This window comes from Vanacampus margaritifer, unplaced genomic scaffold, assembly GCF_051991255.1.
Source record: "Vanacampus margaritifer isolate UIUO_Vmar unplaced genomic scaffold, RoL_Vmar_1.0 HiC_scaffold_27, whole genome shotgun sequence".
In the NCBI taxonomy this organism is placed as follows: Eukaryota; Metazoa; Chordata; class Actinopteri; order Syngnathiformes; family Syngnathidae; genus Vanacampus; species Vanacampus margaritifer.
Genome location: NW_027520737.1, coordinates 758049 through 830137, shown reverse-complemented (window position 1 = coordinate 830137; position 72089 = coordinate 758049).

The window sequence follows — 72089 nt, the reverse complement described above, 5'->3', positions numbered from 1 at the left end:
CTAACCCTAATGTAAAACGATAGTTTGAAACCGTAACCCTAATTTGAAACCCTAGTTTGAAACACTAACTCTAATGTAAAACCCTATTTTGAAACCGTAACCCTAATTTGAAACCCTAGTTTGAAACCCTAACCCTAATGTAAAACACTAGTTTGAAACCCTAACCCTAATTTGAAACCCTAGTTTGAAACCCTAACCCTAATGCAAAACCCTAGTTTGAAACCCTAACCCTAATGTAAAACCCTAGTTTGAAACCCTAATCCTAATGTTAAACCCTAGTTTGAAACCCTAACCCTAATTTGAAACAGTAGTTTGAAAACCTAACCCTAATATAAAACCCTAGTTTGAAACCCTAACCCTAACGTAAAACCCTAGTTTGAATCCCTAACCCTAATGCAAAACCCTAGTTTGAAACCCTAACCCTAATGTAAAACCCTAGTTTGTAACCCTAACCCTAATGTGAAACCCTAGTTTGAAACACTAACCCTAATGTAAAACACTAGTTTGAAACCGTAACGCTAATTTATTACCCTAGTTTGAAACCCTAACCCTAATTTGAAACCCTAGTTTGAAACCCTAACCCTAATGCAAAACCCTTGTTTGAAACCCTAACCCTAATGTAAAACCCTAGTTTGAAACCCTAACCCTAATGTTAAACCCTAGTTTGAATCCCTAACCCTAATGTTTAACCCTAGTTTGAAACCCTAACCCTAATCTAAAACCCCTTCTTTGTAACCCTAACCCTAATTTGAAACCCTAGTTTGAAACCCTAACCCTAATGTTAAACCCTAGTTTGAAACCCTAACCCTAATTTGAAACCCAAGTTTGAAACCCTAACCCTAATGTTAAACCCTAGTTTGAAACCCTAACCCTAATTTGAAACCCTAGTTTGAAAACCTAACCCTAATATAAAACCCTAGTTTGAAACCCTAACGTAAAACCCTAGTTTGAATCCCTAACCCTAATGCAAAACCCTAGTTTGAAACTCTAACCCTAATGTAAAACCCTAGTTTGTAACCCTAACCCTAATGTAAAACCCTAGTTTGAAACCCTAACCCTAATGTAAAACACTAGTTTGAAACCGTAACGCTAATTTGAAACCCTAGTTTGAAATACTAACCCTAATGTAAAACCCTAGTTTGAAACCGTAACCCTAATTTGAAACCCTAGTTTGAAACCCTAACCCTAATGTAAAACACTAGTTTGAAACCCTAACCCTAATTTGAAACACTAGTTTGAAACCCTAACCCTAATGCAAAACCCTAGTTTGAAACCCTAACCCTAATGTAAAACCCTAGTTTGTAACCCTAACCCTAATGTAAAACCCTAGTTTGAAACCCTAACCCTAATGTAAAACCCTAGTTTGAAGCATTAACCCTAATGTAAAACCCTTGTTTGAAACCCTAACCCTAATGTTAAACGCTAGTTTGAAACCCTAACCCTAACGTAAAACCCTAGTTTGAAACCCTAACCCTAATGTAAAACCCTAGTTTGTAACCCTAACCCTAATTTGAAAACCGAGTTTGAAACCCTAGCCCTAACGTAAAAACCTAGTTTGAATCCCTAACCCTAATGTAAAACCAAAGTTTGAAACTGTAACCCTAATTTGAAACCCTAGTTTGAAACACTAACTCTAATGTAAAACCCTATTTTGAAACCGTAACCCTAATTTGAAACCCTAGTTTGAAACCCTAACCCTAATGTAAAACACTAGTTTGAAACCCTAACCCTAATTTGAAACCCTAGTTTGAAACCCTAACCCTAATGCAAAACCCTAGTTTGAAACCCTAACCCTAATGTAAAACCCTAGTTTGAAACCCTAATCCTAATGTTAAACCCTAGTTTGAAACCCTAACCCTAATTTGAAACCGTAGTTTGAAAACCTAACCCTAATATAAAACCCTAGTTTGAAACCTTATCCCTAACGTAAAACCCTAGTTTGAATCCCTAACCCTAATGCAAAACCCTAGTTTGAAACCCTAACCCTAATGTAAAACCCTAGTTTGTAACCCTAACCCTAATGTAAAACCCTAGTTTGAAACACTAACCCTAATGTAAAACCCTAGTTTTAAACCGTAACCCTAATTTGAAACCCTAGTTTGAAACCCTAACCCTAATTTGAAACCCTAGTTTGAAACCCTAACCCTAATGCAAAACCCTTGTTTGAAACCCTAACCCTAATGTAAAACCCTAGTTTGTAACCCTAACCCTAATGCAAAACCCTTGTTTGAAACCCTAACCCTAATGTAAAACCCTAGTTTGTAACCCTAACCCTATTGTAAAACCCTAGTTTGAAACCCTAACCCTAATGTAAAACCCTAGTTTGAAACCCTAACCCTAATGTTAAACCCTAGTTTGTAACCCTAACCCTAATATAAAAACCCTAGTTTGAAACCCTAACCCTAATGTTAAACCCTAGTTTGAAACCCTAACCCTAATGTAAAACCCCTTGTTTTTAACCCTAACCCTAATTTGAAACCCTAGTTTGAAACCCTAACCCTAATGTTAAACCCTACTTTGAAACCCTAACCCTAATTTGAAACCGTAGTTTGAAAACCTAACCCTAATATAAAACCCTAGTTTGAAACCCTAACCCTAACGTAAAACCCTAGTTTGAATCCCTAACCCTAATTTAAAACCCTAGTTTGTAACCCTAACCCTAATGTAAAACCCTAGTTTGAAACCCTAACCATAATGTAAAACCCTAGTTTGAAACCCTTACCCTAATGGTAAACCCTAGTTTGAAACCCTAACCCTAATGTAAAACCCTAGTTTGAAGCATTAACCCTAATGTAAAACCCTAGTTTGAAACCCTAACCATAATGTAAAACCCTAGTTTGAAACCCTAACCCTAATGGTAAACCCTAGTTTGTAACCCTAACCCTAATGCAAAACCCTAGTTTGAAACCCTAACCCTAATGTAAAACCCTAGTTTGTAACCCTAACCCTAATGTAAAACCCTAGTTTGAAACCCTAACCCTAATGTAAAACCCTAGTTTGAAGCATTAACCCTAATGTAAAACCCTTGTTTGAAACCCTAACCCTAATGTTAAACCCTAGTTTGAAACCCTAACCCTAACGTAAAACCCTAGTTTGAAGCCCTAACCCTAATGTAAAACCCTAGTTTGTAACCCTAACCCTAATTTGAAAACCGAGTTTGAAACCCTAACCCTAACGTAAAACCCTAGTTTGAATCCCTAACCCTAATGTAAAACGATAGTTTGAAACCGTAACCCTAATTTGAAACCCTAGTTTGAAACACTAACTCTAATGTAAAACCCTATTTTGAAACCGTAACCCTAATTTGAAACCCTAGTTTGAAACCCTAACCCTAATGCAAAACCCTAGTTTGAAACCCTAACCCTAATGTAAAACCCTAGTTTGTAACCCTAACCCTAATGTTAAACCCTAGTTTGAAACCCTAACCCTAATGTTAAATCCTAGTTTGTAACCCTAACCCTAATATAAAAACCCTAGTTTGAAACCCTAACCCTAATTTTAAACCCTAGTTTGAAACATAACCCTAATTTGAAACCCTAGTTTGAAACCCTAACCCTAATGTAAAACACTAGTTTGAAACCCTAACCCTAATGTTAAACCCTAGTTTGAAACCCTAACCCTAATTTGAAACCGTAGTTTGAAAACCTAACCCTAATATAAAACCCTAGTTTGAAACCCTAACCCTAACGTAAAACCCTAGTTTGAATCCCTAACCCTAATGCAAAACCCTAGTTTGAAACCCTAACCCTAATGTAAAACCCTAGTTTGTAACCCTAACCCTAATGTAAAACCCTAGTTTGAATCCCTAACCCTAATGTAAAACCCTAGTTTGAAACCGTAACCCTAATTTGAAACCCTAGTTTGAAACACTAACCCTAATGTAAAACCCTAGTTTGAAACCGTAACCCTAATTTGAAACCCTAGTTTGAAACCCTAACCCTAATGTAAAACACTAGTTTGAAACCCTAACCCTAATTTGAAACCCTAGTTTGAAACCCTAACCCTAATCTAAAACCCCTTCTTTGTAACCCTAACCCTAATGTAAAACCCTAGTTTGAAACCCTAACACTAATGTAAAACCCTAGTTTGAAACCCTAACCCTAATGTTAAACTCTAGTTTGAATCCCTAACCCTAATGTTAAACCCTAGTTTGAAACCCTAACCCTAATCTAAAACCCCTTGTTTGTAACCCTAGCCCTAATTTGAAACCCTAGTTTGAAACCCTAACCCTAATGTTAAACCCTAGTTTGAAAATCTAACCCTAATATAAAACCCTAGTTTGAAACCCTAACCCTAACGTAAAACCCTAGTTTGAATCCCTAACCCTAATGCAAAACCCTAGTTTGAAACTCTAACCCTAATGTAAAACCCTAGTTTGTAACCCTAACCCTAATGTAAAACCCTAGTTTGAAACCCTAACCCTAATGTAAAACACTAGTTTGAAACCCTAACCCTAATGTAAAACCCTAGTTTGAAACGGTAACCCTAATTTGAAACCCTAGTTTGAAACCCTAACCCTAATGTAAAACCCTAGTTTGAAACCGTAACCCTAATTTGAAACCCTAGTTTGAAACCCTAACCCTAATGTAAAACACTAGTTTGAAATCCTAACCCTAATTTGAAACCCTAGTTTGAAACCCTAACCCTAATGCAAAACCCTAGTTTGAAACCCTAACCCTAATGTAAAACCCTAGTTTGTAACCCTAACCCTAATGTAAAACCCTAGTTTGAAACCCTAACCCTAATGTAAAACCCTAGTTTGAAGCAATAACCCTAATGTAAAACCCTTGTTTGAAACCCTAACCCTAATGTTAAACCCTAGTTTGAAACCCTAACCCTAACGTAAAACCCTAGTTTGAAACCCTAACCCTAATGTAAAACCCTAGTTTGTAACCCTAACCCTAATTTAAAAACCGAGTTTGAAACCCTAGCCCTAACGTAAAACCCTAGTTTGAATCCCTAACCCTAATGTAAAACCCTAGTTTGAAACCGTAACCCTAATTTGAAACCCTAGTTTGAAACACTAACTCTAATGTAAAACCCTATTTTGAAACCGTAACCCTAATTTGAAACCCTAGTTTGAAACCCTAACCCTAATGTAAAACACTAGTTTGAAACCCTAACCCTAATTTGAAACCCTAGTTTGAAACCCTAACCCTAATGCAAAACCCTAGTTTGAAACCCTAACCCTAATGTAAAACCCTAGTTTGAAACCCTAATCCTAATGTTAAACCCTAGTTTGAAACCCTAACCCTAATTTGAAACCGTAGTTTGAAAACCTAACCCTAATATAAAACCCTAGTTTGAAACCCTAACCCTAACGTAAAACCCTAGTTTGAAACCCTAACCCTAATGCAAAACCCTAGTTTGAAACCCTAACCCTAATGTAAAACCCTAGTTTGTAACCCTAACCCTAATTTGAAACCCTAGTTTGAAACCCTAACCCTAATGTAAAACACTAGTTTGAAACCCTAACCCTAATTTGAAACCCTAGTTTGAAACCCTAACCCTAATCTAAAACCCCTTCTTTGTAACCCTAACCCTAATTTAAAACACTAGTTTGAAACCCTAACACTAATGTAAAACCCTAGTTTGAAACCCTAACCCTAATGTTAAACTCTAGTTTGAATCCCTAACCCTAATGTTAAACCCTAGTTTGAAACCCTAACCCTAATGTAAAACCCTAGTTTGTAACCCTAACCCTAATGTAAAACCCTAGTTTGAAACCCTAACCCTAATGTAAAACACTAGTTTGAAACCGTAACGCTAATTTGAAACCCTAGTTTGAAACCCTAACCCTAATGTAAAACCCTAGTTTGAAACCGTAACCCTAATTTGAAACCCTAGTTTGAAACCCTAACCCTAATGTAAAACACTAGTTTGAAACCCTAACCCTAATTTGAAACCCTAGTTTGAAACCCTAACCCTAATGCAAAACCCTAGTTTGAAACCCTAACCCTAATGTAAAACCCTAGTTTGTAACCCTAACCCTAATGTAAAACCCTAGTTTGAAACCCTAACCCTAATGTAAAACCCTAGTTTGAAGCATTAACCCTAATGTAAAACCCTTGTTTGAAACCCTAACCCTAATGTTAAACCCTAGTTTGAAACCCTAACACTAACGTAAAACCCTAGTTTGAAACCCTAACCCTAATGTAAAACCCTAGTTTGTAACCCTAACCCTAATTTAAAAACCGAGTTTGAAACCCTAGCCCTAACGTAAAACCCTAGTTTGAATCCCTAACCCTAATGTAAAACCCTAGTTTGAAACCGTAACCCTAATTTGAAACCCTAGTTTGAAACACTAACTCTAATGTAAAACCCTATTTTGAAACCGTAACCCTAATTTGAAACCCTAGTTTGAAACCCTAACCCTAATGTAAAACACTAGTTTGAAACCCTAACCCTAATTTGAAACCCTAGTTTGAAACCCTAACCCTAATGCAAAACCCTAGTTTGAAACCCTAACCCTAATGTAAAACCCTAGTTTGAAACCCTAATCCTAATGTTAAACCCTAGTTTGAAACCCTAACCCTAATTTGAAACCGTAGTTTGAAAACCTAACCCTAATATAAAACCCTAGTTTGAAACCCTAACCCTAACGTAAAACCCTAGTTTGAATCCCTAACCCTAATGCAAAACCCTAGTTTGAAACCCTAACCCTAATGTAAAACCCTAGTTTGTAACCCTAACCCTAATGTGAAACCCTAGTTTGAAACACTAACCCTAATGTAAAACACTAGTTTGAAAACGTAACACTAATTTGAAACCCTAGTTTGAAACACTTGCCCTAATGTAAAACCCTAGTTTGAAACCGTAACCCTAATTTGAAACCCTAGTTTGAAACCCTAACCCTAATATAAAAACCCTAGTTTGAAACCCTAACTCTAATGTTAAACCCTAGTTTGAAACCCTAACCCTAATGTAAAACCCCTTGTTTGTAACCCTAACCCTAATGTAAAACCCTAGTTTGAAACCCTAACCCTAATGTAAAACCCTAGTTTGAAACCCTAACCATAATGTAAAACCCTAGTTTGAAACCCTAACACTAATGGTAAACCCTAGTTTGAATCCCTAACCCTAATGTAAAACCCTAGTTTGAAGCATTAACCCTAATGTAAAACCCTAGTTTGAAACCCTAACAATAATGTAAAACCCTAGTTTGAAACCCTAACCCTAAAGGTAAACCCTAGTTTGTAACCCTAACCCTAATGCAAAACCCTAGTTTGAAACCCTAACCCTAATGTAAAACCCTAGTTTGTAACCCTAACCCTAATGTAAAACCCTAGTTTGAAACCCTAACCCTAATGTAAAACCCTAGTTTGAAGCATTAACCCTAATGTAAAACCCTTGTTTGAAACCCTAACCCTAATGTTAAACCCTAGTTTGAAACCCTAACCCTAACGTAAAACCCTAGTTTGAATCCCTAACCCTAATGTAAAACCCTAGTTTGAAACCGTAACCCTAATTTGAAACCCTAGTTTGAAACCCTAACCCTAATGTAAAACACTAGTTTGTAACCCTAACCCTAATTTGAAACCCTAGTTTGAAACCCTAACCCTAATGCAAAACCCTAGTTTGAAACCCTAACCCTAATGTAAAACCCTAGTTTGAAACCCTAACCCTAAAGTTAAACCCTAGTTTGAAACCCTAACCCTAATTTGAAACCGTAGTTTGAAAACCTAACCCTAATATAAAACCCTAGTTTGAAACCCTAACCCTAACGTAAAACCCTAGTTTGAATTCCTAACCCTAATGTAAAACCCTAGTTTGAAACCCTAACCCTAATGTTAAACCCTAGTTTGAATCCCTAACCCTAATTTGAAACAGTAGTTTGAAAACCTAACCCTAATATAAAACCCTAGTTTGAAACCCTAACCCTAACGTAAAACCCTAGTTTGAATCCCTAACCCTAATGCAAAACCCTAGTTTGAAACCCTAACCCTAATGTAAAACCCTAGTTTGTAACCCTAACGCTAATGTGAAACCCTAGTTTGAAACACTAACCCTAATGTAAAACACTAGTTTGAAACCGTAACGCTAATTTATTACCCTAGTTTGAAACCCTAACCCTAATTTGAAACCCTAGTTTGAAACCCTAACCCTAATGCAAAACCCTTGTTTGAAACCCTAACCCTAATGTAAAACCCTAGTTTGAAACCCTAACCCTAATGTTAAACCCTAGTTTGAATCCCTAACCCTAATGTTTAACCCTAGTTTGAAACCCTAACCCTAATCTAAAACCCCTTCTTTGTAACCCTAACCCTAATTTGAAACCCTAGTTTGAAACCCTAACCCTAATGTTAAACCCTAGTTTGAAACCCTAACCCTAATTTGAAACCCAAGTTTGAAACCCTAACCCTAATGTTAAACCCTAGTTTGAAACCCTAACCCTAATTTGAAACCCTAGTTTGAAAACCTAACCCTAATATAAAACCCTAGTTTGAAACCCTAACGTAAAACCCTAGTTTGAATCCCTAACCCTAATGCAAAACCCTAGTTTGAAACTCTAACCCTAATGTAAAACCCTAGTTTGTAACCCTAACCCTAATGTAAAACCCTAGTTTGAAACCCTAACCCTAATGTAAAACACTAGTTTGAAACCGTAACGCTAATTTGAAATCCTAGTTTGAAATACTAACCCTAATGTAAAACCCTAGTTTGAAACCGTAACCCTAATTTGAAACCCTAGTTTGAAACCCTAACCCTAATGTAAAACACTAGTTTGAAACCCTAACCCTAATTTGAAACACTAGTTTGAAACCCTAACCCTAATGCAAAACCCTAGTTTGAAACCCTAACCCTAATGTAAAACCCTAGTTTGTAACCCTAACCCTAATGTAAAACCCTAGTTTGAAACCCTAACCCTAATGTAAAACCCTAGTTTGAAGTATTAACCCTAATGTAAAACCCTAGTTTGAAACCCTAACCCTAATGTAAAACCCTAGTTTGAAGCATTAACCCTAATGTAAAACCCTTGTTTGAAACCCTAACCCTAATGTTAAACGCTAGTTTGAAACCCTAACCCTAACGTAAAACCCTAGTTTGAAACCCTAACCCTAATGTAAAACCCTAGTTTGTAACCCTAACCCTAATTTGAAAACCGAGTTTGAAACCCTAGCCCTAACGTAAAAACCTAGTTTGAATCCCTAACCCTAATGTAAAACCAAAGTTTGAAACCGTAACCCTAATTTGAAACCCTAGTTTGAAACACTAACTCTAATGTAAAACCCTATTTTGAAACCGTAACCCTAATTTGAAACCCTAGTTTGAAACCCTAACCCTAATGTAAAACACTAGTTTGAAACCCTAACCCTAATTTGAAACCCTAGTTTGAAACCCTAACCCTAATGCAAAACCCTAGTTTGAAACCCTAACCCTAATGTAAAACCCTAGTTTGAAACCCTAATCCTAATGTTAAACCCTAGTTTGAAACCCTAACCCTAATTTGAAACCGTAGTTTGAAAACCTAACCCTAATATAAAACCCTAGTTTGAAACCTTAACCCTAACGTAAAACCCTAGTTTGAATCCCTAACCCTAATGCAAAACCCTAGTTTGAAACCCTAACCCTAATGTAAAACCCGTTTGTAACCCTAACCCTAATGTAAAACCCTAGTTTGAAACACTAACCCTAATGTAAAACCCTAGTTTTAAACCGTAACCCTAATTTGAAACCCTAGTTTGAAACCCTAACCCTAATTTGAAACCCTAGTTTGAAACCCTAACCCTAATGCAAAACCCTTGTTTGAAACCCTAACCCTAATGTAAAACCCTAGTTTGTAACCCTAACCCTATTGTAAAACCCTAGTTTGAAACCCTAACCCTAATGTAAAACCCTAGTTTGAAACCCTAACCCTAATGTTAAACCCTAGTTTGTAACCCTAACCCTAATATAAAAACCCTAGTTTGAAACCCTAACCCTAATGTTAAACCCTAGTTTGAAACCCTAACCCTAATGTAAAACCCCTTGTTTGTAACCCTAACCCTAATTTGAAACCCTAGTTTGAAACCCTAACCCTAATGTTAAACCCTACTTTGAAACCCTAACCCTAATTTGAAACCGTAGTTTGAAAACCTAACCCTAATATAAAACCCTAGTTTGAAACCCTAACCCTAACGTAAAACCCTAGTTTGAATCCCTAACCCTAATTTAAAACCCTAGTTTGTAACCCTAACCCTAATGTAAAACCCTAGTTTGAAACCCTAACCATAATGTAAAACCCTAGTTTGAAACCCTTACCCTAATGGTAAACCCTAGTTTGAAACCCTAACCCTAATGTAAAACCCTAGTTTGAAGCATTAACCCTAATGTAAAACCCTAGTTTGAAACCCTAACCATAATGTAAAACCCTAGTTTGAAACCCTAACCCTAATGGTAAACCCTAGTTTGTAACCCTAACCCTAATGCAAAACCCTAGTTTGAAACCCTAACCCTAATGTAAAACCCTAGTTTGTAACCCTAACCCTAATGTAAAACCCTAGTTTGAAACCCTAACCCTAATGTAAAACCCTAGTTTGAAGCATTAACCCTAATGTAAAACCCTTGTTTGAAACCCTAACCCTAATGTTAAACCCTAGTTTGAAACCCTAACCCTAACGTAAAACCCTAGTTTGAAGCCCTAACCCTAATGTAAAACCCTAGTTTGTAACCCTAACCCTAATTTGAAAACCGAGTTTGAAACCCTAACCCTAACGTAAAACCCTAGTTTGAATCCCTAACCCTAATGTAAAACGATAGTTTGAAACCGTAACCCTAATTTGAAACCCTAGTTTGAAACACTAACTCTAATGTAAAACCCTATTTTGAAACCGTAACCCTAATTTGAAACCCTAGTTTGAAACCCTAACCCTAATGCAAAACCCTAGTTTGAAACCCTAACCCTAATGTAAAACCCTAGTTTGTAACCCTAACCCTAATGTTAAACCCTAGTTTGAAACCCTAACCCTAATGTTAAACCCTAGTTTGTAACCCTAACCCTAATATAAAAACCCTAGTTTGAAACCCTAACCCTAATTTTAAACCTTAGTTTGAAACATAACCCTAATTTGAAACCCTAGTTTGAAACCCTAACCCTAATGTAAAACACTAGTTTGAAACCCTAACCCTAATGTTAAACCCTAGTTTGAAACCCTAACCCTAATTTGAAACCGTAGTTTGAAAACCTAACCCTAATATAAAACCCTAGTTTTAAACCCTAACCCTAACGTAAAACCCTAGTTTGAATCCCTAACCCTAATGCAAAACCCTAGTTTGAAACCCTAACCCTAATGTAAAACCCTAGTTTGTAACCCTAACCCTAATGTAAAACCCTAGTTTGAATCCCTAACCCTAATGTAAAACCCTAGTTTGAAACCCTAACCCTAATGCAAAACCCTAGTTTGAAACCCTAACCCTAATGTAAAACCCTAGTTTGTAACCCTAACCCTAATGTAAAACCCTAGTTTGAAACCCTAACCCTAATGCAAAACCCTAGTTTGAAACCCTAACCCTAATGTAAAACCCTAGTTTGTAACCCTAACCCTAATGTAAAACCCTAGTTTGAAACCCTAACCCTAATGTAAAACCCTAGTTTGAAGCATTAACCCTAATGTAAAACCCTTGTTTGAAACCCTAACCCTAATGTTAAACCCTAGTTTGAAACCCTAACCCTAACGTAAAACCCTAGTTTGAAGCCCTAACCCTAATGTAAAACCCTAGTTTGTAACCCTAACCCTAATTTGAAAACCGAGTTTGAAACCCTAACCCTAACGTAAAACCCTAGTTTGAATCCCTAACCCTAATGTAAAACGATAGTTTGAAACCGTAACCCTAATTTGAAACCCTAGTTTGAAACACTAACTCTAATGTAAAACCCTATTTTGAAACCGTAACCCTAATTTGAAACCCTAGTTTGAAACCCTAACCCTAATGCAAAACCCTAGTTTGAAACCCTAACCCTAATGTAAAACCCTAGTTTGTAACCCTAACCCTAATGTTAAACCCTAGTTTGAAACCCTAACCCTAATGTTAAATCCTAGTTTGTAACCCTAACCCTAATATAAAAACCCTAGTTTGAAACCCTAACCCTAATTTTAAACCCTAGTTTGAAACATAACCCTAATTTGAAACCCTAGTTTGAAACCCTAACCCTAATGTAAAACACTAGTTTGAAACCCTAACCCTAATGTTAAACCCTAGTTTGAAACCCTAACCCTAATTTGAAACCGTAGTTTGAAAACCTAACCCTAATATAAAACCCTAGTTTGAAACCCTAACCCTAACGTAAAACCCTAGTTTGAATCCCTAACCCTAATGCAAAACCCTAGTTTGAAACCCTAACCCTAATGTAAAACCCTAGTTTGTAACCCTAACCCTAATGTAAAACCCTAGTTTGAATCCCTAACCCTAATGTAAAACCCTAGTTTGAAACCGTAACCCTAATTTGAAACCCTAGTTTGAAACACTAACCCTAATGTAAAACCCTAGTTTGAAACCGTAACCCTAATTTGAAACCCTAGTTTGAAACCCTAACCCTAATGTAAAACACTAGTTTGAAACCCTAACCCTAATTTGAAACCCTAGTTTGAAACCCTAACCCTAATCTAAAACCCCTTCTTTGTAACCCTAACCCTAATGTAAAACCCTAGTTTGAAACCCTAACACTAATGTAAAACCCTAGTTTGAAACCCTAACCCTAATGTTAAACTCTAGTTTGAATCCCTAACCCTAATGTTAAACCCTAGTTTGAAACCCTAACCCTAATCTAAAACCCCTTGTTTGTAACCCTAGCCCTAATTTGAAACCCTAGTTTGAAACCCTAACCCTAATGTTAAACCCTAGTTTGAAAATCTAACCCTAATATAAAACCCTAGTTTGAAACCCTAACCCTAACGTAAAACCCTAGTTTGAATCCCTAACCCTAATGCAAAACCCTAGTTTGAAACTCTAACCCTAATGTAAAACCCTAGTTTGTAACCCTAACCCTAATGTAAAACCCTAGTTTGAAACCCTAACCCTAATGTAAAACACTAGTTTGAAACCCTAACCCTAATGTAAAACCCTAGTTTGAAACGGTAACCCTAATTTGAAACCCTAGTTTGAAACCCTAACCCTAATGTAAAACCCTAGTTTGAAACCGTAACCCTAATTTGAAACCCTAGTTTGAAACCCTAACCCTAATGTAAAACACTAGTTTGAAATCCTAACCCTAATTTGAAACCCTAGTTTGAAACCCTAACCCTAATGCAAAACCCTAGTTTGAAACCCTAACCCTAATGTAAAACCCTAGTTTGTAACCCTAACCCTAATGTAAAACCCTAGTTTGAAACCCTAACCCTAATGTAAAACCCTAGTTTGAAGCAATAACCCTAATGTAAAACCCTTGTTTGAAACCCTAACCCTAATGTTAAACCCTAGTTTGAAACCCTAACCCTAACGTAAAACCCTAGTTTGAAACCCTAACCCTAATGTAAAACCCTAGTTTGTAACCCTAACCCTAATTTAAAAACCGAGTTTGAAACCCTAGCCCTAACGTAAAACCCTAGTTTGAATCCCTAACCCTAATGTAAAACCCTAGTTTGAAACCGTAACCCTAATTTGAAACCCTAGTTTGAAACACTAACTCTAATGTAAAACCCTATTTTGAAACCGTAACCCTAATTTGAAACCCTAGTTTGAAACCCTAACCCTAATGTAAAACACTAGTTTGAAACCCTAACCCTAATTTGAAACCCTAGTTTGAAACCCTAACCCTAATGCAAAACCCTAGTTTGAAACCCTAACCCTAATGTAAAACCCTAGTTTGAAACCCTAATCCTAATGTTAAACCCTAGTTTGAAACCCTAACCCTAATTTGAAACCGTAGTTTGAAAACCTAACCCTAATATAAAACCCTAGTTTGAAACCCTAACCCTAACGTAAAACCCTAGTTTGAAACCCTAACCCTAATGCAAAACCCTAGTTTGAAACCCTAACCCTAATGTAAAACCCTAGTTTGTAACCCTAACCCTAATTTGAAACCCTAGTTTGAAACCCTAACCCTAATGTAAAACACTAGTTTGAAACCCTAACCCTAATTTGAAACCCTAGTTTGAAACCCTAACCCTAATCTAAAACCCCTTCTTTGTAACCCTAACCCTAATTTAAAACACTAGTTTGAAACCCTAACACTAATGTAAAACCCTAGTTTGAAACCCTAACCCTAATGTTAAACTCTAGTTTGAATCCCTAACCCTAATGTTAAACCCTAGTTTGAAACCCTAACCCTAATGTAAAACCCTAGTTTGTAACCCTAACCCTAATGTAAAACCCTAGTTTGAAACCCTAACCCTAATGTAAAACACTAGTTTGAAACCGTAACGCTAATTTGAAACCCTAGTTTGAAACCCTAACCCTAATGTAAAACCCTAGTTTGAAACCGTAACCCTAATTTGAAACCCTAGTTTGAAACCCTAACCCTAATGTAAAACACTAGTTTGAAACCCTAACCCTAATTTGAAACCCTAGTTTGAAACCCTAACCCTAATGCAAAACCCTAGTTTGAAACCCTAACCCTAATGTAAAACCCTAGTTTGTAACCCTAACCCTAATGTAAAACCCTAGTTTGAAACCCTAACCCTAATGTAAAACCCTAGTTTGAAGCATTAACCCTAATGTAAAACCCTTGTTTGAAACCCTAACCCTAATGTTAAACCCTAGTTTGAAACCCTAACCCTAACGTAAAACCCTAGTTTGAAACCCTAACCCTAATGTAAAACCCTAGTTTGTAACCCTAACCCTAATTTAAAAACCGAGTTTGAAACCCTAGCCCTAACGTAAAACCCTAGTTTGAATCCCTAACCCTAATGTAAAACCCTAGTTTGAAACCGTAACCCTAATTTGAAACCCTAGTTTGAAACACTAACTCTAATGTAAAACCCTATTTTGAAACCGTAACCCTAATTTGAAACCCTAGTTTGAAACCCTAACCCTAATGTAAAACACTAGTTTGAAACCCTAACCCTAATTTGAAACCCTAGTTTGAAACCCTAACCCTAATGCAAAACCCTAGTTTGAAACCCTAACCCTAATGTAAAACCCTAGTTTGAAACCCTAATCCTAATGTTAAACCCTAGTTTGAAACCCTAACCCTAATTTGAAACCGTAGTTTGAAAACCTAACCCTAATATAAAACCCTAGTTTGAAACCCTAACCCTAACGTAAAACCCTAGTTTGAATCCCTAACCCTAATGCAAAACCCTAGTTTGAAACCCTAACCCTAATGTAAAACCCTAGTTTGTAACCCTAACCCTAATGTAAAACCCTAGTTTGTAACCCTAACCCTAATGTGAAACCCTAGTTTGAAACACTAACCCTAATGTAAAACCCTAGTTTGAAACCGTAACCCTAATTTGAAACCCTAGTTTGAAACCCTAACCCTAATATAAAAACCCTAGTTTGAAACCCTAACTCTAATGTTAAACCCTAGTTTGAAACCCTAACCCTAATGTAAAACCCCTTGTTTGTAACCCTAACCCTAATGTAAAACCCTAGTTTGAAACCCTAACCCTAATGTAAAACCCTAGTTTGAAACCCTAACCATAATGTAAAACCCTAGTTTGAAACCCTAACACTAATGGTAAACCCTAGTTTGAATCCCTAACCCTAATGTAAAACCCTAGTTTGAAGCATTAACCCTAATGTAAAACCCTAGTTTGAAACCCTAACAATAATGTAAAACCCTAGTTTGAAACCCTAACCCTAAAGGTAAACCCTAGTTTGTAACCCTAACCCTAATGCATAACCCTAGTTTGAAACCCTAACCCTAATGTAAAACCCTAGTTTGTAACCCTAACCCTAATGTAAAACCCTAGTTTGAAACCCTAACCCTAATGTAAAACCCTAGTTTGAAGCATTAACCCTAATGTAAAACCCTTGTTTGAAACCCTAACCCTAATGTTAAACCCTAGTTTGAAACCCTAACCCTAACGTAAAACCCTAGTTTGAATCCCTAACCCTAATGTAAAACCCTAGTTTGAAACCCTAACCATAATGTAAAACCCTAGTTTGAAACCCTAACACTAATGGTAAACCCTAGTTTGAATCCCTAACCCTAATGTAAAACCCTAGTTTGAAGCATTAACCCTAATGTAAAACCCTAGTTTGAAACCCTAACAATAATGTAAAACCCTAGTTTGAAACCCTAACCCTAAAGGTAAACCCTAGTTTGTAACCCTAACCCTAATGCAAAACCCTAGTTTGAAACCCTAACCCTAATGTAAAACCCTAGTTTGTAACCCTAACCCTAATGTAAAACCCTAGTTTGAAACCCTAACCCTAATGTAAAACCCTAGTTTGAAGCATTAACCCTAATGTAAAACCCTTGTTTGAAACCCTAACCCTAATGTTAAACCCTAGTTTGAAACCCTAACCCTAACGTAAAACCCTAGTTTGAATCCCTAACCCTAATGTAAAACCCTAGTTTGAAACCGTAACCCTAATTTGAAACCCTAGTTTGAAACCCTAACCCTAATGTAAAACACTAGTTTGTAACCCTAACCCTAATTTGAAACCCTAGTTTGAAACCCTAACCCTAATGCAAAACCCTAGTTTGAAACCCTAACCCTAATGTAAAACCCTAGTTTGAAACCCTAACCCTAAAGTTAAACCCTAGTTTGAAACCCTAACCCTAATTTGAAACCGTAGTTTGAAAACCTAACCCTAATATAAAACCCTAGTTTGAAACCCTAACCCTAACGTAAAACCCTAGTTTGAATTCCTAACCCTAATGTAAAACCCTAGTTTGAAACCCTAACCCTAATGTTAAACCCTAGTTTGAATCCCTAACCCTAATTTGAAACAGTAGTTTGAAAACCTAACCCTAATATAAAACCCTAGTTTGAAACCCTAACCCTAACGTAAAACCCTAGTTTGAATCCCTAACCCTAATGCAAAACCCTAGTTTGAAACCCTAACCCTAATGTAAAACCCTAGTTTGTAACCCTAACGCTAATGTGAAACCCTAGTTTGAAACACTAACCCTAATGTAAAACACTAGTTTGAAACCGTAACGCTAATTTATTACCCTAGTTTGAAACCCTAACCCTAATTTGAAACCCTAGTTTGAAACCCTAACCCTAATGCAAAACCCTTGTTTGAAACCCTAACCCTAATGTAAAACCCTAGTTTGAAACCCTAACCCTAATGTTAAACCCTAGTTTGAATCCCTAACCCTAATGTTTAACCCTAGTTTGAAACCCTAACCCTAATCTAAAACCCCTTCTTTGTAACCCTAACCCTAATTTGAAACCCTAGTTTGAAACCCTAACCCTAATGTTAAACCCTAGTTTGAAACCCTAACCCTAATTTGAAACCCAAGTTTGAAACCCTAACCCTAATGTTAAACCCTAGTTTGAAACCCTAACCCTAATTTGAAACCCTAGTTTGAAAACCTAACCCTAATATAAAACCCTAGTTTGAAACCCTAACGTAAAACCCTAGTTTGAATCCCTAACCCTAATGCAAAACCCTAGTTTGAAACTCTAACCCTAATGTAAAACCCTAGTTTGTAACCCTAACCCTAATGTAAAACCCTAGTTTGAAACCCTAACCCTAATGTAAAACACTAGTTTGAAACCGTAACGCTAATTTGAAATCCTAGTTTGAAATACTAACCCTAATGTAAAACCCTAGTTTGAAACCGTAACCCTAATTTGAAACCCTAGTTTGAAACCCTAACCCTAATGTAAAACACTAGTTTGAAACCCTAACCCTAATTTGAAACACTAGTTTGAAACCCTAACCCTAATGCAAAACCCTAGTTTGAAACCCTAACCCTAATGTAAAACCCTAGTTTGTAACCCTAACCCTAATGTAAAACCCTAGTTTGAAACCCTAACCCTAATGTAAAACCCTAGTTTGAAGTATTAACCCTAATGTAAAACCCTAGTTTGAAACCCTAACCCTAATGTAAAACCCTAGTTTGAAGCATTAACCCTAATGTAAAACCCTTGTTTGAAACCCTAACCCTAATGTTAAACGCTAGTTTGAAACCCTAACCCTAACGTAAAACCCTAGTTTGAAACCCTAACCCTAATGTAAAACCCTAGTTTGTAACCCTAACCCTAATTTGAAAACCGAGTTTGAAACCCTAGCCCTAACGTAAAAACCTAGTTTGAATCCCTAACCCTAATGTAAAACCAAAGTTTGAAACCGTAACCCTAATTTGAAACCCTAGTTTGAAACACTAACTCTAATGTAAAACCCTATTTTGAAACCGTAACCCTAATTTGAAACCCTAGTTTGAAACCCTAACCCTAATGTAAAACACTAGTTTGAAACCCTAACCCTAATTTGAAACCCTAGTTTGAAACCCTAACCCTAATGCAAAACCCTAGTTTGAAACCCTAACCCTAATGTAAAACCCTAGTTTGAAACCCTAATCCTAATGTTAAACCCTAGTTTGAAACCCTAACCCTAATTTGAAACCGTAGTTTGAAAACCTAACCCTAATATAAAACCCTAGTTTGAAACCTTAACCCTAACGTAAAACCCTAGTTTGAATCCCTAACCCTAATGCAAAACCCTAGTTTGAAACCCTAACCCTAATGTAAAACCCTAGTTTGTAACCCTAACCCTAATGTAAAACCCTAGTTTGAAACACTAACCCTAATGTAAAACCCTAGTTTTAAACCGTAACCCTAATTTGAAACCCTAGTTTGAAACCCTAACCCTAATTTGAAACCCTAGTTTGAAACCCTAACCCTAATGCAAAACCCTTGTTTGAAACCCTAACCCTAATGTAAAACCCTAGTTTGTAACCCTAACCCTATTGTAAAACCCTAGTTTGAAACCCTAACCCTAATGTAAAACCCTAGTTTGAAACCCTAACCCTAATGTTAAACCCTAGTTTGTAACCCTAACCCTAATATAAAAACCCTAGTTTGAAACCCTAACCCTAATGTTAAACCCTAGTTTGAAACCCTAACCCTAATGTAAAACCCCTTGTTTGTAACCCTAACCCTAATTTGAAACCCTAGTTTGAAACCCTAACCCTAATGTTAAACCCTACTTTGAAACCCTAACCCTAATTTGAAACCGTAGTTTGAAAACCTAACCCTAATATAAAACCCTAGTTTGAAACCCTAACCCTAACGTAAAACCCTAGTTTGAATCCCTAACCCTAATTTAAAACCCTAGTTTGTAACCCTAACCCTAATGTAAAACCCTAGTTTGAAACCCTAACCATAATGTAAAACCCTAGTTTGAAACCCTTACCCTAATGGTAAACCCTAGTTTGAAACCCTAACCCTAATGTAAAACCCTAGTTTGAAGCATTAACCCTAATGTAAAACCCTAGTTTGAAACCCTAACCATAATGTAAAACCCTAGTTTGAAACCCTAACCCTAATGGTAAACCCTAGTTTGTAACCCTAACCCTAATGCAAAACCCTAGTTTGAAACCCTAACCCTAATGTAAAACCCTAGTTTGTAACCCTAACCCTAATGTAAAACCCTAGTTTGAAACCCTAACCCTAATGTAAAACCCTAGTTTGAAGCATTAACCCTAATGTAAAACCCTTGTTTGAAACCCTAACCCTAATGTTAAACCCTAGTTTGAAACCCTAACCCTAACGTAAAACCCTAGTTTGAAGCCCTAACCCTAATGTAAAACCCTAGTTTGTAACCCTAACCCTAATTTGAAAACCGAGTTTGAAACCCTAACCCTAACGTAAAACCCTAGTTTGAATCCCTAACCCTAATGTAAAACGATAGTTTGAAACCGTAACCCTAATTTGAAACCCTAGTTTGAAACACTAACTCTAATGTAAAACCCTATTTTGAAACCGTAACCCTAATTTGAAACCCTAGTTTGAAACCCTAACCCTAATGCAAAACCCTAGTTTGAAACCCTAACCCTAATGTAAAACCCTAGTTTGTAACCCTAACCCTAATGTTAAACCCTAGTTTGAAACCCTAACCCTAATGTTAAACCCTAGTTTGTAACCCTAACCCTAATATAAAAACCCTAGTTTGAAACCCTAACCCTAATTTTAAACCCTAGTTTGAAACATAACCCTAATTTGAAACCCTAGTTTGAAACCCTAACCCTAATGTAAAACACTAGTTTGAAACCCTAACCCTAATGTTAAACCCTAGTTTGAAACCCTAACCCTAATTTGAAACCGTAGTTTGAAAACCTAACCCTAATATAAAACCCTAGTTTGAAACCCTAACCCTAACGTAAAACCCTAGTTTGAATCCCTAACCCTAATGCAAAACCCTAGTTTGAAACCCTAACCCTAATGTAAAACCCTAGTTTGTAACCCTAACCCTAATGTAAAACCCTAGTTTGAATCCCTAACCCTAATGTAAAACCCTAGTTTGAAACCGTAACCCTAATTTGAAACCCTAGTTTGAAACACTAACCCTAATGTAAAACCCTAGTTTGAAACCGTAACCCTAATTTGAAACCCTAGTTTGAAACCCTAACCCTAATGTAAAACACTAGTTTGAAACCCTTACCCTAATTTGAAACCCTAGTTTGAAACCCTAACCCTAATCTAAAACCCCTTCTTTGTAACCCTAACCCTAATGTAAAACCCTAGTTTGAAACCCTAACACTAATGTAAAACCCTAGTTTGAAACCCTAACCCTAATGTTAAACTCTAGTTTGAATCCCTAACCCTAATGTTAAACCCTAGTTTGAAACCCTAACCCTAATCTAAAACCCCTTGTTTGTAACCCTAACCCTAATTTGAAACCCTAGTTTGAAACCCTAACCCTAATGTTAAACCCTAGTTTGAAAATCTAACCCTAATATAAAACCCTAGTTTGAAACCCTAACCCTAACGTAAAACCCTAGTTTGAATCCCTAACCCTAATGCAAAACCCTAGTTTGAAACTCTAACCCTAATGTAAAACCCTAGTTTGTAACCCTAACCCTAATGTAAAACCCTAGTTTGAAACCCTAACCCTAATGTAAAACACTAGTTTGAAACCCTAACCCTAATGTAAAACCCTAGTTTGAAACCGTAACCCTAATTTGAAACCCTAGTTTGAAACCCTAACCCTAATGTAAAACCCTAGTTTGAAACCGTAACCCTAATTTGAAACCCTAGTTTGAAACCCTAACCCTAATGTAAAACACTAGTTTGAAACCCTAACCCTAATTTGAAACCCTAGTTTGAAACCCTAACCCTAATGCAAAACCCTAGTTTGAAACCCTAACCCTAATGTAAAACCCTAGTTTGTAACCCTAACCCTAATGTAAAACCCTAGTTTGAAACCCTAACCCTAATGTAAAACCCTAGTTTGAAGCAATAACCCTAATGTAAAACCCTTGTTTGAAACCCTAACCCTAATGTTAAACCCTAGTTTGAAACCCTAACCCTAACGTAAAACCCTAGTTTGAAACCCTAACCCTAATGTAAAACCCTAGTTTGTAACCCTAACCCTAATTTAAAAACCGAGTTTGAAACCCTAGCCCTAACGTAAAACCCTAGTTTGAATCCCTAACCCTAATGTAAAACCCTAGTTTGAAACCGTAACCCTAATTTGAAACCCTAGTTTGAAACACTAACTCTAATGTAAAACCCTATTTTGAAACCGTAACCCTAATTTGAAACCCTAGTTTGAAACCCTAACCCTAATGTAAAACACTAGTTTGAAACCCTAACCCTAATTTGAAACCCTAGTTTGAAACCCTAACCCTAATGCAAAACCCTAGTTTGAAACCCTAACCCTAATGTAAAACCCTAGTTTGAAACCCTAATCCTAATGTTAAACCCTAGTTTGAAACCCTAACCCTAATTTGAAACCGTAGTTTGAAAACCTAACCCTAATATAAAACCCTAGTTTGAAACCCTAACCCTAACGTAAAACCCTAGTTTGAATCCCTAACCCTAATGCAAAACCCTAGTTTGAAACCCTAACCCTAATGTAAAACCCTAGTTTGTAACCCTAACCCTAATTTGAAACCCTAGTTTGAAACCCTAACCCTAATGTAAAACACTAGTTTGAAACTCTAACCCTAATTTGAAACCCTAGTTTGAAACCCTAACCCTAATCTAAAACCCCTTCTTTGTAACCCTAACCCTAATTTAAAACACTAGTTTGAAACCCTAACACTAATGTAAAACCCTAGTTTGAAACCCTAACCCTAATGTAAAACCCTAGTTTGTAACCCTAACCCTAATGTAAAACCCTAGTTTGAAACCCTAACCCTAATGTAAAACACTAGTTTGAAACCGTAACGCTAATTTGAAACCCTAGTTTGAAACACTAACCCTAATGTAAAACCCTAGTTTGAAACCGTAACCCTAATTTGAAAACCTAGTTTGAAACCCTAACCCTAATGTAAAACCCTAGTTTGAAACCGTAACCCTAATTTGAAACCCTAGTTTGAAACCCTAACCCTAATGTAAAACACTAGTTTGAAACCCTAACCCTAATTTGAAACCCTAGTTTGAAACCCTAACCCTAATGCAAAACCCTAGTTTGAAACCCTAACCCTAATGTAAAACCCTAGTTTGTAACCCTAACCCTAATGTAAAACCCTAGTTTGAAACCCTAACCCTAATGTAAAACCCTAGTTTGAAGCATTAACCCTAATGTAAAACCCTTGTTTGAAACCCTAACCCTAATGTTAAACCCTAGTTTGAAACCCTAACCCTAACGTAAAACCCTAGTTTGAAACCCTAACCCTAATGTAAAACCCTAGTTTGTAACCCTAACCCTAATTTAAAAACCGAGTTTGAAACCCTAGCCCTAACGTAAAACCCTAGTTTGAATCCCTAACCCTAATGTAAAACCCTAGTTTGAAACCGCAACCCTAATTTGAAACCCTAGTTTGAAACACTAACTCTAATGTAAAACCCTATTTTGAAACCGTAACCCTAATTTGAAACCCTAGTTTGAAACCCTAACCCTAATGTAAAACACTAGTTTGAAACCCTAACCCTAATTTGAAACCCTAGTTTGAAACCCTAACCCTAATGCAAAACCCTAGTTTGAAACCCTAACCCTAATGTAAAACCCTAGTTTGAAACCCTAATCCTAATGTTAAACCCTAGTTTGAAACCCTAACCCTAATTTGAAACCGTAGTTTGAAAACCTAACCCTAATATAAAACCCTAGTTTGAAACCCTAACCCTAACGTAAAACCCTAGTTTGAATCCCTAACCCTAATGCAAAACCCTAGTTTGAAACCCTAACCCTAATGTAAAACCCTAGTTTGTAACCCTAACCCTAATGTGAAACCCTAGTTTGAAACACTAACCCTAATGTAAAACACTAGTTTGAAAACGTAACACTAATTTGAAACCCTAGTTTGAAACACTTGCCCTAATGTAAAACCCTAGTTTGAAACCGTAACCCTAATTTGAAACCCTAGTTTGAAACCCTAACCCTAATATAAAAACCCTAGTTTGAAACCCTAACTCTAATGTTAAACCCTAGTTTGAAACCCTAACCCTAATGTAAAACCCCTTGTTTGTAACCCTAACCCTAATGTAAAACCCTAGTTTGAAACCCTAACCCTAATGTAAAACCCTAGTTTGAAACCCTAACCATAATGTAAAACCCTAGTTTGAAACCCTAACACTAATGGTAAACCCTAGTTTGAATCCCTAACCCTAATGTAAAACCCTAGTTTGAAGCATTAACCCTAATGTAAAACCCTAGTTTGAAACCCTAACAATAATGTAAAACCCTAGTTTGAAACCCTAACCCTAAAGGTAAACCCTAGTTTGTAACCCTAACCCTAATGCAAAACCCTAGTTTGAAACCCTAACCCTAATGTAAAACCCTAGTTTGTAACCCTAACCCTAATGTAAAACCCTAGTTTGAAACCCTAACCCTAATGTAAAACCCTAGTTTGAAGCATTAACCCTAATGTAAAACCCTTGTTTGAAACCCTAACCCTAATGTTAAACCCTAGTTTGAAACCCTAACCCTAACGTAAAACCCTAGTTTGAAACCCTAACCCTAATGTAAAACCCTAGTTTGTAACCCTAACCCTAATTTGAAAACCGAGTTTGAAACGCTAACCCTAACGTAAAACCCTAGTTTGAATCCCTAACCCTAATGTAAAACCCTATTTTGAAACCGTAACCCTAATTTGAAACCCTAGTTTGAAACCCTAACCCTAATGTAAAACACTAGTTTGTAACCCTAACCCTAATTTGAAACCCTAGTTTGAAACCCTAACCCTAATGCAAAACCCTAGTTTGAAACCCTAACCCTAATGTAAAACCCTAGTTTGAAACCCTAACCCTAATGTTAAACCCTAGTTTGAAACCCTAACCCTAATTTGAAACCGTAGTTTGAAAACCTAACCCTAATATAAAACCCTAGTTTGAAACCCTAACCCTAACGTAAAACCCTAGTTTGAATTCCTAACCCTAATGTAAAACCCTAGTTTGAAACCCTAACCCTAATGTTAAACCCTAGTTTGAATCCCTAACCCTAATGTTTAACCCTAGTTTGAAACCCTAACGCTAATCTAAAACCCCTTCTTTGTAACCCTAACCCTAATTTGAAATCCTAGTTTGAAACCCTAACCCTAATGTTAAACCCTAGTTTGAAACCCTAACACTAATTTGAAACCCTAGTTTGAAAATCTAACCCTAATATAAAACCCTAGTTTGAAACCCTAACCCTAACGTAAAACCCTAGTTTGAATCCCTAACCCTAATGCAAAACCCTAGTTTGAAACTCTAACCCTAATGTAAAACCCTAGTTTGTAACCCTAACCCTAATGTAAAACCCTAGTTTGAAACCCTAACCCTAATGTAAAACACTAGTTTGAAACCGTAACGCTAATTTGAAACCCTAGTTTGAAATACTAACCCTAATGTAAAACCCTAGTTTGAAACCGTCACCCTAATTTGAAACCCTAGTTTGAAACCCTAACCCTAATGTAAAACACTAGTTTGAAACCCTAACCCTAATTTGAAACCCTAGTTTGAAACCCTAACCCTAATGCAAAACCCTAGTTTGAAACCCTAACCCTAATGTAAAACCCTAGTTTGTAACCCTAACCCTAATGTAAAACCCTAGTTTGAAACCCTAACCCTAATGTAAAACCCTAGTTTGAAGCATTAACCCTAATGTAAAACCCTTGTTTGAAACCCTAACCCTAATGTTAAACGCTAGTTTGAAACCCTAACCCTAACGTAAAACCCTAGTTTGAAACCCTAACCCTAATGTAAAACCCTAGTTTGTAACCCTAACCCTAATTTGAAAACCGAGTTTGAAACCCTAGCCCTAACGTAAAAACCTAGTTTGAATCCCTAACCCTAATGTAAAACCAAAGTTTGAAACCGTAACCCTAATTTGAAACCCTAGTTTGAAACACTAACTCTAATGTAAAACCCTATTTTGAAACCGTAACCCTAATTTGAAACCCTAGTTTGAAACCCTAACCCTAATGTAAAACACTAGTTTGAAACCCTAACCCTAATTTGAAACCCTAGTTTGAAACCCTAACCCTAATGCAAAATCCTAGTTTGAAACCCTAACCCTAATGTAAAACCCTAGTTTGAAACCCTAATCCTAATGTTAAACCCTAGTTTGAAACCCTAACCCTAATTTGAAACCGTAGTTTGAAAACCTAACCCTAATATAAAACCCTAGTTTGAAACCTTAACCCTAACGTAAAACCCTAGTTTGAATCCCTAACCCTAATGCAAAACCCTAGTTTGAAACCCTAACCCTAATGTAAAACCCTAGTTTGTAACCCTAACCCTAATGTAAAACCCTAGTTTGAAACACTAACCCTAATGTAAAACACTAGTTTGAAACCGTAACGCTAATTTGAAACCCTAGTTTGAAACACTTGCCCTAATGTAAAACCCTAGTTTGAAACCGTAACCCTAATTTGAAACCCTAGTTTGAAACCCTAACCCTAATTTGAAACCCTAGTTTGAAACCCTAACCCTAATGCAAAACCCTTGTTTGAAACCCTAACCCTAATGTAAAACCCTAGTTTGTAACCCTAACCCTAATGTAAAACCCTAGTTTGAAACCCTAACCCTAACGTAAAACCCTAGTTTGAATTCCTAACCCTAATGTAAAACCCTAGTTTGAAACCCTAACCCTAATGTTAAACCCTAGTTTGAATCCCTAACCCTAATGTTTAACCCTAGTTTGAAACCCTAACGCTAATCTAAAACCCCTTCTTTGTAACCCTAACCCTAATTTGAAATCCTAGTTTGAAACCCTAACCCTAATGTTAAACCCTAGTTTGAAACCCTAACCCTAATTTGAAACCCTAGTTTGAAAATCTAACCCTAATATAAAACCCTAGTTTGAAACCCTAACCCTAACGTAAAACCCTAGTTTGAATCCCTAACCCTAATGCAAAACCCTAGTTTGAAACTCTAACCCTAATGTAAAACCCTAGTTTGTAATCCTAACCCTAATGTAAAACCCTAGTTTGAAACCCTAACCCTAATGTAAAACACTAGTTTGAAACCGTAACGCTAATTTGAAACCCTAGTTTGAAATACTAACCCTAATGTAAAACCCTAGTTTGAAACCGTAACCCTAATTTGAAACCCTAGTTTGAAACCCTAACCCTAATGTAAAACACTAGTTTGAAACCCTAACCCTAATTTGAAACCCTAGTTTGAAACCCTAACCCTAATGCAAAACCCTAGTTTGAAACCCTAACCCTAATGTAAAACCCTAGTTTGTAACCCTAACCCTAATGTAAAACCCTAGTTTGAAACCCTAACCCTAATGTAAAACCCTAGTTTGAAGCATTAACCCTAATGTAAAACCCTTGTTTGAAACCCTAACCCTAATGTTAAACGCTAGTTTGAAACCCTAACCCTAACGTAAAACCCTAGTTTGAAACCCTAACCCTAATGTAAAACCCTAGTTTGTAACCCTAACCCTAATTTGAAAACCGAGTTTGAAACCCTAGCCCTAACGTAAAAACCTAGTTTGAATCCCTAACCCTAATGTAAAACCAAAGTTTGAAACCGTAACCCTAATTTGAAACCCTAGTTTGAAACACTAACTCTAATGAAAAACCCTATTTTGAAACCGTAACCCTAATTTGAAACCCTAGTTTGAAACCCTAACCCTAATGTAAAACACTAGTTTGAAACCCTAACCCTAATTTGAAACCCTAGTTTGAAACCCTAACCCTAATGCAAAATCCTAGTTTGAAACCCTAACCCTAATGTAAAACCCTAGTTTGAAACCCTAATCCTAATGTTAAACCCTAGTTTGAAACCCTAACCCTAATTTGAAACCGTAGTTTGAAAACCTAACCCTAATATAAAACCCTAGTTTGAAACCTTAACCCTAACGTAAAACCCTAGTTTGAATCCCTAACCCTAATGCAAAACCCTAGTTTGAAACCCTAACCCTAATGTAAAACCCTAGTTTGTAACCCTAACCCTAATGTAAAACCCTAGTTTGAAACACTAACCCTAATGTAAAACACTAGTTTGAAACCGTAACGCTAATTTGAAACCCTAGTTTGAAACACTTGCCCTAATGTAAAACCCTAGTTTGAAACCGTAACCCTAATTTAAAACCCTAGTTTGAAACCCTAACCCTAATTTGAAACCCTAGTTTGAAACCCTAACCCTAATGCAAAACCCTTGTTTGAAACCCTAACCCTAATGTAAAACCCTAGTTTGTAACCCTAACCCTAATGTAAAACCCTAGTTTGAAACCCTAACCCTAATGTAAAACCCTAGTTTGAAACCCTAACCCTAATGTTAAACCCTAGTTTGTAACCCTAACCCTAATATAAAAACCCTAGTTTGAAACCCTAACCCTAATGTTAAACCCTAGTTTGAAACCCTAACCCTAATGTAAAACCCCTTGTTTGTAACCCTAACCCTAATTTGAAACCCTAGTTTGAAACCCTAACCCTAATGTTAAACCCTACTTTGAAACCCTAACCCTAATTTGAAACCGTAGTTTGAAAACCTAACCCTAATATAAAATCCTAGTTTGAAACCCTAACCCTAACGTAAAACCCTAGTTTGAATCCCTAACCCTAATTTAAAACCCTAGTTTGAATCCCTAACCCTAATGCAAAACCCTAGTTTGAAACCCTAACCCTAATGTAAAACCCTAGTTTGTAACCCTAACCCTAATGTAAAACCCTAGTTTGAAACACTAACCCTAATGTAAATTACTAGTTTGAAACCGTAACGCTAATTTGAAACCCTAGTTTGAAACACTTGCCCTAATGTAAAACCCTAGTTTGAAACCGTAACCCTAATTTGAAACCCTAGTTTGAAACCCTAACCCTAATTTGAAACCCTGGTTTGAAACCCTAACCCTAATGCAAAACCCTTGTTTGAAACCCTAACCCTAATGTAAAACCCTAGTTTGTAACCCTAACCCTAATGTAAAACCCTAGTTTGAAACCCTAACCCTAACGTAAAACCCTAGTTTGAATTCCTAACCCTAATGTAAAACCCTAGTTTGAAACCCTAACCCTAATGTTAAACCCTAGTTTGAATCCCTAACCCTAATGTTTAACCCTAGTTTGAAACCCTAACGCTAATCTAAAACCCCTTCTTTGTAACCCTAACCCTAATTTGAAATCCTAGTTTGAAACCCTAACCCTAATGTTAAACCCTAGTTTGAAACCCTAACCCTAATTTGAAACCCTAGTTTGAAAATCTAACCCTAATATAAAACCCTAGTTTGAAACCCTAACCCTAACGTAAAACCCTAGTTTGAATCCCTAACCCTAATGCAAAACCCTAGTTTGAAACTCTAACCCTAATGTAAAACCCTAGTTTGTAATCCTAACCCTAATGTAAAACCCTAGTTTGAAACCCTAACCCTAATGTAAAACACTAGTTTGAAACCGTAACGCTAATTTGAAACCCTAGTTTGAAATACTAACCCTAATGTAAAACCCTAGTTTGAAACCGTAACCCTAATTTAAAACCCTAGTTTGAAACCCTAACCCTAATGTAAAACACTAGTTTGAAACCCTAACCCTAATTTGAAACCCTAGTTTGAAACCCTAACCCTAATGCAAAACCCTAGTTTGAAACCCTAACCCTAATGTAAAACCCTAGTTTGTAACCCTAACCCTAATGTAAAACCCTAGTTTGAAACCCTAACCCTAATGTAAAACCCTAGTTTGAAGCATTAACCCTAATGTAAAACCCTTGTTTGAAACCCTAACCCTAATGTTAAACGCTAGTTTGAAACCCTAACCCTAACGTAAAACCCTAGTTTGAAACCCTAACCCTAATGTAAAACCCTAGTTTGTAACCCTAACCCTAATTTGAAAACCGAGTTTGAAACCCTAGCCCTAACGTAAAAACCTAGTTTGAATCCCTAACCCTAATGTAAAACCAAAGTTTGAAACCGTAACCCTAATTTGAAACCCTAGTTTGAAACACTAACTCTAATGTAAAACCCTATTTTGAAACCGTAACCCTAATTTGAAACCCTAGTTTGAAACCCTAACCCTAATGTAAAACACTAGTTTGAAACCCTAACCCTAATTTGAAACCCTAGTTTGAAACCCTAACCCTAATGCAAAATCCTAGTTTGAAACCCTAACCCTAATGTAAAACCCTAGTTTGAAACCCTAATCCTAATGTTAAACCCTAGTTTGAAACCCTAACCCTAATTTGAAACCGTAGTTTGAAAACCTAACCCTAATATAAAACCCTAGTTTGAAACCTTAACCCTAACGTAAAACCCTAGTTTGAATCCCTAACCCTAATGCAAAACCCTAGTTTGAAACCCTAACCCTAATGTAAAACCCTAGTTTGTAACCCTAACCCTAATGTAAAACCCTAGTTTGAAACACTAACCCTAATGTAAAACACTAGTTTGAAACCGTAACGCTAATTTGAAACCCTAGTTTGAAACACTTGCCCTAATGTAAAACCCTAGTTTGAAACCGTAACCCTAATTTGAAACCCTAGTTTGAAACCCTAACCCTAATTTGAAACCCTAGTTTGAAACCCTAACCCTAATGCAAAACCCTTGTTTGAAACCCTAACCCTAATGTAAAACCCTAGTTTGTAACCCTAACCCTAATGTAAAACCCTAGTTTGAAACCCTAACCCTAATGTAAAACCCTAGTTTGAAACCCTAACCCTAATGTTAAACCCTAGTTTGTAACCCTAACCCTAATATAAAAACCCTAGTTTGAAACCCTAACCCTAATGTTAAACCCTAGTTTGAAACACTAACCCTAATGTAAAACCCCTTGTTTGTAACCCTAACCCTAATTTGAAACCCTAGTTTGAAACCCTAACCCTAATGTTAAACCCTACTTTGAAACCCTAACCCTAATTTGAAACCGTAGTTTGAAAACCTAACCCTAATATAAAATCCTAGTTTGAAACCCTAACCCTAACGTAAAACCCTAGTTTGAATCCCTAACCCTAATTTAAAACCCTAGTTTGAAACCCTAACCATAAAGTAAAACCCTAGTTTGAAACCCTAACCCTAATGGTAAACCCTAGTTTGAAACCCTAACCCTAATGTAAAACCCTAGTTTGAAGCATTAACCCTAATGTAAAACCCTAGTTTGAAACCCTAACCATAATGTAAAACCCTAGTTTGAAACCCTAACCCTAATGGTAAACCCTAGTTTGTAACCCTAACCCTAATGCAAAACCCTAGTTTGAAACCCTAACCCTAATGTAAAACCCTAGTTTGTAACCCTAACCCTAATGTAAAACCCTAGTTTGAAACCCTAACCCTAATGTAAAACCCTAGTTTGAAGCATTAACCCTAATGTAAACTGATAGTTTGAAACCGTAACCCTAATTTGAAACCCTAGTTTGAAACACTAACTCTAATGTAAAACCCTATTTTGAAACCGTAACCCTAATTTGAAACCCTAGTTTGAAACCCTAACCCTAATGTAAAACACTAGTTTGAAACCCTAACCCTAATTTGAAACCCTAGTTTGAAACCCTAACCCTAATGCAAAACCCTAGTTTGAAACCCTAACCCTAATGTTAAACCCTAGTTTGAAACCCTAACTCTAATTTGAAACCGTAGTTTGAAAACCTAACCCTAATATAAAACCCTAGTTTGAAACCCTAACCCTAACGTAAAACCCTAGTTTGAATCCCTAACCGTAATGCAAAACCCTAGTTTGAAACCCTAACTCTAATGTAAAACCCTAGTTTGTAAACCTAACCCTAATGTAAAACCCTAGTTTGAAACACTATCCCTAATGTAAAACACTAGTTTGAAACCGTAACGCTAATTTGAAACCCTAGTTTGAAACACTTACCCTAATGTAAAACCCTAGTTTGAAACCGTAACCCTAATTTGAAACCCTAGTTTGTAACCCTAACCCTAATGTAAAACCCTAGTTTGAAACCCTAACCCTAATGTAAAACCCTAGTTTGAAACCCTAACCCTAATGTTAAACCCTAGTTTGTAACCCTAACCCTAATATAAAAACCCTAGTTTGAAACCCTAACCCTAATGGTAAACCCTAGTTTAAAACCCTAACCCTAATGTAAAACCCTAGTTTGAAGCATTAACCCTAATGTAAAACCCTAGTTTGAAACCCTAACCATAATGTAAAACCCTAGTTTGAAACCCTAACCCTAATGGTAAACCCTAGTTTGTAACCCTAACCCTAATGCAAAACCCTAGTTTGAAACCCTAACCCTAATGTAAAACCCTAGTTTGTAACCCTAACCCTAATGTAAAACCCTAGTTTGAAACCCTAACCCTAATGTAAAACCCTAGTTTGAAGCATTAACCCTAATGTAAAACCCTTGTTTGAAACCCTAACCCTAATGTTAAACCCTAGTTTGAAACCCTAACCCTAACGTAAAACCCTAGTTTGAAACCCTAACCCTAATGTAAAACCCTAGTTTGTAACCCTAACCCTAATTTGAAAACCGAGTTTGAAACGCTAACCCTAACGTAAAACCCTAGTTTGAATCCCTAACCCTAATGTAAAACCCTATTTTGAAACCGTAACCCTAATTTGAATCCCTAGTTTGAAACCCTAACCCTAATGTAAAACACTAGTTTGTAACCCTAACCCTAATTTGAAACCCTAGTTTGAAACCCTAACCCTAATGCAAAACCCTAGTTTGAAACCCTAACCCTAATGTAAAACCCTAGTTTGAAACCCTAACCCTAATGTTAAACCCTAGTTTGAAACCCTAACCCTAATTTGAAACCGTAGTTTGAAAACCTAACCCTAATATAAAACCCTAGTTTGAAACCCTAACCCTAACGTTAAACCCTAGTTTGAATCCCTAACCCTAATGTAAAACCCTAGTTTGAAACCCTAACCCTAATGTTAAACCCTAGTTTGAATCCCTAACCCTAATGTTTAACCGTAGTTTGAAACCCTAACCCTAATCTAAAACCCCTTCTTTGTAACCCTAACCCTAATTTGAAACCCTAGTTTGAAACCCTAACCCTAATGTTAAACCCTAGTTTGAAACCCTAACCCTAATTTGAAACCCTAGTTTGAAAACCTAACCCTAATATAAAACCCTAGTTTGAAACCCTAACCCTAACGTAAAACCCTAGTTTGAATCCCTAACCCTAATGCAAAACCCTAGTTTGAAACTCTAACCCTAATGTAAAACCCTAGTTTGTAACCCTAACCCTAATGTAAAACCCTAGTTTGAAACCCTAACCCTAATGTAAAACACTAGTTTGAAACCGTAACGCTAATTTGAAACCCTAGTTTGAAATACTAACCCTAATGTAAAACCCTAGTTTGAAACCGTAACCCTAATTTGAAACCCTAGTTTGAAACCCTAACCCTAATGTAAAACACTAGTTTGAAACCCTAACCCTAATTTGAAACCCTAGTTTGAAACCCTAACCCTAATGCAAAACCCTAGTTTGAAACCCTAACCCTAATGTAAAACCCTAGTTTGTAACCCTAACCCTAATGTAAATCCCTAGTTTGAAACCCTAACCCTAATGTAAAACCCTAGTTTGAAGCATTAACCCTAATGTAAAACCCTTGTTTGAAACCCTAACCCTAATGTTAAACGCTAGTTTGAAACCCTAACCCTAACGTAAAACCCTAGTTTGAAACCCTAACCCTAATGTAAAACCCTAGTTTGTAACCCTAACCCTAATTTGAAAACCGAGTTTGAAACCCTAGCCCTAACGTAAAAACATAGTTTGAATCCCTAACCCTAATGTAAAACCAAAGTTTGAAACCGTAACCCTAATTTGAAACCCTAGTTTTAAACACTAACTCTAATGTAAAACCCTATTTTGAAACCGTAACCCTAATTTGAAACCCTAGTTTGAAACCCTAACCCTAATGTAAAACACTAGTTTGAAACCCTAACCCTAATTTGAAACCCTAGTTTGAAACCCTAACCCTAATGCAAAACCCTAGTTTGAAACCCTAACCCTAATGTAAAACCCTAGTTTGAAACCCTAATCCTAATGTTAAATCCTAGTTTGAAACCCTAACCCTAATTTGAAACCGTAGTTTGAAAACCTAACCCTAATATAAAACCCTAGTTTGAAACCTTAACCCTAACGTAAAACCCTAGTTTGAATCCCTAACCCTAATGCAAAACCCTAGTTTGAAACCCTAACCAAAATGTAAAACCCTAGTTTGTAACCCTAACCCTAATGTAAAACCCTAGTTTGAAACACTAACCCTAATGTAAAACACTAGTTTGAAACCGTAACGCTAATTTGAAACCCTAGTTTGAAACACTTGCCCTAATGTAAAACCCTAGTTTGAAACCCTAAACCTAATGTTAAACCCTAGTTTGTAACCCTAACCCTAATATAAAAACCCTAGTTTGAAACCCTAACCCTAATGTTAAACCCTAGTTTGAAACCCTAACCCTAATGTAAAACCCCTTGTTTGTAACCCTAACCCTAATTTGAAACCCTAGTTTGAAACCCTAACCCTAATGTTAAACCCTACTTTGAAACCCTAACCCTAATTTGAAACCGTAGTTTGAAAACCTAACCCTAATATAAAACCCTAGTTTGAAACCCTAACCCTAACGTAAAACCCTAGTTTGAATCCCTAACCCTAATTTAAAACCCTAGTTTGTAACCCTAACCCTAACGTAAAACCCTAGTTTGAAACCCTAACCATAATGTAAAACCCTAGTTTGAAGCATTAACCCTAATGTAAAACCCTAGTTTGAAACCCTAACCATAATGTAAAACCCTAGTTTGAAACCCTAACCCTAATGGTAAACCCTAGTTTGTAACCCTAACCCTAATGCAAAACCCTAGTTTGAAACCCTAACCCTAATGTAAAACCCTAGTTTGTAACCCTAACCCTAATGTAAAACCCTAGTTTGAAACCCTAACCCTAATGTAAAACCCTAGTTTGAAGCATTAACCCTAATGTAAAACCCTTGTTTGAAACCCTAACCCTAATGTTAAACCCTAGTTTGAAACCCTAACCCTAACGTAAAACCCTAGTTTGAAGCCCTAACCCTAATGTAAAACCCTAGTTTGTAACCCTAACCCTAATTTGAAAACCGAGTTTGAAACCCTAACCCTAACGTAAAACCCTAGTTTGAATCCCTAACCCTAATGTAAAACGATAGTTTGAAACCGTAACCCTAATTTGAAACCCTAGTTTGAAACACTAACTCTAATGTAAAACCCTATTTTGAAACCGTAACCCTAATTTGAAACCCTAGTTTGAAACCCTAACCCTAATGTAAAACACTAGTTTGAAACCCTAACCCTAATTTGAAACCCTAGTTTGAAACCCTAACCCTAATGCAAAACCCTTGTTTGAAACCCTAACCCTAATGTAAAACCCTAGTTTGTAACCCTAACCCTAATGTAAAACCCTAGTTTGAAACCCTAACCCTAATGTAAAACCCTAGTTTGAAACCCTAACCCTAATGTTAAACCCTAGTTTGTAACCCTAACCCTAATATAAAAACCCTAGTTTGAAACCCTAACCCTAATTTTAAACACTAGTTTGAAACATAACCCTAATTTGAAACCCTAGTTTGAAACCCTAACCCTAATGTAAAACACTAGTTTGAAACCCTAACACTAATTTGAAACCCTAGTTTGAAACCCTAACCCTAATGCAAAACCCTAGTTTGAAACCCTAACCCTAATGTAAAACCCTAGTTTGCAACCCTAACCCTAATGTTAAACCCTAGTTTGAAACCCTAACCCTAATTTGAAACCGTAGTTTGAAAACCTAACCCTAATATAAAACCCTAGTTTGAAACCCTAACCCTAACGTAAAACCCTAGTTTGAATCCCTAACCCTAATGTAAAACACTAGTTTGAAACCCTAACACTAATTTGAAACCCTAGTTTGAAACCCTAACCCTAATGCAAAACCCTAGTTTGAAACCCTAACCCTAATGTAAAACCCTAGTTTGCAACCCTAACCCTAATGTTAAACCCTAGTTTGAAACCCTAACCCTAATTTGAAACCGTAGTTTGAAAACCTAACCCTAATATAAAACCCTAGTTTGAAACCCTAACCCTAACGTAAAACCCTAGTTTGAATCCCTAACCCTAATGTAAAACCCTAGTTTGAAACCGTAACCCTAATTTGAAACCCTAGTTTGAAACACTAACCCTAATGTAAAACCCTAGTTTGAAACCGTAACCCTAATTTGAAACCCTAGTTTGAAACCCTAACCCTAATGTAAAACACTAGTTTGAAACCCTAACCCTAATTTGAAACCCTAGTTTGAAACCCTAACCCTAATCTAAAACCCCTTCTTTGTAACCCTAACCCTAATGTAAAACCCTAGTTTGAAACCCTAACACTAATGTAAAACCCTACTTTGAAACCCTAACCCTAATGTTAAACTCTAGTTTGAATCCCTAACCCTAATGTTAAACCCTAGTTTGAAACCCTAACCCTAATCTAAAACCCCTTCTTTGTAACCCTAACCCTAATTTGAAACCCTAGTTTGAAACCCTAACCCTAATGTTAAACCCTAGTTTGAAACCCTAACCCTAATTTGAAACCCTAGTTTGAAAATCTAACCCTAATATAAAACCCTAGTTTGAAACCCTAACCCTAACGTAAAACCCTAGTTTGAATCCCTAACCCTAATGCAAAACCCTAGTTTGAAACTCTAACCCTAATGTAAAACCCTAGTTTGTAACCCTAACCCTAATGTAAAACCCTAGTTTGAAACCCTAACCCTAATGTAAAACACTAGTTTGAAACCGTAACGCTAATTTGAAACCCTAGTTTGAAACACTAACCCTAATGTAAAACCCTAGTTTGAAACCGTAACCCTAATTTGAAACCCTAGTTTGAAACCCTAACCCTAATGTAAAACACTAGTTTGAAACCCTAACCCTAATTTGAAACCCTAGTTTGAAACCCTAACCCTAATGCAAAACCCTAGTTTGAAACCCTAACCCTAATGTAAAACCCTAGTTTGTAACCCTAACCCTAATGTAAAACCCTAGTTTGAAACCCTAACCCTAATGTAAAACCCTAGTTTGAAGCATTAACCCTAATGTAAAACCCTTGTTTGAAACCCTAACCCTAATGTTAAACCCTAGTTTGAAACCCTAACCCTAACGTAAAACCCTAGTTTGAAACCCTAACCCTAATGTAAAACCCTAGTTTGAATCCCTAACCCTAATGCAAAACCCTAGTTTGAAACCCTAACCCTAATGTAAAACCCTAGTTTGTAACCCTAACCCTAAAGTAAAACCCTAGTTTGAAACACTAACCCTAATGTAAAACACTAGTTTGAAACCGTAACGCTAATTTGAAACCCTAGTTTGAAACACTTGCCCTAATGTAAAACCCTAGTTTGAAACCGTAACCCTAATTTGAAACCCTTGTTTGAAACCCTGACCCTAATTTGAAACCCTAGTTTGAAACCCTAACCCTAATGCAAAACCCTTGTTTGAAACCCTAACCCTAATGTAAAACCCTAGTTTGTAACCCTAACCCTAATGTAAAACCCTAGTTTGAAACCCTAACCCTAATGTAAAACCCTAGTTTGAAACCCTAACCCTAATGTTAAACCCTAGTTTGTAACCCTAACCCTAATATAAAAACCCTAGTTTGAAACCCTAACCCTAATGTTAAACCCTAGTTTGAAACCCTAACCCTAATGTAAAACCCCTTGTTTGTAACCCTAACCCTAATTTGAAACCCTAGTTTGAAACCCTAACCCTAATGTTAAACCCTACTTTGAAACCCTAACCCTAATTTGAAACCGTAGTTTGAAAACCTAACCCTAATATAAAACCCTAGTTTGAAACCCTAACCCTAACGTAAAACCCTAGTTTGAATCCCTAACCCTAATTTAAAACCCTAGTTTGTAACCCTAACCCTAATGTAAAACCCTAGTTTGAAACCCTAACCATAATGTAAAACCCTAGTTTGAAACCCTAACCCTAATGTTAAACCCTAGTTTGTAACCCTAACCCTAATATAAAAACCCTAGTTTGAAACCCTAACCCTAATGTTAAACCCTAGTTTGAAACCCTAACCCTAATGTAAAACCCCTTGTTTGTAACCCTAACCCTAATTTGAAACCCTAGTTTGAAACCCTAACCCTAATGTTAAACCCTACTTTGAAACCCTAACCCTAATTTGAAACCGTAGTTTGAAAATCTTACCCTAATATAAAACCCTAGTTTGAAACCCTAACCCTAACGTAAAACCCTAGTTTGAATCCCTAACCCTAATTTAAAACCCTAGTTTGTAACCCTAACCCTAATGTAAAACCCTAGTTTGAAACCCTAACCATAATGTAAAACCCTAGTTTGAAACCCTAACCCTAATGGTAAACCCTAGTTTGAAACCCTAACCCTAATGTAAAACCCTAGTTTGAAGCATTAACCCTAATGTAAAACCCTAGTTTGAAACCCTAACCATAATGTAAAACCCTAGTTTGAAACCCTAACCCTAATGGTAAACCCTAGTTTGTAACCCTAACCCTAATGCAAAACCCTAGTTTGAAACCCTAACCCTAATGTAAAACCCTAGTTTGTAACCCTAACCCTAATGTAAAACCCTAGTTTGAAACCCTAACCCTAATGTAAAACCCTAGTTTGAAGCATTAACCCTAATGTAAAACCCTTGTTTGAAACCCTAACCCTAATGTTAAACCCTAGTTTGAAACCCTAACCCTAACGTAAAACCCTAGTTTGAAGCCCTAACCCTAATGTAAAACCCTAGTTTGTAACCCTAACCCTAATTTGAAAACCGAGTTTGAAACCCTAACCCTAACGTAAAACCCTTGTTTGAATCCCTAACCCTAATGTAAAACGATAGTTTGAAACCGTAACCCTAATTTGAAACCCTAGTTTGAAACACTAACTCTAATGTAAAACCCTATTTTGCAACCGTAACCCTAATTTGAAACCCTAGTTTGAAACCCTAACCCTAATGTAAAACCCTAGTTTGAAACCCTAACCATAATGTAAAACCCTAGTTTGAAACCCTAACACTAATGGTAAACCCTAGTTTGAATCCCTAACCCTAATGTAAAACCCTAGTTTGAAGCATTAACCCTAATGTAAAACCCTAGTTTGAAACCCTAACCATAATGTAAAACCCTAGTTTGAAACCCTAACCCTAATGTTAAACCCTAGTTTGAATCCCTAACCCTAATGTTTAACCCTAGTTTGAAACCCTAACCCTAATCTAAAACCCCTTCTTTGTAACCCTAACCCTAATTTGAAACCCTAGTTTGAAACCCTAACCCTAATGTTAAACCCTAGTTTGAAACCCTAACCCTAATTTGAAACCCAAGTTTGAAACCCTAACCCTAATGTTAAACCCTAGTTTGAAACCCTAACCCTAATTTGAAACCCTAGTTTGAAAACCTAACCCTAATATAAAACCCTAGTTTGAAACCCTAACGTAAAACCCTAGTTTGAATCCCTAACCCTAATGCAAAACCCTAGTTTGAAACTCTAACCCTAATGTAAAACCCTAGTTTGTAACCCTAACCCTAATGTAAAACCCTAGTTTGAAACCCTAACCCTAATGTAAAACACTAGTTTGAAACCGTAACGCTAATTTGAAATCCTAGTTTGAAATACTAACCCTAATGTAAAACCCTAGTTTGAAACCGTAACCCTAATTTGAAACCCTAGTTTGAAACCCTAACCCTAATGTAAAACACTAGTTTGAAACCCTAACCCTAATTTGAAACACTAGTTTGAAACCCTAACCCTAATGCAAAACCCTAGTTTGAAACCCTAACCCTAATGTAAAACCCTAGTTTGTAACCCTAACCCTAATGTAAAACCCTAGTTTGAAACCCTAACCCTAATGTAAAACCCTAGTTTGAAGTATTAACCCTAATGTAAAACCCTAGTTTGAAACCCTAACCCTAATGTAAAACCCTAGTTTGAAGCATTAACCCTAATGTAAAACCCTTGTTTGAAACCCTAACCCTAATGTTAAACGCTAGTTTGAAACCCTAACCCTAACGTAAAACCCTAGTTTGAAACCCTAACCCTAATGTAAAACCCTAGTTTGTAACCCTAACCCTAATTTGAAAACCGAGTTTGAAACCCTAGCCCTAACGTAAAAACCTAGTTTGAATCCCTAACCCTAATGTAAAACCAAAGTTTGAAACCGTAACCCTAATTTGAAACCCTAGTTTGAAACACTAACTCTAATGTAAAACCCTATTTTGAAACCGTAACCCTAATTTGAAACCCTAGTTTGAAACCCTAACCCTAATGTAAAACACTAGTTTGAAACCCTAACCCTAATTTGAAACCCTAGTTTGAAACCCTAACCCTAATGCAAAACCCTAGTTTGAAACCCTAACCCTAATGTAAAACCCTAGTTTGAAACCCTAATCCTAATGTTAAACCCTAGTTTGAAACCCTAACCCTAATTTGAAACCGTAGTTTGAAAACCTAACCCTAATATAAAACCCTAGTTTGAAACCTTAACCCTAACGTAAAACCCTAGTTTGAATCCCTAACCCTAATGCAAAACCCTAGTTTGAAACCCTAACCCTAATGTAAAACCCTAGTTTGTAACCCTAACCCTAATGTAAAACCCTAGTTTGAAACACTAACCCTAATGTAAAACCCTAGTTTTAAACCGTAACCCTAATTTGAAACCCTAGTTTGAAACCCTAACCCTAATTTGAAACCCTAGTGTGAAACCCTAACCCTAATGCAAAACCCTTGTTTGAAACCCTAACCCTAATGTAAAACCCTAGTTTGTAACCCTAACCCTATTGTAAAACCCTAGTTTGAAACCCTAACCCTAATGTAAAACCCTAGTTTGAAACCCTAACCCTAATGTTAAACCCTAGTTTGTAACCCTAACCCTAATATAAAAACCCTAGTTTGAAACCCTAACCCTAATGTTAAACCCTAGTTTGAAACCCTAACCCTAATGTAAAACCCCTTGTTTGTAACCCTAACCCTAATTTGAAACCCTAGTTTGAAACCCTAACCCTAATGTTAAACCCTACTTTGAAACCCTAACCCTAATTTGAAACCGTAGTTTGAAAACCTAACCCTAATATAAAACCCTAGTTTGAAACCCTAACCCTAACGTAAAACCCTAGTTTGAATCCCTAACCCTAATTTAAAACCCTAGTTTGTAACCCTAACCCTAATGTAAAACCCTAGTTTGAAACCCTAACCATAATGTAAAACCCTAGTTTGAAACCCTTACCCTAATGGTAAACCCTAGTTTGAAACCCTAACCCTAATGTAAAACCCTAGTTTGAAGCATTAACCCTAATGTAAAACCCTAGTTTGAAACCCTAACCATAATGTAAAACCCTAGTTTGAAACCCTAACCCTAATGGTAAACCCTAGTTTGTAACCCTAACCCTAATGCAAAACCCTAGTTTGAAACCCTAACCCTAATGTAAAACCCTAGTTTGTAACCCTAACCCTAATGTAAAACCCTAGTTTGAAACCCTAACCCTAATGTAAAACCCTAGTTTGAAGCATTAACCCTAATGTAAAACCCTTGTTTGAAACCCTAACCCTAATGTTAAACCCTAGTTTGAAACCCTAACCCTAACGTAAAACCCTAGTTTGAAGCCCTAACCCTAATGTAAAACCCTAGTTTGTAACCCTAACCCTAATTTGAAAACCGAGTTTGAAACCCTAACCCTAACGTAAAACCCTAGTTTGAATCCCTAACCCTAATGTAAAACGATAGTTTGAAACCGTAACCCTAATTTGAAACCCTAGTTTGAAACACTAACTCTAATGTAAAACCCTATTTTGAAACCGTAACCCTAATTTGAAACCCTAGTTTGAAACCCTAACCCTAATGCAAAACCCTAGATTGAAACCATAACCCTAATGTAAAACCCTAGTTTGTAACCCTAACCCTAATGTTAAACCCTAGTTTGAAACCCTAACCCTAATGTTAAACCCTAGTTTGTAACCCTAACCCTAATATAAAAACCCTAGTTTGAAACCCTAACCCTAATTTTAAACCCTAGTTTGAAACATAACCCTAATTTGAAACCCTAGTTTGAAACCCTAACCCTAATGTAAAACACTAGTTTGAAACCCTAACCCTAATGTTAAACCCTAGTTTGAAACCCTAACCCTAATTTGAAACCGTAGTTTGAAAACCTAACCCTAATATAAAACCCTAGTTTGAAACCCTAACCCTAACGTAAAACCCTAGTTTGAATCCCTAACCCTAATGCAAAACCCTAGTTTGAAACCCTAACCCTAATGTAAAACCCTAGTTTGTAACCCTAACCCTAATGTAAAACCCTAGTTTGAATCCCTAACCCTAATGTAAAACCCTAGTTTGAAACCCTAACCCTAATGCAAAACCCTAGTTTGAAACCCTAACCCTAATGTAAAACCCTAGTTTGTAACCCTAACCCTAATGTAAAACCCTAGTTTGAAACCCTAACCCTAATGCAAAACCCTAGTTTGAAACCCTAACCCTAATGTAAAACCCTAGTTTGTAACCCTAACCCTAATGTAAAACCCTAGTTTGAAACCCTAACCCTAATGTAAAACCCTAGTTTGAAGCATTAACCCTAATGTAAAACCCTTGTTTGAAACCCTAACCCTAATGTTAAACCCTAGTTTGAAACCCTAACCCTAACGTAAAACCCTAGTTTGAAGCCCTAACCCTAATGTAAAACCCTAGTTTGTAACCCTAACCCTAATTTGAAAACCGAGTTTGAAACCCTAACCCTAACGTAAAACCCTAGTTTGAATCCCTAACCCTAATGTAAAACGATAGTTTGAAACCGTAACCCTAATTTGAAACCCTAGTTTGAAACACTAACTCTAATGTAAAACCCTATTTTGAAACCGTAACCCTAATTTGAAACCCTAGTTTGAAACCCTAACCCTAATGCAAAACCCTAGTTTGAAACCCTAACCCTAATGTAAAACCCTAGTTTGTAACCCTAACCCTAATGTTAAACCCTAGTTTGAAACCCTAACCCTAATGTTAAATCCTAGTTTGTAACCCTAACCCTAATATAAAAACCCTAGTTTGAAACCCTAACCCTAATTTTAAACCCTAGTTTGAAACATAACCCTAATTTGAAACCCTAGTTTGAAACCCTAACCCTAATGTAAAACACTAGTTTGAAACCCTAACCCTAATGTTAAACCCTAGTTTGAAACCCTAACCCTAATTTGAAACCGTAGTTTGAAAACCTAACCCTAATATAAAACCCTAGTTTGAAACCCTAACCCTAACGTAAAACCCTAGTTTGAATCCCTAACCCTAATGCAAAACCCTAGTTTGAAACCCTAACCCTAATGTAAAACCCTAGTTTGTAACCCTAACCCTAATGTAAAACCCTAGTTTGAATCCCTAACCCTAATGTAAAACCCTAGTTTGAAACCGTAACCCTAATTTGAAACCCTAGTTTGAAACACTAACCCTAATGTAAAACCCTAGTTTGAAACCGTAACCCTAATTTGAAACCCTAGTTTGAAACCCTAACCCTAATGTAAAACACTAGTTTGAAACCCTAACCCTAATTTGAAACCCTAGTTTGAAACCCTAACCCTAATCTAAAACCCCTTCTTTGTAACCCTAACCCTAATGTAAAACCCTAGTTTGAAACCCTAACACTAATGTAAAACCCTAGTTTGAAACCCTAACCCTAATGTTAAACTCTAGTTTGAATCCCTAACCCTAATGTTAAACCCTAGTTTGAAACCCTAACCCTAATCTAAAACCCCTTGTTTGTAACCCTAGCCCTAATTTGAAACCCTAGTTTGAAACCCTAACCCTAATGTTAAACCCTAGTTTGAAAATCTAACCCTAATATAAAACCCTAGTTTGAAACCCTAACCCTAACGTAAAACCCTAGTTTGAATCCCTAACCCTAATGCAAAACCCTAGTTTGAAACTCTAACCCTAATGTAAAACCCTAGTTTGTAACCCTAACCCTAATGTAAAACCCTAGTTTGAAACCCTAACCCTAATGTAAAACACTAGTTTGAAACCCTAACCCTAATGTAAAACCCTAGTTTGAAACGGTAACCCTAATTTGAAACCCTAGTTTGAAACCCTAACCCTAATGTAAAACCCTAGTTTGAAACCGTAACCCTAATTTGAAACCCTAGTTTGAAACCCTAACCCTAATGTAAAACACTAGTTTGAAATCCTAACCCTAATTTGAAACCCTAGTTTGAAACCCTAACCCTAATGCAAAACCCTAGTTTGAAACCCTAACCCTAATGTAAAACCCTAGTTTGTAACCCTAACCCTAATGTAAAACCCTAGTTTGAAACCCTAACCCTAATGTAAAACCCTAGTTTGAAGCAATAACCCTAATGTAAAACCCTTGTTTGAAACCCTAACCCTAATGTTAAACCCTAGTTTGAAACCCTAACCCTAACGTAAAACCCTAGTTTGAAACCCTAACCCTAATGTAAAACCCTAGTTTGTAACCCTAACCCTAATTTAAAAACCGAGTTTGAAACCCTAGCCCTAACGTAAAACCCTAGTTTGAATCCCTAACCCTAATGTAAAACCCTAGTTTGAAACCGTAACCCTAATTTGAAACCCTAGTTTGAAACACTAACTCTAATGTAAAACCCTATTTTGAAACCGTAACCCTAATTTGAAACCCTAGTTTGAAACCCTAACCCTAATGTAAAACACTAGTTTGAAACCCTAACCCTAATTTGAAACCCTAGTTTGAAACCCTAACCCTAATGCAAAACCCTAGTTTGAAACCCTAACCCTAATGTAAAACCCTAGTTTGAAACCCTAATCCTAATGTTAAACCCTAGTTTGAAACCCTAACCCTAATTTGAAACCGTAGTTTGAAAACCTAACCCTAATATAAAACCCTAGTTTGAAACCCTAACCCTAACGTAAAACCCTAGTTTGAAACCCTAACCCTAATGCAAAACCCTAGTTTGAAACCCTAACCCTAATGTAAAACCCTAGTTTGTAACCCTAACCCTAATTTGAAACCCTAGTTTGAAACCCTAACCCTAATGTAAAACACTAGTTTGAAACCCTAACCCTAATTTGAAACCCTAGTTTGAAACCCTAACCCTAATCTAAAACCCCTTCTTTGTAACCCTAACCCTAATTTAAAACACTAGTTTGAAACCCTAACACTAATGTAAAACCCTAGTTTGAAACCCTAACCCTAATGTTAAACTCTAGTTTGAATCCCTAACCCTAATGTTAAACCCTAGTTTGAAACCCTAACCCTAATGTAAAACCCTAGTTTGTAACCCTAACCCTAATGTAAAACCCTAGTTTGAAACCCTAACCCTAATGTAAAACACTAGTTTGAAACCGTAACGCTAATTTGAAACCCTAGTTTGAAACCCTAACCCTAATGTAAAACCCTAGTTTGAAACCGTAACCCTAATTTGAAACCCTAGTTTGAAACCCTAACCCTAATGTAAAACACTAGTTTGAAACCCTAACCCTAATTTGAAACCCTAGTTTGAAACCCTAACCCTAATGCAAAACCCTAGTTTGAAACCCTAACCCTAATGTAAAACCCTAGTTTGTAACCCTAACCCTAATGTAAAACCCTAGTTTGAAACCCTAACCCTAATGTAAAACCCTAGTTTGAAGCATTAACCCTAATGTAAAACCCTTGTTTGAAACCCTAACCCTAATGTTAAACCCTAGTTTGAAACCCTAACCCTAACGTAAAACCCTAGTTTGAAACCCTAACCCTAATGTAAAACCCTAGTTTGTAACCCTAACCCTAATTTAAAAACCGAGTTTGAAACCCTAGCCCTAACGTAAAACCCTAGTTTGAATCCCTAACCCTAATGTAAAACCCTAGTTTGAAACCGTAACCCTAATTTGAAACCCTAGTTTGAAACACTAACTCTAATGTAAAACCCTATTTTGAAACCGTAACCCTAATTTGAAACCCTAGTTTGAAACCCTAACCCTAATGTAAAACACTAGTTTGAAACCCTAACCCTAATTTGAAACCCTAGTTTGAAACCCTAACCCTAATGCAAAACCCTAGTTTGAAACCCTAACCCTAATGTAAAACCCTAGTTTGAAACCCTAATCCTAATGTTAAACCCTAGTTTGAAACCCTAACCCTAATTTGAAACCGTAGTTTGAAAACCTAACCCTAATATAAAACCCTAGTTTGAAACCCTAACCCTAACGTAAAACCCTAGTTTGAATCCCTAACCCTAATGCAAAACCCTAGTTTGAAACCCTAACCCTAATGTAAAACCCTAGTTTGTAACCCTAACCCTAATGTAAAACCCTAGTTTGTAACCCTAACCCTAATGTGAAACCCTAGTTTGAAACACTAACCCTAATGTAAAACCCTAGTTTGAAACCGTAACCCTAATTTGAAACCCTAGTTTGAAACCCTAACCCTAATATAAAAACCCTAGTTTGAAACCCTAACTCTAATGTTAAACCCTAGTTTGAAACCCTAACCCTAATGTAAAACCCCTTGTTTGTAACCCTAACCCTAATGTAAAACCCTAGTTTGAAACCCTAACCCTAATGTAAAACCCTAGTTTGAAACCCTAACCATAATGTAAAACCCTAGTTTGAAACCCTAACACTAATGGTAAACCCTAGTTTGAATCCCTAACCCTAATGTAAAACCCTAGTTTGAAGCATTAACCCTAATGTAAAACCCTTGTTTGAAACCCTAACCCTAATGTTAAACCCTAGTTTGAAACCCTAACCCTAACGTAAAACCCTAGTTTGAATCCCTAACCCTAATGTAAAACCCTAGTTTGAAACCCTAACCATAATGTAAAACCCTAGTTTGAAACCCTAACACTAATGGTAAACCCTAGTTTGAATCCCTAACCCTAATGTAAAACCCTAGTTTGAAGCATTAACCCTAATGTAAAACCCTAGTTTGAAACCCTAACAATAATGTAAAACCCTAGTTTGAAACCCTAACCCTAAAGGTAAACCCTAGTTTGTAACCCTAACCCTAATGCAAAACCCTAGTTTGAAACCCTAACCCTAATGTAAAACCCTAGTTTGTAACCCTAACCCTAATGTAAAACCCTAGTTTGAAACCCTAACCCTAATGTAAAACCCTAGTTTGAAGCATTAACCCTAATGTAAAACCCTTGTTTGAAACCCTAACCCTAATGTTAAACCCTAGTTTGAAACCCTAACCCTAACGTAAAACCCTAGTTTGAATCCCTAACCCTAATGTAAAACCCTAGTTTGAAACCGTAACCCTAATTTGAAACCCTAGTTTGAAACCCTAACCCTAATGTAAAACACTAGTTTGTAACCCTAACCCTAATTTGAAACCCTAGTTTGAAACCCTAACCCTAATGCAAAACCCTAGTTTGAAACCCTAACCCTAATGTAAAACCCTAGTTTGAAACCCTAACCCTAAAGTTAAACCCTAGTTTGAAACCCTAACCCTAATTTGAAACCGTAGTTTGAAAACCTAACCCTAATATAAAACCCTAGTTTGAAACCCTAACCCTAACGTAAAACCCTAGTTTGAATTCCTAACCCTAATGTAAAACCCTAGTTTGAAACCCTAACCCTAATGTTAAACCCTAGTTTGAATCCCTAACCCTAATTTGAAACAGTAGTTTGAAAACCTAACCCTAATATAAAACCCTAGTTTGAAACCCTAACCCTAACGTAAAACCCTAGTTTGAATCCCTAACCCTAATGCAAAACCCTAGTTTGAAACCCTAACCCTAATGTAAAACCCTAGTTTGTAACCCTAACGCTAATGTGAAACCCTAGTTTGAAACACTAACCCTAATGTAAAACACTAGTTTGAAACCGTAACGCTAATTTATTACCCTAGTTTGAAACCCTAACCCTAATTTGAAACCCTAGTTTGAAACCCTAACCCTAATGCAAAACCCTTGTTTGAAACCCTAACCCTAATGTAAAACCCTAGTTTGAAACCCTAACCCTAATGTTAAACCCTAGTTTGAATCCCTAACCCTAATGTTTAACCCTAGTTTGAAACCCTAACCCTAATCTAAAACCCCTTCTTTGTAACCCTAACCCTAATTTGAAACCCTAGTTTGAAACCCTAACCCTAATGTTAAACCCTAGTTTGAAACCCTAACCCTAATTTGAAACCCAAGTTTGAAACCCTAACCCTAATGTTAAACCCTAGTTTGAAACCCTAACCCTAATTTGAAACCCTAGTTTGAAAACCTAACCCTAATATAAAACCCTAGTTTGAAACCCTAACGTAAAACCCTAGTTTGAATCCCTAACCCTAATGCAAAACCCTAGTTTGAAACTCTAACCCTAATGTAAAACCCTAGTTTGTAACCCTAACCCTAATGTAAAACCCTAGTTTGAAACCCTAACCCTAATGTAAAACACTAGTTTGAAACCGTAACGCTAATTTGAAATCCTAGTTTGAAATACTAACCCTAATGTAAAACCCTAGTTTGAAACCGTAACCCTAATTTGAAACCCTAGTTTGAAACCCTAACCCTAATGTAAAACACTAGTTTGAAACCCTAACCCTAATTTGAAACACTAGTTTGAAACCCTAACCCTAATGCAAAACCCTAGTTTGAAACCCTAACCCTAATGTAAAACCCTAGTTTGTAACCCTAACCCTAATGTAAAACCCTAGTTTGAAACCCTAACCCTAATGTAAAACCCTAGTTTGAAGTATTAACCCTAATGTAAAACCCTAGTTTGAAACCCTAACCCTAATGTAAAACCCTAGTTTGAAGCATTAACCCTAATGTAAAACCCTTGTTTGAAACCCTAACCCTAATGTTAAACGCTAGTTTGAAACCCTAACCCTAACGTAAAACCCTAGTTTGAAACCCTAACCCTAATGTAAAACCCTAGTTTGTAACCCTAACCCTAATTTGAAAACCGAGTTTGAAACCCTAGCCCTAACGTAAAAACCTAGTTTGAATCCCTAACCCTAATGTAAAACCAAAGTTTGAAACCGTAACCCTAATTTGAAACCCTAGTTTGAAACACTAACTCTAATGTAAAACCCTATTTTGAAACCGTAACCCTAATTTGAAACCCTAGTTTGAAACCCTAACCCTAATGTAAAACACTAGTTTGAAACCCTAACCCTAATTTGAAACCCTAGTTTGAAACCCTAACCCTAATGCAAAACCCTAGTTTGAAACCCTAACCCTAATGTAAAACCCTAGTTTGAAACCCTAATCCTAATGTTAAACCCTAGTTTGAAACCCTAACCCTAATTTGAAACCGTAGTTTGAAAACCTAACCCTAATATAAAACCCTAGTTTGAAACCTTAACCCTAACGTAAAACCCTAGTTTGAATCCCTAACCCTAATGCAAAACCCTAGTTTGAAACCCTAACCCTAATGTAAAACCCTAGTTTGTAACCCTAACCCTAATGTAAAACCCTAGTTTGAAACACTAACCCTAATGTAAAACCCTAGTTTTAAACCGTAACCCTAATTTGAAACCCTAGTTTGAAACCCTAACCCTAATTTGAAACCCTAGTTTGAAACCCTAACCCTAATGCAAAACCCTTGTTTGAAACCCTAACCCTAATGTAAAACCCTAGTTTGTAACCCTAACCCTATTGTAAAACCCTAGTTTGAAACCCTAACCCTAATGTAAAACCCTAGTTTGAAACCCTAACCCTAATGTTAAACCCTAGTTTGTAACCCTAACCCTAATATAAAAACCCTAGTTTGAAACCCTAACCCTAATGTTAAACCCTAGTTTGAAACCCTAACCCTAATGTAAAACCCCTTGTTTGTAACCCTAACCCTAATTTGAAACCCTAGTTTGAAACCCTAACCCTAATGTTAAACCCTACTTTGAAACCCTAACCCTAATTTGAAACCGTAGTTTGAAAACCTAACCCTAATATAAAACCCTAGTTTGAAACCCTAACCCTAACGTAAAACCCTAGTTTGAATCCCTAACCCTAATTTAAAACCCTAGTTTGTAACCCTAACCCTAATGTAAAACCCTAGTTTGAAACCCTAACCATAATGTAAAACCCTAGTTTGAAACCCTTACCCTAATGGTAAACCCTAGTTTGAAACCCTAACCCTAATGTAAAACCCTAGTTTGAAGCATTAACCCTAATGTAAAACCCTAGTTTGAAACCCTAACCATAATGTAAAACCCTAGTTTGAAACCCTAACCCTAATGGTAAACCCTAGTTTGTAACCCTAACCCTAATGCAAAACCCTAGTTTGAAACCCTAACCCTAATGTAAAACCCTAGTTTGTAACCCTAACCCTAATGTAAAACCCTAGTTTGAAACCCTAACCCTAATGTAAAACCCTAGTTTGAAGCATTAACCCTAATGTAAAACCCTTGTTTGAAACCCTAACCCTAATGTTAAACCCTAGTTTGAAACCCTAACCCTAACGTAAAACCCTAGTTTGAAGCCCTAACCCTAATGTAAAACCCTAGTTTGTAACCCTAACCCTAATTTGAAAACCGAGTTTGAAACCCTAACCCTAACGTAAAACCCTAGTTTGAATCCCTAACCCTAATGTAAAACGATAGTTTGAAACCGTAACCCTAATTTGAAACCCTAGTTTGAAACACTAACTCTAATGTAAAACCCTATTTTGAAACCGTAACCCTAATTTGAAACCCTAGTTTGAAACCCTAACCCTAATGCAAAACCCTAGTTTGAAACCCTAACCCTAATGTAAAACCCTAGTTTGTAACCCTAACCCTAATGTTAAACCCTAGTTTGAAACCCTAACCCTAATGTTAAACCCTAGTTTGTAACCCTAACCCTAATATAAAAACCCTAGTTTGAAACCCTAACCCTAATTTTAAACCCTAGTTTGAAACATAACCCTAATTTGAAACCCTAGTTTGAAACCCTAACCCTAATGTAAAACACTAGTTTGAAACCCTAACCCTAATGTTAAACCCTAGTTTGAAACCCTAACCCTAATTTGAAACCGTAGTTTGAAAACCTAACCCTAATATAAAACCCTAGTTTGAAACCCTAACCCTAACGTAAAACCCTAGTTTGAATCCCTAACCCTAATGCAAAACCCTAGTTTGAAACCCTAACCCTAATGTAAAACCCTAGTTTGTAACCCTAACCCTAATGTAAAACCCTAGTTTGAATCCCTAACCCTAATGTAAAACCCTAGTTTGAAACCGTAACCCTAATTTGAAACCCTAGTTTGAAACACTAACCCTAATGTAAAACCCTAGTTTGAAACCGTAACCCTAATTTGAAACCCTAGTTTGAAACCCTAACCCTAATGTAAAACACTAGTTTGAAACCCTTACCCTAATTTGAAACCCTAGTTTGAAACCCTAACCCTAATCTAAAACCCCTTCTTTGTAACCCTAACCCTAATGTAAAACCCTAGTTTGAAACCCTAACACTAATGTAAAACCCTAGTTTGAAACCCTAACCCTAATGTTAAACTCTAGTTTGAATCCCTAACCCTAATGTTAAACCCTAGTTTGAAACCCTAACCCTAATCTAAAACCCCTTGTTTGTAACCCTAACCCTAATTTGAAACCCTAGTTTGAAACCCTAACCCTAATGTTAAACCCTAGTTTGAAAATCTAACCCTAATATAAAACCCTAGTTTGAAACCCTAACCCTAACGTAAAACCCTAGTTTGAATCCCTAACCCTAATGCAAAACCCTAGTTTGAAACTCTAACCCTAATGTAAAACCCTAGTTTGTAACCCTAACCCTAATGTAAAACCCTAGTTTGAAACCCTAACCCTAATGTAAAACACTAGTTTGAAACCCTAACCCTAATGTAAAACCCTAGTTTGAAACCGTAACCCTAATTTGAAACCCTAGTTTGAAACCCTAACCCTAATGTAAAACCCTAGTTTGAAACCGTAACCCTAATTTGAAACCCTAGTTTGAAACCCTAACCCTAATGTAAAACACTAGTTTGAAACCCTAACCCTAATTTGAAACCCTAGTTTGAAACCCTAACCCTAATGCAAAACCCTAGTTTGAAACCCTAACCCTAATGTAAAACCCTAGTTTGTAACCCTAACCCTAATGTAAAACCCTAGTTTGAAACCCTAACCCTAATGTAAAACCCTAGTTTGAAGCAATAACCCTAATGTAAAACCCTTGTTTGAAACCCTAACCCTAATGTTAAACCCTAGTTTGAAACCCTAACCCTAACGTAAAACCCTAGTTTGAAACCCTAACCCTAATGTAAAACCCTAGTTTGTAACCCTAACCCTAATTTAAAAACCGAGTTTGAAACCCTAGCCCTAACGTAAAACCCTAGTTTGAATCCCTAACCCTAATGTAAAACCCTAGTTTGAAACCGTAACCCTAATTTGAAACCCTAGTTTGAAACACTAACTCTAATGTAAAACCCTATTTTGAAACCGTAACCCTAATTTGAAACCCTAGTTTGAAACCCTAACCCTAATGTAAAACACTAGTTTGAAACCCTAACCCTAATTTGAAACCCTAGTTTGAAACCCTAACCCTAATGCAAAACCCTAGTTTGAAACCCTAACCCTAATGTAAAACCCTAGTTTGAAACCCTAATCCTAATGTTAAACCCTAGTTTGAAACCCTAACCCTAATTTGAAACCGTAGTTTGAAAACCTAACCCTAATATAAAACCCTAGTTTGAAACCCTAACCCTAACGTAAAACCCTAGTTTGAATCCCTAACCCTAATGCAAAACCCTAGTTTGAAACCCTAACCCTAATGTAAAACCCTAGTTTGTAACCCTAACCCTAATTTGAAACCCTAGTTTGAAACCCTAACCCTAATGTAAAACACTAGTTTGAAACTCTAACCCTAATTTGAAACCCTAGTTTGAAACCCTAACCCTAATCTAAAACCCCTTCTTTGTAACCCTAACCCTAATTTAAAACACTAGTTTGAAACCCTAACACTAATGTAAAACCCTAGTTTGAAACCCTAACCCTAATGTAAAACCCTAGTTTGTAACCCTAACCCTAATGTAAAACCCTAGTTTGAAACCCTAACCCTAATGTAAAACACTAGTTTGAAACCGTAACGCTAATTTGAAACCCTAGTTTGAAACACTAACCCTAATGTAAAACCCTAGTTTGAAACCGTAACCCTAATTTGAAAACCTAGTTTGAAACCCTAACCCTAATGTAAAACCCTAGTTTGAAACCGTAACCCTAATTTGAAACCCTAGTTTGAAACCCTAACCCTAATGTAAAACACTAGTTTGAAACCCTAACCCTAATTTGAAACCCTAGTTTGAAACCCTAACCCTAATGCAAAACCCTAGTTTGAAACCCTAACCCTAATGTAAAACCCTAGTTTGTAACCCTAACCCTAATGTAAAACCCTAGTTTGAAACCCTAACCCTAATGTAAAACCCTAGTTTGAAGCATTAACCCTAATGTAAAACCCTTGTTTGAAACCCTAACCCTAATGTTAAACCCTAGTTTGAAACCCTAACCCTAACGTAAAACCCTAGTTTGAAACCCTAACCCTAATGTAAAACCCTAGTTTGTAACCCTAACCCTAATTTAAAAACCGAGTTTGAAACCCTAGCCCTAACGTAAAACCCTAGTTTGAATCCCTAACCCTAATGTAAAACCCTAGTTTGAAACCGCAACCCTAATTTGAAACCCTAGTTTGAAACACTAACTCTAATGTAAAACCCTATTTTGAAACCGTAACCCTAATTTGAAACCCTAGTTTGAAACCCTAACCCTAATGTAAAACACTAGTTTGAAACCCTAACCCTAATTTGAAACCCTAGTTTGAAACCCTAACCCTAATGCAAAACCCTAGTTTGAAACCCTAACCCTAATGTAAAACCCTAGTTTGAAACCCTAATCCTAATGTTAAACCCTAGTTTGAAACCCTAACCCTAATTTGAAACCGTAGTTTGAAAACCTAACCCTAATATAAAACCCTAGTTTGAAACCCTAACCCTAACGTAAAACCCTAGTTTGAATCCCTAACCCTAATGCAAAACCCTAGTTTGAAACCCTAACCCTAATGTAAAACCCTAGTTTGTAACCCTAACCCTAATGTGAAACCCTAGTTTGAAACACTAACCCTAATGTAAAACACTAGTTTGAAAACGTAACACTAATTTGAAACCCTAGTTTGAAACACTTGCCCTAATGTAAAACCCTAGTTTGAAACCGTAACCCTAATTTGAAACCCTAGTTTGAAACCCTAACCCTAATATAAAAACCCTAGTTTGAAACCCTAACTCTAATGTTAAACCCTAGTTTGAAACCCTAACCCTAATGTAAAACCCCTTGTTTGTAACCCTAACCCTAATGTAAAACCCTAGTTTGAAACCCTAACCCTAATGTAAAACCCTAGTTTGAAACCCTAACCATAATGTAAAACCCTAGTTTGAAACCCTAACACTAATGGTAAACCCTAGTTTGAATCCCTAACCCTAATGTAAAACCCTAGTTTGAAGCATTAACCCTAATGTAAAACCCTAGTTTGAAACCCTAACAATAATGTAAAACCCTAGTTTGAAACCCTAACCCTAAAGGTAAACCCTAGTTTGTAACCCTAACCCTAATGCAAAACCCTAGTTTGAAACCCTAACCCTAATGTAAAACCCTAGTTTGTAACCCTAACCCTAATGTAAAACCCTAGTTTGAAACCCTAACCCTAATGTAAAACCCTAGTTTGAAGCATTAACCCTAATGTAAAACCCTTGTTTGAAACCCTAACCCTAATGTTAAACCCTAGTTTGAAACCCTAACCCTAACGTAAAACCCTAGTTTGAAACCCTAACCCTAATGTAAAACCCTAGTTTGTAACCCTAACCCTAATTTGAAAACCGAGTTTGAAACGCTAACCCTAACGTAAAACCCTAGTTTGAATCCCTAACCCTAATGTAAAACCCTATTTTGAAACCGTAACCCTAATTTGAAACCCTAGTTTGAAACCCTAACCCTAATGTAAAACACTAGTTTGTAACCCTAACCCTAATTTGAAACCCTAGTTTGAAACCCTAACCCTAATGCAAAACCCTAGTTTGAAACCCTAACCCTAATGTAAAACCCTAGTTTGAAACCCTAACCCTAATGTTAAACCCTAGTTTGAAACCCTAACCCTAATTTGAAACCGTAGTTTGAAAACCTAACCCTAATATAAAACCCTAGTTTGAAACCCTAACCCTAACGTAAAACCCTAGTTTGAATTCCTAACCCTAATGTAAAACCCTAGTTTGAAACCCTAACCCTAATGTTAAACCCTAGTTTGAATCCCTAACCCTAATGTTTAACCCTAGTTTGAAACCCTAACGCTAATCTAAAACCCCTTCTTTGTAACCCTAACCCTAATTTGAAATCCTAGTTTGAAACCCTAACCCTAATGTTAAACCCTAGTTTGAAACCCTAACACTAATTTGAAACCCTAGTTTGAAAATCTAACCCTAATATAAAACCCTAGTTTGAAACCCTAACCCTAACGTAAAACCCTAGTTTGAATCCCTAACCCTAATGCAAAACCCTAGTTTGAAACTCTAACCCTAATGTAAAACCCTAGTTTGTAACCCTAACCCTAATGTAAAACCCTAGTTTGAAACCCTAACCCTAATGTAAAACACTAGTTTGAAACCGTAACGCTAATTTGAAACCCTAGTTTGAAATACTAACCCTAATGTAAAACCCTAGTTTGAAACCGTCACCCTAATTTGAAACCCTAGTTTGAAACCCTAACCCTAATGTAAAACACTAGTTTGAAACCCTAACCCTAATTTGAAACCCTAGTTTGAAACCCTAACCCTAATGCAAAACCCTAGTTTGAAACCCTAACCCTAATGTAAAACCCTAGTTTGTAACCCTAACCCTAATGTAAAACCCTAGTTTGAAACCCTAACCCTAATGTAAAACCCTAGTTTGAAGCATTAACCCTAATGTAAAACCCTTGTTTGAAACCCTAACCCTAATGTTAAACGCTAGTTTGAAACCCTAACCCTAACGTAAAACCCTAGTTTGAAACCCTAACCCTAATGTAAAACCCTAGTTTGTAACCCTAACCCTAATTTGAAAACCGAGTTTGAAACCCTAGCCCTAACGTAAAAACCTAGTTTGAATCCCTAACCCTAATGTAAAACCAAAGTTTGAAACCGTAACCCTAATTTGAAACCCTAGTTTGAAACACTAACTCTAATGTAAAACCCTATTTTGAAACCGTAACCCTAATTTGAAACCCTAGTTTGAAACCCTAACCCTAATGTAAAACACTAGTTTGAAACCCTAACCCTAATTTGAAACCCTAGTTTGAAACCCTAACCCTAATGCAAAATCCTAGTTTGAAACCCTAACCCTAATGTAAAACCCTAGTTTGAAACCCTAATCCTAATGTTAAACCCTAGTTTGAAACCCTAACCCTAATTTGAAACCGTAGTTTGAAAACCTAACCCTAATATAAAACCCTAGTTTGAAACCTTAACCCTAACGTAAAACCCTAGTTTGAATCCCTAACCCTAATGCAAAACCCTAGTTTGAAACCCTAACCCTAATGTAAAACCCTAGTTTGTAACCCTAACCCTAATGTAAAACCCTAGTTTGAAACACTAACCCTAATGTAAAACACTAGTTTGAAACCGTAACGCTAATTTGAAACCCTAGTTTGAAACACTTGCCCTAATGTAAAACCCTAGTTTGAAACCGTAACCCTAATTTGAAACCCTAGTTTGAAACCCTAACCCTAATTTGAAACCCTAGTTTGAAACCCTAACCCTAATGCAAAACCCTTGTTTGAAACCCTAACCCTAATGTAAAACCCTAGTTTGTAACCCTAACCCTAATGTAAAACCCTAGTTTGAAACCCTAACCCTAACGTAAAACCCTAGTTTGAATTCCTAACCCTAATGTAAAACCCTAGTTTGAAACCCTAACCCTAATGTTAAACCCTAGTTTGAATCCCTAACCCTAATGTTTAACCCTAGTTTGAAACCCTAACGCTAATCTAAAACCCCTTCTTTGTAACCCTAACCCTAATTTGAAATCCTAGTTTGAAACCCTAACCCTAATGTTAAACCCTAGTTTGAAACCCTAACCCTAATTTGAAACCCTAGTTTGAAAATCTAACCCTAATATAAAACCCTAGTTTGAAACCCTAACCCTAACGTAAAACCCTAGTTTGAATCCCTAACCCTAATGCAAAACCCTAGTTTGAAACTCTAACCCTAATGTAAAACCCTAGTTTGTAATCCTAACCCTAATGTAAAACCCTAGTTTGAAACCCTAACCCTAATGTAAAACACTAGTTTGAAACCGTAACGCTAATTTGAAACCCTAGTTTGAAATACTAACCCTAATGTAAAACCCTAGTTTGAAACCGTAACCCTAATTTGAAACCCTAGTTTGAAACCCTAACCCTAATGTAAAACACTAGTTTGAAACCCTAACCCTAATTTGAAACCCTAGTTTGAAACCCTAACCCTAATGCAAAACCCTAGTTTGAAACCCTAACCCTAATGTAAAACCCTAGTTTGTAACCCTAACCCTAATGTAAAACCCTAGTTTGAAACCCTAACCCTAATGTAAAACCCTAGTTTGAAGCATTAACCCTAATGTAAAACCCTTGTTTGAAACCCTAACCCTAATGTTAAACGCTAGTTTGAAACCCTAACCCTAACGTAAAACCCTAGTTTGAAACCCTAACCCTAATGTAAAACCCTAGTTTGTAACCCTAACCCTAATTTGAAAACCGAGTTTGAAACCCTAGCCCTAACGTAAAAACCTAGTTTGAATCCCTAACCCTAATGTAAAACCAAAGTTTGAAACCGTAACCCTAATTTGAAACCCTAGTTTGAAACACTAACTCTAATGAAAAACCCTATTTTGAAACCGTAACCCTAATTTGAAACCCTAGTTTGAAACCCTAACCCTAATGTAAAACACTAGTTTGAAACCCTAACCCTAATTTGAAACCCTAGTTTGAAACCCTAACCCTAATGCAAAATCCTAGTTTGAAACCCTAACCCTAATGTAAAACCCTAGTTTGAAACCCTAATCCTAATGTTAAACCCTAGTTTGAAACCCTAACCCTAATTTGAAACCGTAGTTTGAAAACCTAACCCTAATATAAAACCCTAGTTTGAAACCTTAACCCTAACGTAAAACCCTAGTTTGAATCCCTAACCCTAATGCAAAACCCTAGTTTGAAACCCTAACCCTAATGTAAAACCCTAGTTTGTAACCCTAACCCTAATGTAAAACCCTAGTTTGAAACACTAACCCTAATGTAAAACACTAGTTTGAAACCGTAACGCTAATTTGAAACCCTAGTTTGAAACACTTGCCCTAATGTAAAACCCTAGTTTGAAACCGTAACCCTAATTTAAAACCCTAGTTTGAAACCCTAACCCTAATTTGAAACCCTAGTTTGAAACCCTAACCCTAATGCAAAACCCTTGTTTGAAACCCTAACCCTAATGTAAAACCCTAGTTTGTAACCCTAACCCTAATGTAAAACCCTAGTTTGAAACCCTAACCCTAATGTAAAACCCTAGTTTGAAACCCTAACCCTAATGTTAAACCCTAGTTTGTAACCCTAACCCTAATATAAAAACCCTAGTTTGAAACCCTAACCCTAATGTTAAACCCTAGTTTGAAACCCTAACCCTAATGTAAAACCCCTTGTTTGTAACCCTAACCCTAATTTGAAACCCTAGTTTGAAACCCTAACCCTAATGTTAAACCCTACTTTGAAACCCTAACCCTAATTTGAAACCGTAGTTTGAAAACCTAACCCTAATATAAAATCCTAGTTTGAAACCCTAACCCTAACGTAAAACCCTAGTTTGAATCCCTAACCCTAATTTAAAACCCTAGTTTGAATCCCTAACCCTAATGCAAAACCCTAGTTTGAAACCCTAACCCTAATGTAAAACCCTAGTTTGTAACCCTAACCCTAATGTAAAACCCTAGTTTGAAACACTAACCCTAATGTAAATTACTAGTTTGAAACCGTAACGCTAATTTGAAACCCTAGTTTGAAACACTTGCCCTAATGTAAAACCCTAGTTTGAAACCGTAACCCTAATTTGAAACCCTAGTTTGAAACCCTAACCCTAATTTGAAACCCTGGTTTGAAACCCTAACCCTAATGCAAAACCCTTGTTTGAAACCCTAACCCTAATGTAAAACCCTAGTTTGTAACCCTAACCCTAATGTAAAACCCTAGTTTGAAACCCTAACCCTAACGTAAAACCCTAGTTTGAATTCCTAACCCTAATGTAAAACCCTAGTTTGAAACCCTAACCCTAATGTTAAACCCTAGTTTGAATCCCTAACCCTAATGTTTAACCCTAGTTTGAAACCCTAACGCTAATCTAAAACCCCTTCTTTGTAACCCTAACCCTAATTTGAAATCCTAGTTTGAAACCCTAACCCTAATGTTAAACCCTAGTTTGAAACCCTAACCCTAATTTGAAACCCTAGTTTGAAAATCTAACCCTAATATAAAACCCTAGTTTGAAACCCTAACCCTAACGTAAAACCCTAGTTTGAATCCCTAACCCTAATGCAAAACCCTAGTTTGAAACTCTAACCCTAATGTAAAACCCTAGTTTGTAATCCTAACCCTAATGTAAAACCCTAGTTTGAAACCCTAACCCTAATGTAAAACACTAGTTTGAAACCGTAACGCTAATTTGAAACCCTAGTTTGAAATACTAACCCTAATGTAAAACCCTAGTTTGAAACCGTAACCCTAATTTAAAACCCTAGTTTGAAACCCTAACCCTAATGTAAAACACTAGTTTGAAACCCTAACCCTAATTTGAAACCCTAGTTTGAAACCCTAACCCTAATGCAAAACCCTAGTTTGAAACCCTAACCCTAATGTAAAACCCTAGTTTGTAACCCTAACCCTAATGTAAAACCCTAGTTTGAAACCCTAACCCTAATGTAAAACCCTAGTTTGAAGCATTAACCCTAATGTAAAACCCTTGTTTGAAACCCTAACCCTAATGTTAAACGCTAGTTTGAAACCCTAACCCTAACGTAAAACCCTAGTTTGAAACCCTAACCCTAATGTAAAACCCTAGTTTGTAACCCTAACCCTAATTTGAAAACCGAGTTTGAAACCCTAGCCCTAACGTAAAAACCTAGTTTGAATCCCTAACCCTAATGTAAAACCAAAGTTTGAAACCGTAACCCTAATTTGAAACCCTAGTTTGAAACACTAACTCTAATGTAAAACCCTATTTTGAAACCGTAACCCTAATTTGAAACCCTAGTTTGAAACCCTAACCCTAATGTAAAACACTAGTTTGAAACCCTAACCCTAATTTGAAACCCTAGTTTGAAACCCTAACCCTAATGCAAAATCCTAGTTTGAAACCCTAACCCTAATGTAAAACCCTAGTTTGAAACCCTAATCCTAATGTTAAACCCTAGTTTGAAACCCTAACCCTAATTTGAAACCGTAGTTTGAAAACCTAACCCTAATATAAAACCCTAGTTTGAAACCTTAACCCTAACGTAAAACCCTAGTTTGAATCCCTAACCCTAATGCAAAACCCTAGTTTGAAACCCTAACCCTAATGTAAAACCCTAGTTTGTAACCCTAACCCTAATGTAAAACCCTAGTTTGAAACACTAACCCTAATGTAAAACACTAGTTTGAAACCGTAACGCTAATTTGAAACCCTAGTTTGAAACACTTGCCCTAATGTAAAACCCTAGTTTGAAACCGTAACCCTAATTTGAAACCCTAGTTTGAAACCCTAACCCTAATTTGAAACCCTAGTTTGAAACCCTAACCCTAATGCAAAACCCTTGTTTGAAACCCTAACCCTAATGTAAAACCCTAGTTTGTAACCCTAACCCTAATGTAAAACCCTAGTTTGAAACCCTAACCCTAATGTAAAACCCTAGTTTGAAACCCTAACCCTAATGTTAAACCCTAGTTTGTAACCCTAACCCTAATATAAAAACCCTAGTTTGAAACCCTAACCCTAATGTTAAACCCTAGTTTGAAACACTAACCCTAATGTAAAACCCCTTGTTTGTAACCCTAACCCTAATTTGAAACCCTAGTTTGAAACCCTAACCCTAATGTTAAACCCTACTTTGAAACCCTAACCCTAATTTGAAACCGTAGTTTGAAAACCTAACCCTAATATAAAATCCTAGTTTGAAACCCTAACCCTAACGTAAAACCCTAGTTTGAATCCCTAACCCTAATTTAAAACCCTAGTTTGAAACCCTAACCATAAAGTAAAACCCTAGTTTGAAACCCTAACCCTAATGGTAAACCCTAGTTTGAAACCCTAACCCTAATGTAAAACCCTAGTTTGAAGCATTAACCCTAATGTAAAACCCTAGTTTGAAACCCTAACCATAATGTAAAACCCTAGTTTGAAACCCTAACCCTAATGGTAAACCCTAGTTTGTAACCCTAACCCTAATGCAAAACCCTAGTTTGAAACCCTAACCCTAATGTAAAACCCTAGTTTGTAACCCTAACCCTAATGTAAAACCCTAGTTTGAAACCCTAACCCTAATGTAAAACCCTAGTTTGAAGCATTAACCCTAATGTAAACTGATAGTTTGAAACCGTAACCCTAATTTGAAACCCTAGTTTGAAACACTAACTCTAATGTAAAACCCTATTTTGAAACCGTAACCCTAATTTGAAACCCTAGTTTGAAACCCTAACCCTAATGTAAAACACTAGTTTGAAACCCTAACCCTAATTTGAAACCCTAGTTTGAAACCCTAACCCTAATGCAAAACCCTAGTTTGAAACCCTAACCCTAATGTTAAACCCTAGTTTGAAACCCTAACTCTAATTTGAAACCGTAGTTTGAAAACCTAACCCTAATATAAAACCCTAGTTTGAAACCCTAACCCTAACGTAAAACCCTAGTTTGAATCCCTAACCGTAATGCAAAACCCTAGTTTGAAACCCTAACTCTAATGTAAAACCCTAGTTTGTAAACCTAACCCTAATGTAAAACCCTAGTTTGAAACACTATCCCTAATGTAAAACACTAGTTTGAAACCGTAACGCTAATTTGAAACCCTAGTTTGAAACACTTACCCTAATGTAAAACCCTAGTTTGAAACCGTAACCCTAATTTGAAACCCTAGTTTGTAACCCTAACCCTAATGTAAAACCCTAGTTTGAAACCCTAACCCTAATGTAAAACCCTAGTTTGAAACCCTAACCCTAATGTTAAACCCTAGTTTGTAACCCTAACCCTAATATAAAAACCCTAGTTTGAAACCCTAACCCTAATGGTAAACCCTAGTTTAAAACCCTAACCCTAATGTAAAACCCTAGTTTGAAGCATTAACCCTAATGTAAAACCCTAGTTTGAAACCCTAACCATAATGTAAAACCCTAGTTTGAAACCCTAACCCTAATGGTAAACCCTAGTTTGTAACCCTAACCCTAATGCAAAACCCTAGTTTGAAACCCTAACCCTAATGTAAAACCCTAGTTTGTAACCCTAACCCTAATGTAAAACCCTAGTTTGAAACCCTAACCCTAATGTAAAACCCTAGTTTGAAGCATTAACCCTAATGTAAAACCCTTGTTTGAAACCCTAACCCTAATGTTAAACCCTAGTTTGAAACCCTAACCCTAACGTAAAACCCTAGTTTGAAACCCTAACCCTAATGTAAAACCCTAGTTTGTAACCCTAACCCTAATTTGAAAACCGAGTTTGAAACGCTAACCCTAACGTAAAACCCTAGTTTGAATCCCTAACCCTAATGTAAAACCCTATTTTGAAACCGTAACCCTAATTTGAATCCCTAGTTTGAAACCCTAACCCTAATGTAAAACACTAGTTTGTAACCCTAACCCTAATTTGAAACCCTAGTTTGAAACCCTAACCCTAATGCAAAACCCTAGTTTGAAACCCTAACCCTAATGTAAAACCCTAGTTTGAAACCCTAACCCTAATGTTAAACCCTAGTTTGAAACCCTAACCCTAATTTGAAACCGTAGTTTGAAAACCTAACCCTAATATAAAACCCTAGTTTGAAACCCTAACCCTAACGTTAAACCCTAGTTTGAATCCCTAACCCTAATGTAAAACCCTAGTTTGAAACCCTAACCCTAATGTTAAACCCTAGTTTGAATCCCTAACCCTAATGTTTAACCGTAGTTTGAAACCCTAACCCTAATCTAAAACCCCTTCTTTGTAACCCTAACCCTAATTTGAAACCCTAGTTTGAAACCCTAACCCTAATGTTAAACCCTAGTTTGAAACCCTAACCCTAATTTGAAACCCTAGTTTGAAAACCTAACCCTAATATAAAACCCTAGTTTGAAACCCTAACCCTAACGTAAAACCCTAGTTTGAATCCCCAACCCTAATGCAAAACCCTAGTTTGAAACTCTAACCCTAATGTAAAACCCTAGTTTGTAACCCTAACCCTAATGTAAAACCCTAGTTTGAAACCCTAACCCTAATGTAAAACACTAGTTTGAAACCGTAACGCTAATTTGAAACCCTAGTTTGAAATACTAACCCTAATGTAAAACCCTAGTTTGAAACCGTAACCCTAATTTGAAACCCTAGTTTGAAACCCTAACCCTAATGTAAAACACTAGTTTGAAACCCTAACCCTAATTTGAAACCCTAGTTTGAAACCCTAACCCTAATGCAAAACCCTAGTTTGAAACCCTAACCCTAATGTAAAACCCTAGTTTGTAACCCTAACCCTAATGTAAATCCCTAGTTTGAAACCCTAACCCTAATGTAAAACCCTAGTTTGAAGCATTAACCCTAATGTAAAACCCTTGTTTGAAACCCTAACCCTAATGTTAAACGCTAGTTTGAAACCCTAACCCTAACGTAAAACCCTAGTTTGAAACCCTAACCCTAATGTAAAACCCTAGTTTGTAACCCTAACCCTAATTTGAAAACCGAGTTTGAAACCCTAGCCCTAACGTAAAAACATAGTTTGAATCCCTAACCCTAATGTAAAACCAAAGTTTGAAACCGTAACCCTAATTTGAAACCCTAGTTTTAAACACTAACTCTAATGTAAAACCCTATTTTGAAACCGTAACCCTAATTTGAAACCCTAGTTTGAAACCCTAACCCTAATGTAAAACACTAGTTTGAAACCCTAACCCTAATTTGAAACCCTAGTTTGAAACCCTAACCCTAATGCAAAACCCTAGTTTGAAACCCTAACCCTAATGTAAAACCCTAGTTTGAAACCCTAATCCTAATGTTAAATCCTAGTTTGAAACCCTAACCCTAATTTGAAACCGTAGTTTGAAAACCTAACCCTAATATAAAACCCTAGTTTGAAACCTTAACCCTAACGTAAAACCCTAGTTTGAATCCCTAACCCTAATGCAAAACCCTAGTTTGAAACCCTAACCAAAATGTAAAACCCTAGTTTGTAACCCTAACCCTAATGTAAAACCCTAGTTTGAAACACTAACCCTAATGTAAAACACTAGTTTGAAACCGTAACGCTAATTTGAAACCCTAGTTTGAAACACTTGCCCTAATGTAAAACCCTAGTTTGAAACCCTAAACCTAATGTTAAACCCTAGTTTGTAACCCTAACCCTAATATAAAAACCCTAGTTTGAAACCCTAACCCTAATGTTAAACCCTAGTTTGAAACCCTAACCCTAATGTAAAACCCCTTGTTTGTAACCCTAACCCTAATTTGAAACCCTAGTTTGAAACCCTAACCCTAATGTTAAACCCTACTTTGAAACCCTAACCCTAATTTGAAACCGTAGTTTGAAAACCTAACCCTAATATAAAACCCTAGTTTGAAACCCTAACCCTAACGTAAAACCCTAGTTTGAATCCCTAACCCTAATTTAAAACCCTAGTTTGTAACCCTAACCCTAACGTAAAACCCTAGTTTGAAACCCTAACCATAATGTAAAACCCTAGTTTGAAGCATTAACCCTAATGTAAAACCCTAGTTTGAAACCCTAACCATAATGTAAAACCCTAGTTTGAAACCCTAACCCTAATGGTAAACCCTAGTTTGTAACCCTAACCCTAATGCAAAACCCTAGTTTGAAACCCTAACCCTAATGTAAAACCCTAGTTTGTAACCCTAACCCTAATGTAAAACCCTAGTTTGAAACCCTAACCCTAATGTAAAACCCTAGTTTGAAGCATTAACCCTAATGTAAAACCCTTGTTTGAAACCCTAACCCTAATGTTAAACCCTAGTTTGAAACCCTAACCCTAACGTAAAACCCTAGTTTGAAGCCCTAACCCTAATGTAAAACCCTAGTTTGTAACCCTAACCCTAATTTGAAAACCGAGTTTGAAACCCTAACCCTAACGTAAAACCCTAGTTTGAATCCCTAACCCTAATGTAAAACGATAGTTTGAAACCGTAACCCTAATTTGAAACCCTAGTTTGAAACACTAACTCTAATGTAAAACCCTATTTTGAAACCGTAACCCTAATTTGAAACCCTAGTTTGAAACCCTAACCCTAATGTAAAACACTAGTTTGAAACCCTAACCCTAATTTGAAACCCTAGTTTGAAACCCTAACCCTAATGCAAAACCCTTGTTTGAAACCCTAACCCTAATGTAAAACCCTAGTTTGTAACCCTAACCCTAATGTAAAACCCTAGTTTGAAACCCTAACCCTAATGTAAAACCCTAGTTTGAAACCCTAACCCTAATGTTAAACCCTAGTTTGTAACCCTAACCCTAATATAAAAACCCTAGTTTGAAACCCTAACCCTAATTTTAAACACTAGTTTGAAACATAACCCTAATTTGAAACCCTAGTTTGAAACCCTAACCCTAATGTAAAACACTAGTTTGAAACCCTAACACTAATTTGAAACCCTAGTTTGAAACCCTAACCCTAATGCAAAACCCTAGTTTGAAACCCTAACCCTAATGTAAAACCCTAGTTTGCAACCCTAACCCTAATGTTAAACCCTAGTTTGAAACCCTAACCCTAATTTGAAACCGTAGTTTGAAAACCTAACCCTAATATAAAACCCTAGTTTGAAACCCTAACCCTAACGTAAAACCCTAGTTTGAATCCCTAACCCTAATGTAAAACACTAGTTTGAAACCCTAACACTAATTTGAAACCCTAGTTTGAAACCCTAACCCTAATGCAAAACCCTAGTTTGAAACCCTAACCCTAATGTAAAACCCTAGTTTGCAACCCTAACCCTAATGTTAAACCCTAGTTTGAAACCCTAACCCTAATTTGAAACCGTAGTTTGAAAACCTAACCCTAATATAAAACCCTAGTTTGAAACCCTAACCCTAACGTAAAACCCTAGTTTGAATCCCTAACCCTAATGTAAAACCCTAGTTTGAAACCGTAACCCTAATTTGAAACCCTAGTTTGAAACACTAACCCTAATGTAAAACCCTAGTTTGAAACCGTAACCCTAATTTGAAACCCTAGTTTGAAACCCTAACCCTAATGTAAAACACTAGTTTGAAACCCTAACCCTAATTTGAAACCCTAGTTTGAAACCCTAACCCTAATCTAAAACCCCTTCTTTGTAACCCTAACCCTAATGTAAAACCCTAGTTTGAAACCCTAACACTAATGTAAAACCCTACTTTGAAACCCTAACCCTAATGTTAAACTCTAGTTTGAATCCCTAACCCTAATGTTAAACCCTAGTTTGAAACCCTAACCCTAATCTAAAACCCCTTCTTTGTAACCCTAACCCTAATTTGAAACCCTAGTTTGAAACCCTAACCCTAATGTTAAACCCTAGTTTGAAACCCTAACCCTAATTTGAAACCCTAGTTTGAAAATCTAACCCTAATATAAAACCCTAGTTTGAAACCCTAACCCTAATGTAAAACCCTAGTTTGTAACCCTAACTCTAATGTAAAACCCTAGTTTGAAACCCTAACCCTAATGTAAAACACTAGTTTGAAACCGTAACGCTAATTTGAAACCCTAGTTTGAAACCCTAACCCTAATGTAAAACCCTAGTTTGAAACCGTAACCCTAATTTGAAACCCTAGTTTGAAACCCTAACCCTAATGTAAAACACTAGTTTGAAACCCTAACCCTAATTTGAAACCCTAGTTTGAAACCCTAACCCTAATGCAAAACCCTAGTTTGAAACCCTAACCCTAATGTAAAACCCTAGTTTGTAACCCTAACCCTAATGTAAAACCCTAGTTTGAAACCCTAACCCTAATGTAAAACCCTAGTTTGAAGCATTAACCCTATTGTAAAACCCTAGTTTGAAACCCTAACCCTAACGTAAAACCCTAGTTTGAATCCCTAACCCTAATGCAAAACCCTAGTTTGAAACTCTAACCCTAATGTAAAACCCTAGTTTGTAACCCTAACCCTAATGTAAAACCCTAGTTTGAAACCCTAACCCTAATGTAAAACACTAGTTTGAAACCGTAACGCTAATTTGAAACCCTAGTTTGAAACACTAACCCTAATGTAAAACCCTAGTTTGAAACCGTAACCCTAATTTGAAACCCTAGTTTGAAACCCTAACCCTAATGTAAAACACTAGTTTGAAACCCTAACCCTAATTTGAAACCCTAGTTTGAAACCCTAACCCTAATGCAAAACCCTAGTTTGAAACCCTAACCCTAATGTAAAACCCTAGTTTGTAACCCTAACCCTAATGTAAAACCCTAGTTTGAAACCCTAACCCTAATGTAAAACCCTAGTTTGAAGCATTAACCCTAATGTAAAACCCTTGTTTGAAACCCTAACCCTAATGTTAAACCCTAGTTTGAAACCCTAACCCTAACGTAAAACCCTAGTTTGAAACCCTAACCCTAATGTAAAACCCTAGTTTGAATCCCTAACCCTAATGCAAAACCCTAGTTTGAAACCCTAACCCTAATGTAAAACCCTAGTTTGTAACCCTAACCCTAAAGTAAAACCCTAGTTTGAAACACTAACCCTAATGTAAAACACTAGTTTGAAACCGTAACGCTAATTTGAAACCCTAGTTTGAAACACTTGCCCTAATGTAAAACCCTAGTTTGAAACCGTAACCCTAATTTGAAACCCTTGTTTGAAACCCTGACCCTAATTTGAAACCCTAGTTTGAAACCCTAACCCTAATGCAAAACCCTTGTTTGAAACCCTAACCCTAATGTAAAACCCTAGTTTGTAACCCTAACCCTAATGTAAAACCCTAGTTTGAAACCCTAACCCTAATGTAAAACCCTAGTTTGAAACCCTAACCCTAATGTTAAACCCTAGTTTGTAACCCTAACCCTAATATAAAAACCCTAGTTTGAAACCCTAACCCTAATGTTAAACCCTAGTTTGAAACCCTAACCCTAATGTAAAACCCCTTGTTTGTAACCCTAACCCTAATTTGAAACCCTAGTTTGAAACCCTAACCCTAATGTTAAACCCTACTTTGAAACCCTAACCCTAATTTGAAACCGTAGTTTGAAAACCTAACCCTAATATAAAACCCTAGTTTGAAACCCTAACCCTAACGTAAAACCCTAGTTTGAATCCCTAACCCTAATTTAAAACCCTAGTTTGTAACCCTAACCCTAATGTAAAACCCTAGTTTGAAACCCTAACCATAATGTAAAACCCTAGTTTGAAACCCTAACCCTAATGTTAAACCCTAGTTTGTAACCCTAACCCTAATATAAAAACCCTAGTTTGAAACCCTAACCCTAATGTTAAACCCTAGTTTGAAACCCTAACCCTAATGTAAAACCCCTTGTTTGTAACCCTAACCCTAATTTGAAACCCTAGTTTGAAACCCTAACCCTAATGTTAAACCCTACTTTGAAACCCTAACCCTAATTTGAAACCGTAGTTTGAAAATCTTACCCTAATATAAAACCCTAGTTTGAAACCCTAACCCTAACGTAAAACCCTAGTTTGAATCCCTAACCCTAATTTAAAACCCTAGTTTGTAACCCTAACCCTAATGTAAAACCCTAGTTTGAAACCCTAACCATAATGTAAAACCCTAGTTTGAAACCCTAACCCTAATGGTAAACCCTAGTTTGAAACCCTAACCCTAATGTAAAACCCTAGTTTGAAGCATTAACCCTAATGTAAAACCCTAGTTTGAAACCCTAACCATAATGTAAAACCCTAGTTTGAAACCCTAACCCTAATGGTAAACCCTAGTTTGTAACCCTAACCCTAATGCAAAACCCTAGTTTGAAACCCTAACCCTAATGTAAAACCCTAGTTTGTAACCCTAACCCTAATGTAAAACCCTAGTTTGAAACCCTAACCCTAATGTAAAACCCTAGTTTGAAGCATTAACCCTAATGTAAAACCCTTGTTTGAAACCCTAACCCTAATGTTAAACCCTAGTTTGAAACCCTAACCCTAACGTAAAACCCTAGTTTGAAGCCCTAACCCTAATGTAAAACCCTAGTTTGTAACCCTAACCCTAATTTGAAAACCGAGTTTGAAACCCTAACCCTAACGTAAAACCCTTGTTTGAATCCCTAACCCTAATGTAAAACGATAGTTTGAAACCGTAACCCTAATTTGAAACCCTAGTTTGAAACACTAACTCTAATGTAAAACCCTATTTTGCAACCGTAACCCTAATTTGAAACCCTAGTTTGAAACCCTAACCCTAATGTAAAACCCTAGTTTGAAACCCTAACCATAATGTAAAACCCTAGTTTGAAACCCTAACACTAATGGTAAACCCTAGTTTGAATCCCTAACCCTAATGTAAAACCCTAGTTTGAAGCATTAACCCTAATGTAAAACCCTAGTTTGAAACCCTAACCATAATGTAAAACACTAGTTTGAAACCCTAACACTAATGTAAAACCCTAGTTTGAAACCCTAACCCTAATGTTAAACTCTAGTTTGAATCCCTAACCCTAATGTTAAACCCTAGTTTGAAACCCTAACCCTAATGTAAAACCCTAGTTTGTAACCCTAACTCTAATGTAAAACCCTAGTTTGAAACCCTAACCCTAATGTAAAACACTAGTTTGAAACCGTAACGCTAATTTGAAACCCTAGTTTGAAACCCTAACCCTAATGTAAAACCCTAGTTTGAAACCGTAACCCTAATTTGAAACCCTAGTTTGAAACCCTAACCCTAATGTAAAACACTAGTTTGAAACCCTAACCCTAATTTGAAACCCTAGTTTGAAACCCTAACCCTAATGCAAAACCCTAGTTTGAAACCCTAACCCTAATGTAAAACCCTAGTTTGTAACCCTAACCCTAATGTAAAACCCTAGTTTGAAACCCTAACCCTAATGTAAAACCCTAGTTTGAAGCATTAACCCTATTGTAAAACCCTTGTTTGAAACCCTAACCCTAATGTTAAACCCTAGTTTGAAACCCTAACCCTAACGTAAAACCCTAGTTTGAAACCCTAACCCTAATGTAAAACCCTAGTTTGTAACCCTAACCCTAATTTAAAAACCGAGTTTGAAACCCTAGCCCTAACGTAAAACCCTAGTTTGAATCCCTAACCCTAATGTAAAACCCTAGTTTGAAACCGTAACCCTAATTTGAAACCCTAGTTTGAAACACTAACTCTAATGTAAAACCCTATTTTGAAACCGTAACCCTAATTTGAAACCCTAGTTTGAAACCCTAACCCTAATGTAAAACACTAGTTTGAAACCCTAACCCTAATTTGAAACCCTAGTTTGAAACCCTAACCCTAATGCAAAACCCTAGTTTGAAACCCTAACCCTAATGTAAAACCCTAGTTTGAAACCCTAATCCTAATGTTAAACCCTAGTTTGAAACCCTAACCCTAATTTGAAACCGTAGTTTGAAAACCTAACCCTAATATAAAACCCTAGTTTGAAACCCTAACCCTAACGTAAAACCCTAGTTTGAATCCCTAACCCTAATGCAAAACCCTAGTTTGAAACCCTAACCCTAATGTAAAACCCTAGTTTGTAACCCTAACCCTAATGTGAAACCCTAGTTTGAAACACTAACCCTAATGTAAAACACTAGTTTGAAAACGTAACACTAATTTGAAACCCTAGTTTGAAACACTTGCCCTAATGTAAAACCCTAGTTTGAAACCGTAACCCTAATTTGAAACCCTAGTTTGAAACCCTAACCCTAATATAAAAACCCTAGTTTGAAACCCTAACTCTAATGTTAAACCCTAGTTTGAAACCCTAACCCTAATGTAAAACCCCTTGTTTGTAACCCTAACCCTAATGTAAAACCCTAGTTTGAAACCCTAACCCTAATGTAAAACCCTAGTTTGAAACCCTAACCATAATGTAAAACCCTAGTTTGAAACCCTAACACTAATGGTAAACCCTAGTTTGAATCCCTAACCCTAATGTAAAACCCTAGTTTGAAGCATTAACCCTAATGTAAAACCCTAGTTTGAAACCCTAACAATAATGTAAAACCCTAGTTTGAAACCCTAACCCTAAAGGTAAACCCTAGTTTGTAACCCTAACCCTAATGCAAAACCCTAGTTTGAAACCCTAACCCTAATGTAAAACCCTAGTTTGTAACCCTAACCCTAATGTAAAACCCTAGTTTGAAACCCTAACCCTAATGTAAAACCCTAGTTTGAAGCATTAACCCTAATGTAAAACCCTTGTTTGAAACCCTAACCCTAATGTTAAACCCTAGTTTGAAACCCTAACCCTAACGTAAAACCCTAGTTTGAAACCCTAACCCTAATGTAAAACCCTAGTTTGTAACCCTAACCCTAATTTGAAAACCGAGTTTGAAACGCTAACCCTAACGTAAAACCCTAGTTTGAATCCCTAACCCTAATGTAAAACCCTATTTTGAAACCGTAACCCTAATTTGAAACCCTAGTTTGAAACCCTAACCCTAATGTAAAACACTAGTTTGTAACCCTAACCCTAATTTGAAACCCTAGTTTGAAACCCTAACCCTAATGCAAAACCCTAGTTTGAAACACTAACCCTAATGTAAAACCCTAGTTTGAAACCCTAACCCTAAAGTTAAACCCTAGTTTGAAACCCTAACCCTAATTTGAAACCGTAGTTTGAAAACCTAACCCTAATATAAAACCCTAGTTTGAAACCCTAACCCTAACGTAAAACCCTAGTTTGAATTCCTAACCCTAATGTAAAACCCTAGTTTGAAACCCTAACCCTAATGTTAAACCCTAGTTTGAATCCCTAACCCTAATTTGAAACAGTAGTTTGAAAACCTAACCCTAATATAAAACCCTAGTTTGAAACCCTAACCCTAACGTAAAACCCTAGTTTGAATCCCTAACCCTAATGCAAAACCCTAGTTTGAAACCCTAACCCTAATGTAAAACCCTAGTTTGTAACCCTAACCCTAATGTGAAACCCTAGTTTGAAACACTAACCCTAATGTAAAACACTAGTTTGAAACCGTAACGCTAATTTATTACCCTAGTTTGAAACCCTAACCCTAATTTGAAACCCTAGTTTGAAACCCTAACCCTAATGCAAAACCCTTGTTTGAAACCCTAACCCTAATGTAAAACCCTAGTTTGAAACCCTAACCCTAATGTTAAACCCTAGTTTGAATCCCTAACCCTAATGTTTAACCCTAGTTTGAAACCCTAACCCTAATCTAAAACCCCTTCTTTGTAACCCTAACCCTAATTTGAAACCCTAGTTTGAAACCCTAACCCTAATGTTAAACCCTAGTTTGAAACCCTAACCCTAATTTGAAACCCAAGTTTGAAACCCTAACCCTAATTTTAAACCCTAGTTTGAAACCCTAACCCTAATTTGAAACCCTAGTTTGAAAACCTAACCCTAATATAAAACCCTAGTTTGAAACCCTAACGTAAAACCCTAGTTTGAATCCCTAACCCTAATGCAAAACCCTAGTTTGAAACTCTAACCCTAATGTAAAACCCTAGTTTGTAACCCTAACCCTAATGTAAAAC